We start from the raw sequence: 60948 nt of genomic DNA, 5'->3' as shown, positions 1-60948 counted from the left end.
AACAAAGTCTGACTGGACATACAAGTTTGTGTGTCTCCACCGACGCACGGTTTACTGGACTGCTAAATGTGTGTAGTGCAGTCAGTGATAACGCCACATTTGCAGTCAAATCACAGCTGACAGCTGCTAGGAGTTTATAGGCCATTACAGCTATATGATCAGGCACAGAGCAGTGTGTAAAGGTGTCAAGTAATACCTTGGTTCAATTGTACATTCCGAGACACAGTAATAGATTCCGTGACACCTTCTGTGACACAACAGGGAAGTCACCAATAAAACATGGTACACACTGCACTGTCCACAACTGGTAACGCAAATACTAGAATGAAAGAGTGAGTGACTGAGTTTGGTTTTACGCCACTTTTAGCAGCATAACATCAATATCAGGGTGGGGGACACCAGAAATAAATCACACATTGTACCCATGTGAGGAATTGAACCTGGGTCTTCGGCAAACACTTTAACCACTAGGCTGCCCCACCGTCCCGTACTAGAATGAGGTTTCAGAGGATGACAGAGGATGTCAAACATACCACAGTACTCAGTACAAACACTCTTTTCCTTGACCAGAAATCTGCAGTAAGAAATACTTCAGTTATCCACTTCATGAAGTAGAAGTCAACAATAGTTACCCCATGATTGAAATCGGAATTCCTCATTGATATAAATGAGAACTGAGTTTCAAATGACGGTGATTAGAACTGTCTTCCTTATGCAAGTACTCACTACACCTTTACTCACCAACTTTGTGATGTCCAAAATTGACTGGTACATGGTAAATAACTAAACCCCCAACTTAAAATTCTGACACAAAACATTAATGTATGCAACCATGTCAATGCTGATCAACAAAAGACATTTTATTTTGTCATGTCCAAAATTGACCATTCAAATAATATGTAACTAAAGCCTGAATTAAAAATTTGGATGTTAAAACTGTAAGTGTGTAACCATATGTCAGTGCTGAAAAACATATACTACTCAACAAATGTTAAGAAACACAGTTACTGTTTCACTTTTGAGTAGTATATATACATGATAAACGTCTTTAGTTAAACCAAAATTAGTGACTATGTCCAGAACCAACTGTATACGACTAAAGCCTCAACTTAAAATTTGGAAAATATGCACAAAAGTTGGTATCTAAGTGGAACATGTCTGAAAATGGCTGATCATGCAACACTTATGGAATGTGATTCAACCATGACGGCTGTCTGATGTTCAACACATCGACGACACATTGGAAGGGGAGGGACACCTCTCCTCCTAGGCAGCTGAAATAAGGCAACACGCTTTCATCCCCAGGATGAAGTATTATGACATAGTTCATTATGAACACATAGCACATGTTCCTGACCAGGAAGTATTTGTACAGATCACAGACGTCGACAGAACGTCAATGAGGGGATGGCATGAAACAGGACGTTATAAGGCTAGGACGAGTCTTCATTACCATACTCGTCCTGTATGTCTTTCAAGAACCGAATCAGATTCTTCAGGCCAAACAAATAACCCGAATCGGGGCCTTTGTGCACCACTTCGTCATCCCAGAATCCTTTGCGAGTTGCGTGTGCAAAATCAATCATTTTGATTTCAATGACTGGATGGCTGCTTTCCTGCCAGGTTGGGGAATCACCGTTGGCATTCTCCTCGGAGGAATCCTGTGATATTGTCTCCTCGTCCTCCTCTCCTCCATACATGATGAGGAGAGAGCTGGAGTAGAACCGGAATGTCTGCTGTTTCAGCAGCTGCGAGTACAGTTTTTCTAGCCGCTGGACGATGGGCTCGATGACACAGGTTCGCAATGTGTGTCCATTATGAAGGAACTGATATAATGTGTCCTTGAAGGTGTCATCCATCAGTGTGCGACCGAAGAACTTGTCCCGGGTAACATAGATGCCTGTCGTCTGCTGGTACACCTGCAGATACAAGGTTAATGGACTAAACACAGCGTTTCCAGGGAGTTTTACATCATGGTGATCAAGAGTTAGCGAGTTAGTGAGTTTAGTTTTACGCAGCACTCAGCTATATGGCGGTGGCCTGGACCAGACAATCCAGTGATCAACGGCATGAGCATCTATCTACACAATTAGGTAGGGACCAAGAAACTACCACCCGTTACTAAACAGGAACTAAATGAATTGAATCTGGGGCTTTGGTAACAAGGTTTTAATCACTAGGTAACCAATATCTTATCAGACATTCTAAAAAATAGACTTGGGTTTACAGCCCCTTTGAGTGAGTGAGTAAGAATGGTTTTATGCCATTTTTAACAATATTCCAGCAATATCACAGTGGGGATTCCTTAAATGGGCTTCACACATTCACACATTGCATTAACATTGGGAATAAGCAAATGCTTTAACCACAAGGCTAACGCACACCCCAATCCCTCCCTTAACAGTATTCCAGTTATGTAAGGTGTCACCTAGATACGGGGGAAAGCCTGAAGTGATGCAGGTTTCAGATGTTCCCCACTTTGGTGAAACATAATTGAATCTGTCGGGGATCAAACCGATGATCATGGGTTTTGTCATGCCCAAGGGACATAACTCTGCACAGTGAATTGCAGCACCTAAGGCAACTGGGCCACCGAACAAAGCATGATGACAGTAAACTAAAAACAACAATTATTGATAGGATACTAAAATTTGAAACGTACAAAAGGTTGCATTTTTAATTAGCCCAGAAGGGACCATTCATAAGTAATGGCTGTGTGTGTGTGTGTGTGTGTGTGTGTGTGTGTGTGTGTGTGTGTGTGTGTGTGTGTGTGTGTGTGTGTGTGTGTGTGTGTGTGTGTGTGTGTGTGTGTGTGTGCGTGCATGTGTGTGAAAGAGGAAAGAGGAGGAGGAGAGAGAGAGAGAGGGAATTATGATGATTTTGTACATGTCATGCAAGGGGGTGTAACCTTACTTTGTACATAAATTTAAGGGCGGTTCATTCACATTGTACATGCTTCTCAAAAAAAATCATTATCACCCCCCTAACCATAAATTTTGAACGGTCCCTAAAGCTAAAATTCCTATACTAGCTTCAATGCAACACTGGCTATACTATGCTACAGCACAAGGGTACAAGAGTTATTTCCCCTGACCTGCATTCCACACATTCGTAGTCCAAGTGACACGGATGTGGTTGCTGCACATTTCTTGACCTGAGTTTCCCTCTTTTCTGCCGTGGCATCGTCCCCATGCTGTCGAGGACCCATCTTCAGATCCAAGATACAAGGGTGCTTGAAATGTGCTGCTACATTTTCCAAGAGGATAAATTCTTACAAAGTTAAGAAAAATTATCTTTGAAAATTTGAAGAAAAAACAAACACTTTGAAAATTATGACCTGTTTGATAGCTAATCGTATAAATGGTCTGAAATAATAGTTTGCTTGTAATTCAGAATAAGATGCAATATGTTCAGATCAAATAAATGATGAAGAGAAAGTTTAATCACAGTTGTTAACCTTGATCGGGTATACCCCTGTACGCCAGTTACCAGGATCAGGAGACGCCATCAACAAACAAGGTATGATGACTTGCTGTCGATATACTATCCACCTCAGTGTCTGAAATAACTGCCTGTCTACTAGTCTGGTGCTTGAAGAAGTTTCCATGACGTAAATATTCCAAAATGTTCCTAGCTCAACTAGCTACTGAGATATTCACTGTCACACCTCTTCGTTGATGAAATATATGGAAATAACTGTCTGTTTCTGTAGATTAATACATTCATGGCTAATCAAAAATTAAATGATTATCAATAATGAATCACGACTGCGAGATCCGAGTTTCCCCAACAGATATATAGAACTTGTAATTACTCTGTTCATAATGGTTCATGTTTTTGCCTCAGTATCAATACTGCCATGAAGGATACTGGACTGGTCCGGGCCATGTCGGTCCTGCCTCATACGAGCCACCTGCTCCTTGTGGCACTTCAGGCTCCAGGGATTCAGAGATGCTTTATTGTTGCGGGCCTTGCTGCCACTGCCGACGTCAGGTGTGACATAGGTCTTGTCCGTCTTGGTGCTCACTTCTATACTCCCACTTCGCAGCAGTTTCATACTACTCCTGCAACAGTTGATCAACACATGATCATTACATGGGACAGAGCTGAGAAATGTCTAAACAGTTGGGCTTGACACTGTTGAACAGTAATCCAGTGCTATAATGTATGTGGGAGGAAAAAGGAGATGCAGGTCTTAAAAGCTTATTTTTTAGGTCAAACCCCAGAATCAAACTTCTATCAGATACTGGCAAGGGACACAACTCTGCACAACTGAAGCACTTTCAACACCTAATGCCCTGACAAGAAAATTGACTCTTCCTCACCCAGACTAAAACTCTGGTTGGGTTTTCACTTACTCAACCTCTGATAAAGTTAGAGAACTCTTCGGATGCAATATTACCATAAAAATATTACTAAATCCAAATAGAAGATTCATGTAAATTAACTAGTCAAGTTTGTTACGAAATAATTCGGGTAATCCAATTAAAATACTAAATGGTTGTGGCCAGTAAAGTAAACGTTCATGGACCACACAAACCAGGCATATTGTGAGTCGCGATCCCCACCATCAGGCTAGATGACAAGCCAGGTCACAGGTCTGCCATCCAATACACATTCAGCTGTGAGTGTGACCAACCAATCCTTAGTCACCTATAACAAGCAGCGGGTACAAAGAAAGTGCCCCACATGTAACAGGGCGATGTTCTGTTTATTTCTTAAACCCTTGGCAATATTCCAGCAATATAGAGCCGACTGTAAATTATCAAGCCTGGGCCAGACAAACCAGTGATTGATACTAAGCAACAATTCACGTTGTTGGGGTGCGCTGACAAGCAGGGCACAAGGTCTGAAAAGCCAAATCCTGTGAGTTTTCTTCTTACGACCAGCATGGTTTGGAGGGAACAATTTCAAACACAGAATCCCTGCTGGGGAAATGTTGATGTTGAGATCAGCGATCAGAGGCAAAACGTGATAACAAGTCGAGATTCTCCTCACAAACATGAGCATGTGATCACACACCATGACTGTCATTACTCCTTTAACAATGACATGATTAGATGATAGTCATCACGCTATGAAACAGACTCCAGAGTCATACAAGAGACACTTCAGCAGACCTTAGTTTCAGACACTGTTGAATGAAAAAGAAACCTCAGTGTTACATATATAGTAGAATGGTATCTCAGTGGGCTAGCACTATAAAACCAGCTTCAGTCTGGGCTAGTACAAGCAGCCGCACATACACATACACACGCATGCCCGTCGTCATATGATCGAAATATTCTCAAGCACGACGTTAAACCAAATTTCACCTCACCTCACCTCACATATATAGTATCTTAGCATGGACGTTTTCTTTTTCTCATTTGGTTCTACAATTTGTGGGGCCATCAGTGGCCCTGTTGTCTAAATTGCCACTGGTCAATGTGCAGTGCATTGTGAGTTTGAATCTAGTTGACCCAATTCTGTTCCTAGGTTTGTCAGCACCATAGTAGTCTGTCTCCCAGTCCCTGAACCACATTATTTTCCCTACAGCCTAGCCCTCCCCACAATGTAGTCTTTCTCACAGTCCCTGAACCACATTATTTTCCCTCCAGCCCAGCCATCCATGCAGTGTAGTCTGTCTCACAGTCCCTGAACCACATTATTTTCCCTCCAGCCTAGCCCTCCCTGCAATGTAGTCTGTCTCACAGTCCCTGAACCATATTATTTTCCCTCCAGCCTTGCCCTACCTGCAATGTAGTCTGTCTCCCAGTCCCTGAACCATATTATTTTCCCTCCAGCCTAGCCCTCCCTGCAATGTAGTCTGTCTCCCAGTCCCTGAACCATATTATTTTCCCTCCAGCCTTGCCCTACCTGCAATGTAGTCTGTCTCCCAGTCCCTGAACCATATTATTTTCCCTCCAGCCTAGCCCTCCCTGCAATGTAGTCTGTCTCCCAGTCCCTGAACCATATTATTTTCCCTCCAGCCTAGCCCTCCCTGCAATGTAGTCTGTCTCACAGTCCCTGAACCATATTATTTTCCCTCCAGCCTTGCCCTACCTGCAATGTAGTCTGTCTCACAGTCCCTGAACCATATTATTTTCCCTCCAGCCTAGCCCTCCCTGCAATGTAGTCTGTCTCCCAGTCCCTGAACCATATTATTTTCCCTCCAGCCTTGCCCTACCTGCAATGTAGTCTGTCTAAAATCCCTGAACCATATTATTTTCCCTCCAGCCTAGCCCTCCCTGCAATGTAGTCTGTCTCACAGTCCCTGAACCATATTATTTTCCCTACAGCCTTGCCCTACCTGCAATGTAGTCTGTCTCCCAGTCCCTGAACCATATTATTTTCCCTCCAGCCTTGCCCTACCTGCAATGTAGTCTGTCTCACAGTCCCTGAACCATATTATTTTCCCTCCAGCCTAGCCCTCCCTGCAATGTAGTCTGTCTCCCAGTCCCTGAACCATATTATTTTCCCTCCAGCCTAGCCCTCCCTGCAATGTAGTCTGTCTCACAGTCCCTGAACCATATTATTTTCCCTCCAGCCTACCCATCCCTGCAATGCTAAAGTTCTAAATGAAGCAAGTCCAGATTTCCCCAGGTTCAGGAATCTCTGGTCTCCCTGGGGCTCCTTTTCAATAAATGGATTTATTTGTTACAATCAAAACTATATATTCAGAGATTAAGCATTAGTCTAGCACCATAGCTGTGTTCATCAAAGTAGTACGCATCTTAAACCTTCATTATTCCGGGATTTACTTCAACATCAAGATGGATTTACTGCAAAAAGTTTCAAGATTGCAACTCACCCACTCTATATTCAACTTTCAATGTTACGAGAGGAAGTGAGTGAGTTAGTTTGGTTGGCGGATGTTTTTGAACAGTATTGCAGATACATCACTGCATGTTCGGCTGATGTTGAAGAAAAGCCTGAAGTGATGTAGTCTTACATGTTTACCACATTAATCACAAACAGACAGAAAAATCAGGAACCTGCAATTGAACCCACCATCACCTATTCCTGACAGGCCAAAGGGACATAACTCTGCATAGCAAATTGCATTGTCTCAGACAAACTGTGCCGACCTGTATGATAGAACCTGATAACAGATGAAAGGAGATAACTCACTTAGTTTGTTCCAGTCGGTTGGAGAGGGGTATTGACACAGCGGCTCCCGAAGACTCCGAGTCACTCTCACTGGATGTTGGAGAACATGAGTTGCGGTGATTTTGGTTCTTCTGTATTGGGTAACCAATCAGCTTGATGTATCCGTCACTGTCCTCATGGAGCTTCACCTCAATCATACCTGCAACAATCACACAGTTAGGTCCCGGTCGTCAAGGACAACGTTTAGGCCAGATAGATATATGCTTGCTTTTTGGAGGAATAGGTGGGTATATGGGTGGCACCCCACCACCACCCCTTTGTGCTGGAAATTTGTTAAATGACCATTGAAACTCGGGTGAAAAGGAAGTGTGCACCCCTCCTTTTCTCAATAGTGTGCATCCCTGCGCCCCCCTTTCTCAAAAAGCTGTATCCGCCCCTGGGTGGTGCCTGAGTGGATTGGTGGAGATATGGGTGGATGGTGACAGGGAGGATGGGTGGTTTGAGTGAGTGAGTGAATATGGTTTTACTTCACTTTTAGCAATATTCCAGCAATACACAGGTGGGGGAGACCAGAAATGAGCTTCACACATTGTACCCATGTGGGGAATCGAGCCTGGGTCTTCGGCGTGACAAGCGAACACTAAACCACTAGGCTACCCCACCGCCCCGAAGTTTGGTTTGAATGTCGCTATCAAGGTTACAGAACTTATATGTATGTGTAAGTGTGATTGCTGTAACAGTCGTGTTAGAGTGTTAGCCCAATGAAATACCATGGCACAGTATAACAAGTGGTATGCTAACCAGCCCTTGTTTTCTCATCTTGTGTGAGGATAACAAGAAGTACCATCTTTTAACATCTTTGACTAGGAGATGGCCGACAACTGACCTTCGGGACTAGCACCTGCTGACTGGACGATGGAGACATGGGGAGAGCCTGAGATAGGATGTAGACATTGATCACTGTGGGGACAGACAGTCTGGTATTCTCCTCATTGGTCACACACTCTATCCCCTTGAGCACTGGGACAGTCCAAAAGATGGGTAGTGACTGAACATGCTGAAGGAGGGTGGAATGTGGATGTTGATGGATTAATGCATGAAGGGTGGATGGAAGATGGTGACTTAAGTGTGGATGGAAGATGGTGACTTAAGTGTGGATGGAAGATGGTGACTTAAGTGTGGATGGATGATGGTGACTTAAGTGTGGATGGAAGATGGTGACTTAAGTGTGGATGGAAGATGGTGACTTAAGTGTGGATGGAAGATGGTGACTTAAGTGTGGATGGATGATGGTGACTTAAGTGTGGATGGAAGATGGTGACTTAAGTGTGGATGGAAGATGGTGACTTAAGTGTGGATGGATGATGGTGACTTAAGTGTGGATGGATGGGAGATGGAATGTGAACGGACAATTCATTCTCAAAATACACCTGGAATCTGCTCTGCAATGCAATCCCTGCAGATATTACCACTATTGATTACAGAACCGCAAACCAACAGCATTCCTAACAATGATATTAATCACATTAATAGCACCATTAATGATATCCAATAAGCACTATTCATAGGGAGTGGCCGTCTTCATGAAGAAGGTAATTAACTACAAAGCAACACCCAAGGTTTTCTGGGCAACTTGCCCATGTCTTCTGAACATGTGCTTGAAACAGTATATCAGTCTGACTCCCTAATGTGTCTTCCAGCAGTGAGACACAGCTGCACCAGGAACTAGTGACTGGTTGTAATTGCTGTCAATATGTGAACAATCTATTACTTTTCTGATGTAGCGTCTTTCACCAATACATGTAAATAGTTTCCTTTTCTGACATCTGACATGTCTGAGCACCAGGATGTCACTTACAAAATAACTGACTTGTGTCAATAAAACCATATGATATGATTTACAAGTAAAAAGAAACACCAAAGTTTTGCTCCGGATAGTACGTACCATAGCTTGCAAGGGGTTACGTGTGTAAAAATAAGGTCCCTCACTCTTTTGTACCCCATACTTGGTTCTCCACCAATCATTTCAAACACCAGGATATCGGGATTGAGCGGCTTTCAAAATCTTTTTAACATGATTATCGCAGAAGGAATTTACTTTATACAGTATAAATATTATTGGCTAAATGGGTACTTGAGTGAGTGATTAGGGTTCAACGGTGCCAATGGTATTCCATTTATAATATGGCATGTCAACACAACGTAGGGGGACGTACATCCCAGATGTTAACCATTTTTGTGAAACTCATAAGCATGAGCATGGTGCACACAAACCTAGAAACCGGGAGTTGAACCCATGATTGTAGGTTTCTGGTGAACACAAGGGACACAACTCTCGAGAGCAAATTACGTCACCTTGAACACAGGGCCACCTGAGCCTCCACATGACAACCCTCTGCCTATCATACTTCCACCTGCTGTAGTTCCCCTCTCACCTCTATACTGGGGTGTAAACTCCTTCAGTTCCTCGGGTAGTGTTTCATAGAACAGTTGTTCCCGTGGAATCAGGGGCTTGCATAGTGTGTCCTCATTGTAGCGTAGCATGGAGTGATGGCCGCCGACCTGATGGTCAAACGGCTCTAGCTGTACCGGCCTCATCGTGTTGCTCTCCATCAAGTGTTCTGGCATACTGGCCCGCACACAGCCACATTAACACAAGTGCTGGCAGCTCTCCGCACTATACCTGAAACAAACAGCCACATCATTAAACCTTGGCATGCTTAAAGTCTCCTCTCGTTAACAAGGTCATCGAACCTTTCGTGTCAGTGTCCAAATCAAGCCTGCATAAGAAGGAATCCCTGTTGGAGGTCCCAAGATTCCAATCCAATTGCAGCAGGTCTAAAAAACACTATTTGAATGGCGCATGTCAAAAGAACATTTCATCAGATTGGAAGATATCAACACACGTAGCCCATGAATATGGTGCTGACTGGCCACAGATCACAATCAAGGTGAATCTGTGACTAGAATCAACATGAAGCTGATCTTGGTCAGGGAGACATGCCAATCAGACCAGTATCGCACCCTTGGGCTCTTGAAGCTCTGGGAACAAGGAATACAAATTACAAAAGTTATCACCTAATCATGCTTATAGACACTGGAATGTTTGGGATCAATGTCTCCTTACATTTCAAGAGGTCATACAGAGCGTGACCTGCTATCAGGTCCTACCAGGTCTTCCGGCAGAGATGAACCGTATCAGAACACACTACCATCTGTCAACCATTTTCAGTAACACATTAGACTACATGCCAACAATGGCCATGTTTCATCTGCTACAGCAACTTCAGAAGAAACAGTCCTCATCCTACCCTTCTTTTGACTGGTAACCATGGCAACAGGTGCATGTCCTGTCCACACTACGTGGTAGATGCTCAAAGTCAGCATTCCTTATTTCAAACATGAACATCATGCAAAGAAACTTCATTGAAATTGGTGTTTGTCTATTATTTTATTTTTGTGTGACAAAAAGAGGACAAAATTATTTGGGAAAAAAGGAAACTTTAGATGAAATTCTATTGTCGGAATATGAAATTTCATGCAACAGAATTGTAATGATTATAGGCCGATAATATGTGATTAACACACAGTAAGTACTTTTACAGTTACCATGACAACCATCAATATGAAATATGATAGTTAAAAATATGATGCCCATGTTTATAGTGAATGTTAATTTACATATTCAGTTGCAGATGCAGGAATTTGCTAGCTGATATAAAAGAGGGATGACATGAGCCTGATACTGCAGAGTATTCCTGTTAAATTCCTCTGATATTGGAGGACATATAACAGTGTATGAAATAAGCCAAAAACCCAGCCAGACATCTGGGATGGTAATTTCAAAAACTTACCAGCCCAGAAGAGATTTAACCAGTCCTTCTTAAATACCAAATAGACAGTGCCAGTGGACACGTTATTTGAATAATTTTTTTCACCCGTCCATCAGGCTGGCTAGCTGTAAAATTAGACCGTCGAAATCCGGTAGAAATCTAGCCCATCTCAGGCTGTCGGATGGGCCTTATTTCATACACTGCATATAAAGATAATGCACCTCTCAGACATTCAATACATTGGGGAAACCCACAAGCACAAAAATGATGCTAGAAAACCTAGAAACATAGTCATGGCAAACCACTTTTTGAACCCAAAATCATAGGTTCCTGGAATGTCCAAGGGAAGTAACTCTTCGTAGCAAGCTGTCTTATTGTGGCATGAAGAAAGTGAGTTGGAATTACTTTCCTGCCCTTTCATTGCTGAATAATGTGAATGAATGAAGGATAGAAGCCATCATATTGGCATCACCGAGGCATACTGACTACACCACAATAGGCATGATTAGGTTGATGGGCTCACTCCAGTAGGATCAAACAGGTGTGTTTTCCCACTGATAACACTGCACAAGACTACAGCTTTCTAAGCAGATTTCATTGATTGTAGTTGGTTGAGTAAGTGAGTTTAGTTTTATGCCGCACTCAACAATATCACAGCTATATGGCGGCGTTCTATAAATAATCGAGTCTGGACCAGACAATCCAGTGATCAACAGCATGAGAATCGACCTGCGCAACTGGGAACCGATGACATGTGTCAACCAAGCCCGCGAGCCTGACCACCCGATCCCATTAGTCGCCTCTTACGACAAGCATGGGTTATTGAAGGTCCATTCTAGCCCGGACCTTCACGGGCATGACTGCAGTTGGTGAAATATTCCACACACAAACTACTAAATGTCACTTATTCAAGTTTATCATGTTTATACCATGTATACAAGGTTGATGCACATTGAAAACTTTAATGACTGTCATTTCACATAATATTCATGTTTACATCTGTTAGCTCCAGGCAACCAATCTTCACCATTTACTAATGTAACTTTCCAGTAAAGTATGTGGTCCAGCCATTCTCTTCCCACAGAGGTGACTTGTCATATCTTCCTACGAACCTCTGTTCTAATACGGCCATATTTCCCGGTTCTCGTAAAATCCCCTAGCGGCAAAAGATCGCAACACGAATGATCTCCCTTCTTTCTATCCCATCAGAACACGTGTTACATCGACTTAGATTCAACTTGACTAACACAAGCAAATGTGGGGCCACAAATATCCCCCATCTGCCGGGGACTTGTGTTGATGTTACACACAAGACGTTTAATGGCTAGCTTGTCCGTTGTCAACGAGGGCGATGGAGACGCCACTGATCTGCCATAACATGACTGAGTTCTGTCTAGAAGAAACGTTTGCGCATCGCGCAGGGGAAGAGGTTTAGTTTTCTCGAAGCATACGGAAATTACCGAGGCCTTGCGAATGATCACTTTTGAAACAACGTCGCTGATTGCACAACTAAATCTGATTGCCTCCAATCACCAGTCTTGAACGCTTCACACCATGAAAGGGCCGTATTAGAACAGAGGTTACGTAGGAAGATATGACAGGAGTAACCTCTGTGGGAAGAGAATGGTGGTCCAGCCAGTTTTACTGCAGTACAGTAAGTTGTTTCACCTGCAGACTCCACTAAGTGCAGCTGAGGAAAACCCCACAAAATCACATCCTGATACAAAATCAAAGATGGCTCCCAGGCAGCGATATTGAAATTTCAAATAGGGTGCTTTGAAAGAGCTTACACTCCTTCGCATACTAATCAAGTTTATGGTCTCCAACATCTACACATATATTTTAGAGGCTTGTGCAGTCATAGTTGTTAAGCCTGCACACTCCACTTAGTGCAACAGATAAAAAAAAATCACATCCTGATACAAAATTAAAGATGGCCACCAGGCTGCACATATTGAAATTTCAATTAAGATGCCTTAAACATTACTTATCAAGTTTATAGTACCAGGAACCTACAAATATTTCACAGGTATTTCAGAGGAAAAGTCGCAAAATATACATAATTTCTGGAACATGGTCTTTTAGGTCGGTTGAGCTAAAACTGTCCGAGCTATAAATATCTGAAGTAGGACAGAGGGGGACATGATATTGACAGGTAGACAAACAGCAGACATCCAAGCTTGTCACATACGCTGACATCTATATATCAACAGCTGGCCTCATATCAGGACAATACCTATTATTGTAGACCAGGAACAACTCTGACAACTCAATAACAAACACCAGAAACACGATAACAATTTTTTTTGTTTTTTTCATGTGCAAGATAATTGTTATCATGTTTGGCCTTGTATGCTTAATCATGCTGATGGCTTGTGCCACACTGATCATGTTGATGATGTCGTGACATGGCAGGGAAAAACTGTCTGGTGGTGTACAGTAACATAAGAAGACAGCCAGTATCCTCGCCATTAGGTTTTTTGTACAGGCCACAAGACAAGATCTGAAAATACATATTCTGTAAATGCCTCCATCAGTACCCAACAGCCAATACCAGTGTATGAAATAAGCCAAAAAACCCAGCCAGACATCAGGGCTGGTAACTTCAAAATGTTATTATCCAAAATGGATTTAACCAGACCAGTCCAAATCCAAAGAAATTACTCAGATGTATGGAACATGTTTTCTAAAACAATTTACCAGACCATCGGCTGGCTAGCTGTAAATGCAGACCGTCTGTCAGAAATCTAGCCCGTCTTGGGCGATCACGCTTTATTTCATACACGTTCATACACTGCCAATACCTTAAAAATTTTCAGCACTAGATCACGATGATGGAAAAATAAAGATTATTACATAATTATCGTTATTTTTTTTATATCAGTCATTAATGTTTCTGCAACTATTGCCACAAAACTGTGTACCAAGATTTAATGACTCTTCAGCATGTTAACAACATAATTGATCTCACCATGCCATTTTCAACAAATTGGCACTAAACCCCAGATATTGAAGTGTTACACAGTTGGGTGTTTCTTCAATACAAAATCTGAAGGGAGAAGTTCACCTTGAAGATGATATGCTGCACAGGAGTTGTGGCCCCTTAAACTCCAGGATGCCATATCATGCAATGAGAACCGACACTTTTACAAAACAAGGCCTAAAACAGTGTGCGAAATTTATGCTGGTCCTGTGGTCCCTGGCTAGTAAAAATTCATCAGGACCACTAAATGATAAATTTGCAGTGGTCCGGGTTGCAAGTGAATTTTGTATTGATAGTTAAGTAAATCTACGAATGTTATTTTGGACCAATGAAGTACAGACAGGACCACTAATTATTGTCCACTAACTGGTCGTGTGGTCAAGTGGGAATTTTGAAAGGTTTCTTTCCCTGCTAAAATAGTGTAATATGGACAGATACTAAAACTTATTTACCTCCATATGTTCAGAGGCCAATATTGGTCCCAAGACAGCAGTAAATGTCATTTAAAGTTCACAAAGGGAATTTGAAATTTCCCATTTCATGAACTAACTAATAACTAGTTTTACAGCTGTATTTACGTAACAGGGGCAATAGTTTCCAATACTTACATTCATATTACGGCACTGAATGCTTTTTCATAAAACAAACATAAAATACCTTTAAACTTAGAATAGTAAGAAATATTTCTAAATCCCAATTTCTAATATATAACTTCTACCTTCTCCAAAACGTTTCTACCAAGGCAATACTAAATAAATACCTGTGTGTATGAGGTGGTCCATCTGCTGAATAGTTGCGAGATATATTTCAGAGACAGAAAACACCTCCCATTGAGAGAAGGTGTGAGCCCACCGTGAGACAGGAAGCAAATTCACGAAACTGCCACAGCCTCACTCTTACTACAAATGTGCATATAAGGCCACAAAACAGCATATTTCATCTTCCCAATATACATCTAACGCTATCTAACTGTGTGTTGTTCATTAGTTTTCATCATGTTGATACATGCATGTATAAAACTATGATTTAATTTGTTGTGGATACGACGACACGAGCAGCAGCTCTTATCATTATCGCAAACTGGCTTCAGATCAAGATAAACTCTGTACTCAATACACAGGTGGTTATCTGAACGATCAGTGTGTTGGGTTTACCATGCTGGTGAAAACCCACAAGCACAGCTGCTAAACCATTACCATTATTCAGGGATGTAAAAAGGAATCATATCTACTACCAGTGGATTCTGTGGCTGGAAAATGTACTCCCATAAATAATCCTCCCTCTTACAATGATGAAATAATATACTTAACATTTACATACTTCACTGCAAAATCAGTAATGGTTTGGCGAGGGCTGGATACAAACACATGTCAACTCTGAACTTGAAAATAACTTGAAAACACCATCCCATATATTTTAAATGACTTAAACAGATGTGTCTGATCTTCCTTCAGTTCCTGCAATGATGAGTATAGGTACTTACTATTGGTTCTAGCAAACCTACATTTCCCCCATGTTCCCATCAGCTTGATTAGTGTGTGTGTGAGACAGGGGCACTGTGCTTGTTGATTCTTCCCAAACACTGTGTTCACTGATGATGTTGGTGAAGATTCACAGATGACACACAGATGACACACAGATGGAACACAGGTGATACACAGATGACACACAGATGGAACACAGGTGATACACAGATGACACACAGATGGAACACAGGTGATACAGACATGACAATAGTGTTGGGAATTGGTTCAAATCTCACAATTGATGATTGGTTCATAACTACCGATCAATCATCGAAAATAATTGGTTAGCGTCATTTATGAAATTTGTTAATGCACATTAAAATAAGGGAATAAAATGTAGTTCTTCTGGGGTTTTTTGGCAAAATTTCACATCTTTAAAGGATGACTAGTATGTTAGGAACATAAATTTCGTGGAATCTTTATGATAAATTCAATCATGACTTGAACTGAGCTTGTAGTGCTTATGAAATGTAACAGACAAAACCATGTGAAAAATATTGTTAATGAAAACAAGTGTTCCAGAATTGTTTGTGTTGGATTATGAGAAATTATGATCGATTGCTTGGTCGTTTAGTCACTGCGACCAATCTTCGATTATTTCAATTAATCGGACCACCACTACATGATACAGAGAGTATATATACACGTTATACAACGGAACCCTCTTGAAGATTTGAGTTAGAACTGGTCTTCAGCAACATCATTTAATATCTATGTCTTGAATGAGTGAGTGAGTTTAGTTTTACAACACTTTTACTAGTTTTAGCAATATTCCAGCAATATCAAGGCAGGGGACACCAGATATGGACTTCACACATGGTACCCATGTGAGAATCAAACTTGGGTCTTTGGCATGATGAGCAAACACTTTAACTACCATTGTACCAAGCTACCCAACCACCCCCTTATATCTCCTGGGCCCGCCTATTGAAAAACCAACACCAAACGCTGTATCAATTCCCACGGTTTTCACCTTTTTGGCTGATTTGATTTGGATGGTTCGAGTTAGTAGTGTAGCCAATCAGAATACAAGTTACAATCAGCCTCAAAGAGCTAGTAGTGTAACCAATCAGAATGCAAGTTACAATCAGCCTCAAAGAGTTAGTAGTGTAGCCAATCAGAATACAAGTAACAATCAGCCTCAAAGAGCTAGTAGTGTAACCAATCAGAATGCAAGTTACAATCAGCCTCAAAGAGTTAGTAGTGTAGCCAATCAGAATACAAGTTACAATCAGCCTCAAAGAGTTAGTAGTGTAGCCAATCAGAATACAAGTTACAATCAGCCTCAAAGAGCTAGTAGTGTAACCAATCAGAATGCAAGTTACAATCAGCCTCAAAGAGTTAGTACTGTAACCAATCAGAATGCAAGTTACAATCAGCCTCAAAGAGTTAGTAGTGTAGCCAATCAGAATGCAAGTTACAATCAGCCTCAAAGAGTTAGTAGTGTAGCCAATCAGAATGCAAGTTAAAATCAGCCTCAAAGAGTTAGTAGTGTAGCCAATCAGAATGCAAGTTACAATCAGCCTCAATGATGGGTTGGCACTTTCAGCTACTTTTCAGCCTCACTGATCATGATCAAGTTTGCGACAAATTCAACACTGAAAAACTGACTGACGAGCAAAAGAAAGCTCTCAAACTTGGACAGAGCAAGCCAGGTTTGTCGTAAGATTGTACGACCAATGGGATTGTTTACCAGCAGTGTAGGTCGATACTCATGAAGTCAATCACTGGATTGTCTAACCCAAATTTGTTACTTTTAGATAGCCCTCACCATGCTCACAAAACTGGAATATTTCTATGTGGGGTATTAAATAACAAACACATGCTATGTAAGATATATCCATGAAATAAACAATATTCACCATGAATGTTTGCACACACGAACACACACATACATGCAGAGTAAATGAAAGAGATTATTTTTCATTTTCATTAGTTAAAGATAAATTTGTTTCTATTTTAAACTACTCCATTTCTTGGTCTATACCTTGTTTTGTGTCTTTTTAGCAATATTCCAGCAATATCACGGCGGGGGACACCAGAAATGGGCTTCACACATTGTACCCATGTGGAGAATCGAACCCGGGTCTTCGGCGTGACGAGCGAACGCTTTAACCACTAGGCTACCCCACCGCCCCTGTTTTGTGTCTTAAGTACGCCTGTTCTCTTCATAAAACTCCAGAACAAGACTGGGGTATATTTTATGGTAACATGATGAATCCATACTGTATAAAACATTAACATGACATATCATGATATATACAAGACGATATAGACATGACATACGCTGATATAAACATGACATTCATTGAAAAATAAACATGACAACACAACAATGTTCTATATGCATCTGTATACAGTCATCATATCATCACAGATGCTGACAGTGACACTGACACTGAATCATCAGTCTGAAACGAGACCAACAGCACCATCACACTAATGGTTCACCCGATCCTTCTATCCGTCAGCTGTATTCACCCAACATCCGACACACTGCAGCTTGCACACAATATAGACATCGAACATACAGTTTTCATTCAACGGCATCAAACATGAATCAATAGTACCTTTGTACAGTGCACAGCGTACATGATGTAGGTATGGTGTTGGTAAGAATACTGACAAAGTAACATGTAATGCAATTCTCAAAAAGAACATCTGTTCTTCAAACAAACACCCTTGTTTGTACACAAGTATTGGATGTTTCACATCTGTCACAAGCAAACTGGACCACAGACACAGCAACACATTAATGTAACACATCGACATCTATAATATAGTACAAACAATAGTTCACAGTGTGGGATATTCTGACAGCCATCATTGTGTTCTGGTTTTTCATTGTTGGTGTGCTTGTTATTGATTTAAGACCACAATTACAGCTGCCTGTAGATATGGTAACTAACAGTGTGGATCACACAATCCAGTGATTAATACAAGCAACCATGGTACAATGACATACAAGAAGCAGATCAACAAGCCTCACAAGATCAAAACTGTTGCCACTTACTGCATGAAAAGGTTACCCAGAAACCTCACTGTAGCCAGAGACTTATTCCAACCTAGGATCCCAGTGGGTGGATAAGCATAGGTTACCATGGTTACTGGGGACCTATTCTAACCCAGAATCCTAACAGGGAGAGAATATGGTTACTGGGGACCTATTCTAACCCAGAATCCTCACAGGGAGAGAAGTACAGGTTACCATGGTTACTGGGGACCTATTCTAACCCAGAATCCTCACAGGGAGAGAAGCACAGGTTACCATGGTTACTGGGGACCTATTCTAACCCAGAATCCTCCCAGGGAGAGAAGCACAGGTTACCATGGTTACTGGGGACCTATTCTAACCCAGAATCCTCACAGGGAGAGAAGCACAGGCTACCATGGTTACTGGGGACCTATTCTAACCCAGAATCCTCACAGGAAGACAAGCTACTCACTCAGCTAGAGACCTCCATTCTTGACCGTCATCACCACTGTATTGTATATTGACTTGTCAGTCAACCCGGGCCATTGTCATTTCTTTAGTCACTGTTATTTATATTATGACATTTATAACCTTGGCCGTGTCAGTTGTCACACCAATAGTCCAAGTCAATGCCATTGTCTCTTTACTTGTCTATTGTTGTCTCTTTGTCTGTCCATTGTTGTTTTATACTATATATGTTTACATATATATCACCTGTGTAGGGACTACTGCCTGTCGGAGCTTTGTGCTGCTCATTAAGAGGAAACACCCACGGTTCAGCTGGAACTCGATTCATTAATGTTTGAACAAGAAAATCACTTCCTTGCTATCTTTGTGTATTTAATAGACAACTAAAGAAATTTGGACCCAACATATTTCTTTACCTAAGTTCTTAGCTGGTTCCCTGGCAAATGCCTTGGAACTTTTTGTAACTATTTTTCACATTTTTGTGCATCTTGGTTTAAAATTGGGAATCCCTTGGTGACCTCAGTACTGAAGCTAATTATTTCTAAAAACATTAGCAGGAAGTTACGTATTAGTCAGTAGCATGAATACATATATATCAGAGAAAGCTTTGATCCCTCTACCATGTTTGTAAGCAGTTTGCAGTAGCAATAGTGAACATACAATGTACCTGGCAAATTATCATCAATGTTAATCTTTTAAATGGGTTAAGTTAATTCCGTATGAATGTTAATGTTGTATATCTTTTCATCCATAACAACCATAAGCAGTCAGGCAAATTGAAATATATGAAAAATGTTTATATTCTATGTATGACTGTAGGATTTGACTCACATGGTCTGCCATGATCAGTGTCTGCTATAATCAAAAAGTCTGCAATGAACAAAGTGTATTCTATGATCAAATAGTCTGCAGTGATCAAAATGTCTGCAGTGATCAAACAGTCTTCTGTTATCAATAGTCTACAGTGATCAAATAGTCTACTATGATCAAACAGTCGGCAGTGATCAAAATGTCTGCAGTGATCAAAATGTCTACAGTGATCAAACAGTCTTCTATGATCAAATAGTCGGCAGTGATCAACATGTCTGCAGTGATCAAATAGTCGTCTATGATCAAATAGTCTGCAGTGATCAAATAGTCTTCTATGATCAAATAGTCTGCAGTGATCAAAATGTCTGCAGTGATCAAATAGTCTGCAGTGATCAAACTATCTGCACTTATCAAATAGTCTACAGTGATCAAACAATCTTCTATGATCAAATAGTCTACAGTGATCAAATAATCTGCAGTGATCAAATTATCGGCAATGATCAAAGTGTATGCTATGATAAAAATGTCTGCATTGATTAAATAATCGGCTATGATCTGATGGTCTCACATGATCAAATGGTCTGCAAAGTGTAACCGAACATCATAACCAAACCAGGAAACACATCATCATAATCATGAACACAGGACAATTTAGGTTTACCTAATGAAGTTACCTGGATGGTCACAGCGTCACACAAAAAATAAAGACGTAAGACATGTTTTGTACATGTGCCATGAAGCTGCTGCCTTTACACAGGACCTGCATGTTGTAAATGTACTTTATACATGGCATATAGATCCCCCTAGTCGTCACACTAAACACGTTGTGTAAATCGATAGGCTGTAGAATAGCTCAAGGTAAAGCTAGATAGTCAGTGATCGCATTGCATTACTCGAGAGGCAGTCCCAATTGAAGACCTGTTCAGGTGTGAAATGGTGTAGACTAGTCTGTTATTCCTGTGATCCTTTAGCATCGACAACGGCCACGCACCTGCCTTCGCATTACCCACGGTTTGTGTCAGTGGAATAATAGAGACCATTAGCCAAGCTTGCATGACTTTGGATTCGGACAAATGGCAGAAGTCACAGATGGTTACGTGTAATTAGAGACGTAAATTGTAAAACACGTTTTCCTCACCATGCTCAGTGCCGGAGTTTATCCTCAATCAATTTGTTAACATGTTTGTTAACATCAATTGCCATGTTTTAGGCAGATCACATTGCAACAGTGTGTGCCATTACAGGCCTAATTGTACTTATATCCCTAAATTATATGTTTACACATCATAATTATCAGATCTTATTATATATGACAAACAATATTATGATCCATTGTAGTCATGGATCCCTCATGGAGGGAGATCAACCTTCAGTAAGGGAGATCGTACTGGAAACCATGGACCTGTAACCATGGAGACCTTATGATCAACAGGTGGGAAAATCACTTGTAGTCATGGAGACCTTATGATCAACAGGTGGGAAAACCATCTGTAGTCATGTGACCTTATGATCAACAGGTGAGAAAACCATCTGTAGTCATGTGACCTTATGATCAACAGGTGAGAAAACCATCTGTAGTCATGTGACCTTATGATCAACAGGTGGGAAAACCATCTGTAGTCATGTGACCTTATGATCAACAGGTGGGAAAACCATCTGTAGTCATGTGACCTTATGATCAACAGGTGGGAAAACCATCTGTAGTCATGTGACCTTATGATCAACAGGTGGGAAAACCATCTGTAGTCATGTGACCTTATGATCAACAGGTGAGAAAACCATCTGTAGTCATGTGACCTTATGATCAACAGGTGGGAAAACCATCTGTAGTCATGTGACCTTATGATCAACAGGTGAGAAAACCATCTGTAGTCATGTGACCTTATGATCAACAGGTGGGAAAACCATCTGTAGTCATGTGACCTTATGATCAACAGGTGGGAAAACCATCTGTAGTCATGTGACCTTATGATCAACAGGTGGGAAAACCATCTGTAGTCATGGAAACTTTATGATCAACAGGTGGGAAAACCATCTGTAGACATGGAGACCTTATGATCAACAGGTGGGAAAACCATCTGTAGTCATGGAAACCTTATGATCAACAGGTGGGAAAACCATCTGTAGACATGGAGACCTTATGATCAACAGGTGGGAAAACCATCTGTAGACATGGAGACCTTATGATCAACAGGTGGGAAAACCATCTGTAAACATGGAGACCTTATGATCAACAGGTGGGAAAACCATCTGTAGACATGGAGACCTTATGATCAACAGGTGGGAAAACCATCTGTAGTCATGGAAACCTTATGATCAACAGGTGGGAAAACCATCTGTAGACATGGAGACCTTATGATCAACAGGTGGGAAAACCATCTGTAGTCATGGAAACCTTATGATCAACAGGTGGGAAAACAATCTGTAGACATGGAGACCTTATGATCAACAGGTGGGAAAACCATCTGTAGACATGGAGACCTTATGATCAACAGGTGGGAAAACCACTTGTAGTCATGCAGACCTTACGATCAACAGGTGGGAAAACCACTTGTAGTCATGGAGACCCTATGATTAACAGAAATAATACCTGGTTACTGTTTTGGAGGTCTTTAAACGAACATAAGGCCTTATGATCATCGTCTCACCTGTAGTTATCAGACCTTACAACAGGCAGCAGATCCATCTTCCCAATGTCAACAGCACTGGGACGGCCAAACCAAGCATCAACTTCAGATCAATACCATAGCCCAACATAAGAGAAACCCACCTGTAGTTGGGAAGTCCTTATAATCAACCAAATCGCCAATGTGGACAATGTCGACAAGTCCAGGCTAGGCTGACCATCAACTCCAGATCAATACCACAGCCCACAAACCCATAGAACACCCTGACTCATAACGTCCACTATTTGAGGTGAGCTATTGAACATGTTGTATAGCCTGTGGTGAATAGTTGTCTTTAATGGTTGTTTTCATGTCGGTAATTTATTCAGATGTAGAGTACGCCGGAGACATCAAACAAGTCTGTTCATACGTCAGTGAGTGCATCTAAATACAGCAGTATTTACTCATCCAAGTATTGGAGCACTTCACAGGTTACACCAAAACAAATTTTACTGTAAGGAAGACTCCCCCGCCCCCAAAATATAGGACACAGGTGCTCACCACTTTCGTGAAACTCTAAAGCATGACCATTCGTGATGTGAAATGATTGGATGTCACAAGATTATCACACTTACAACTATCTTGCAGCTGGTGTGTAGCTGCTTGTACTGGTGCAGAGTAAGGCCAGGTTTGGAGTACTAGTCTATTGAGACACCACACCACAGTCTGACATGGACAGCCCACTCAGACACACACTGGCAAAAGTCTGACATGGACAGCCCATTCAGACACACACTGGCCAACAGTCTGACATGGACAGCTCACTCAGACACACACTGGCCAACAGTCTGACATGGACAGCCCATTCAGACACACACTGGCCAACAGTTTGACATGGACAGCCCATTCAGACACACACTGGCCAACAGTCTGACATGGACAGCCCATTCAGACACACACTGGCCAACAGTTTGACATGGACAGCCCACTCAGACACACACTGGCCAACAGTTTGACATAGACAGCCCACTCAGACACACACTGGCCAACAGTTTGACATAGACAGCCCACTCAGACACACTGGCAAAAGTTTGACATGGACAGCCCATTCAGACACACACTGGCCAACAGTCTGACATGGACAGCCCACTCAGACACACACTGACCAACAGTTTGACATTGACAGCCCACTCAGACACACACTGACCAGTCCTTGCTTTAAAGCCTTAACGATGACCATCACACAGGGTAACAACAGTTTGACGTGGACAGCCCACTCAGACACACACTGACCAACAGTTTGACATGGACTGCCCACTCAGACACACACTGACCAACAGTTTGACATGGACTGCCCACTCAGACACACACTGACCAGTCCTTGCTTTAACGCCTTAACGATGACCATCACACAGGGTAACAACAGTTTGACGTGGACTGCCCACTCAGACACACACTGACCAGTCCTTGCTTTAACGCCTTTCCGAAACGATGACCATCACACAGGGTAACAACAGTTTGACATGGACTGCCCACTCAGACACACACTGACCAGTCCTTGCTTTAACGCCTTAACGATGACCATTACACAGGGTAACAACAGTTTGACATGGACAGCCCACTCAGACACACACTGACCAGTCCTTGCTTTAACGCCTTAACGATGACCATTACACAGGGTAACAACAGTTTGACGTGGACAGCCCACTCAGACACACACACTGACCAGTCCTTGCTTTAACGCTTTAACGATGACCATCACACAGGGTAACAACAGTTTGACGTGGACTGCCCACTCAGACACACACTGGCCAGTCCTTGCTTTAACGCCTTAACGATGACCATCACACAGGGTAACAACAGTTTGACGTGGACTGCCCACTCAGACACACACTGACCAGTCCTTGCTTTAACGCCTTAACGATGACCATTACACAGGGTAACAACAGTTTGACGTGGACAGCCCACTCAGACACACACTGACCAAAAGTTTGACATGGACTGCCCACTCAGACACACACTGGCCAGTCCTTGCTTTAACGCCTTAACGATGACCATCACACAGGGTAACAACAGTTTGACGTGGACTGCCCACTCAGACACACACTGACCAGTCCTTGCTTTAACGCCTTAACGATGACCATTACACAGGGTAACAACAGTTTGACATGGACTGCCCACTCAGACACACACTGACCAGTCCTTGCTTTAACGCCTTAACGATGACCATCACACAGGGTAACAACAGTTTGACATGGACTGCCCACTCAGACACACACTGACCAACAGTCTGACATGGACAGCCCACTCAGACACACACTGACCAGTCCTTGCTTTAACGCCTTAACGATGACCATTACACAGGGTAACAACAGTTTGACATGGACAGCCCACTCAGACACACACTGACCAGTCCTTGCTTTAACGCCTTAACGATGACCATCACACAGGGTAACAACAGTTTGACGTGGACAGCCCACTCAGACACACACTGACCAGTCCTTGCTTTAACGCCTTAACGATGACCATCACACAGGGTAACAACAGTTTGACGTGGACAGCCCACTCAGACACACACTGACCAGTCCTTGCTTTAACGCCTTAACGATGACCATTACACAGGGTAACAACAGTTTGACGTGGACTGCCCACTCAGACACACACTGGCCAGTCCTTGCTTTAACGCCTTAACGATGACCATCACACAGGGTAACAACAGTTTGACATGGACTGCCCACTCAGACACACACTGACCAGTCCTTGCTTTAACGCCTTAACGATGACCATTACACAGGGTAACAACAGTTTGACGTGGACTGCCCACTCAGACACACACTGACCTGTCCTTGCTTTAACGCCTTAACGATGACCATTACACAGGGTAACAACAGTTTGACATGGACTGCCCACTCAGACACACACTGACCAGTCCTTGCTTTAACTTGGACGATGACCATCACACAGGGTAACAACAGTTTGACATGGACAGCCCACTCAGACACACACTGACCAGTCCTTGCTTTAACGCCTTAACGATGACCATTACACAGGGTAACAACAGTTTGACGTGGACAGCCCACTCAGACACACACTGACCAGTCCTTGCTTTAACGCCTTAACGATGACCATTACACAGGGTAACAACAGTTTGACGTGGACAGCCCACTCAGACACACACTGACCAACAGTTTGACATGGACAGCCCATTCAGACACACACTGGCCAACAGTCTGACATGGACAGCCCATTCAGACACACACTGGCCAACAGTTTGACATGGACAGCCCACTCAGACACACACTGGCCAACAGTTTGACATAGACAGCCCACTCAGACACACACTGGCCAACAGTTTGACATAGACAGCCCACTCAGACACACTGGCAAAAGTTTGACATGGACAGCCCATTCAGACACACACTGGCCAACAGTCTGACATGGACAGCCCACTCAGACACACACTGACCAACAGTTTGACATGGACAGCCCACTCAGACACACACTGACCAGTCCTTGCTTTAAAGCCTTAACGATGACCATCACACAGGGTAACAACAGTTTGACGTGGACAGCCCACTCAGACACACACTGGCCAACAGTCTGACATGGACAGCCCACTCAAACACACACTGGCCAACAGTCTGACATGGACAGCCCACTCAGACACACACTGACCAACAGTTTGACATGGACAGCCCACTCAGACACACACTGACCAACAGTTTGACATGGACTGCCCACTCAGACACACACTGACCAGTCCTTGCTTTAACGCCTTAACGATGACCATCACACAGGGTAACAACAGTTTGACGTGGACTGCCCACTCAGACACACACTGACCAGTCCTTGCTTTAACGCCTTAACGATGACCATCACACAGGGTAACAACAGTTTGACATGGACTGCCCACTCAGACACACACTGACCAGTCCTTGCTTTAACGCCGTAACGATGACCATTACACAGGGTAACAACAGTTTGACATGGACAGCCCACTCAGACACACTGACCAGTCCTTGCTTTAACTTTAACGATGACCATTACACAGGGTAACAACAGTTTGACGTGGACAGCCCACTCAGACACACACTGACCAGTCCTTGCTTTAACGCCTTAACGATGACCATCACACAGGGTAACAACAGTTTGACGTGGACTGCCCACTCAGACACACACACTGGCCAGTCCTTGCTTTAACTTTAACGATGACCATCACACAGGGTAACAACAGTTTGATCGTGGACTGCCCACTCAGACACACACTGACCAGTCCTTGCTTTAACGCCTTAACGATGACCATTACACAGGGTAACAACAGTTTGACGTGGACAGCCCACTCAGACACACACTGACCAACAGTTTGACATGGACTGCCCACTCAGACACACACTGGCCAGTCCTTGCTTTAACGCCTTAACGATGACCATCACACAGGGTAACAACAGTTTGACGTGGACTGCCCACTCAGACACACACTGACCAGTCCTTGCTTTAACGCCTTAACGATGACCATTACACAGGGTAACAACAGTTTGACATGGACTGCCCACTCAGACACACACTGACCAGTCCTTGCTTTAACGCGCCCACGATGACCATCACATCACACAGGGTAACAACAGTTTGACATGGACTGCCCACTCAGACACACACTGACCAACAGTCTGACATGGACAGCCCACTCAGACACACACTGACCAGTCCTTGCTTTTAACGCCTTAACGATGACCATTACACAGGGTAACAACAGTTTGACATGGACAGCCCACTCAGACACACACTGACCAGTCCTTGCTTTAACGCTTTAACGATGACCATCACACAGGGTAACAACAGTTTGACGTGGACAGCCCACTCAGACACACACTGACCAGTCCTTGCTTTAACGCTCCAAACGATGACCATCACACAGGGTAACAACAGTTTGACGTGGACAGCCCACTCAGACACACACTGACCAGTCCTTGCTTTAACGCTTTAACGATGACCATTACACAGGGTAACAACAGTTTGACGTGGACTGCCCACTCAGACACACACTGGCCAGTCCTTGCTTTAACGCCTTAAACGATGACCATCACACAGGGTAACAACAGTTTGACATGGACTGCCCACTCAGACACACACACTGACCAGTCCTTGCTTTAACGCCTTTAACGATGACCATTACACAGGGTAACAACAGTTTGACGTGGACTGCCCACTCAGACACACACTGACCTGTCCTTGCTTTTGCCTTAACGATGACCATTACACAGGGTAACAACAGTTTGACATGGACTGCCCACTCAGACACACACTGACCAGTCCTTGCTTTAACTTTAACGATGACCATTACACAGGGTAACAACAGTTTGACATGGACAGCCCACTCAGACACACACTGACCAGTCCTTGCTTTAACGCCTTAACGATGACCATCACACAGGGTAACAACAGTTTGACGTGGACTGCCCACTCAGACACACACTGGCCAGTCCTTGCTTTAACGCCTTAACGATGACCATTACACAGGGTAACAACAGTTTGACATGGACTGCCCACTCAGACACACACTGGCCAGTCCTTGCTTTTAACGCCTTAACGATGACCATTACACAGGGTAACAACAGTTTGACATGGACTGCCCACTCAGACACACTGACCAGTCCCTTGCTTTAACGCCTTAACGATGACCATCACACAGGGTAACAACAGTTTGACGTGGACTGCCCACTCAGACACACACTGACCAGTCCTTGCTTTAACGCCTTAACGATGACCATCACACAGGGTAACAACAGTTTGACGTGGACTGCCCACTCAGACACACACACTGGCCAGTCCTTGCTTTAACGCCGCGATGACCATTACACAGGGTAACAACAGTTTGACGTGGACTGCCCACTCAGACACACACTGACCAGTCCTTGCTTTAACGCCTTAACGATGACCATTACACAGGGTAACAACAGTTTGACATGGACAGCCCACTCAGACACACACTGACCAGTCCTTGCTTTAACGCCTTAACGATGACCATTACACAGGGTAACAACAGTTTGACATGGACTGCCCACTCAGACACACACTGACCAGTCCTTGCTTTAACGCCTTAACGATGACCATCACACAGGGTAACAACAGTTTGACGTGGACTGCCCACTCAGACACACACTGACCAGTCCTTGCTTTAACGCCTTAACGATGACCATTACACAGGGTAACAACAGTTTGACGTGGACAGCCCACTCAGACACACACTGACCAGTCCTTGCTTTAACGCCTTAACGATGACCATCACACAGGGTAACAACAGTTTGACATGGACTGCCCACTCAGACACACACTGGCCAGTCCTTGCTTTAACGCCTTAACGATGACCATTACACAGGGTAACAACAGTTTGACATGGACTGCCCACTCAGACACACACTGACCAGTCCTTGCTTTAACGCCTTAACGATGACCATTACACAGGGTAACAACAGATTGACATGGACTGCCCACTCAGACACACACTGACCAGTCCTTGCTTTAACGCCTTAACGATGACCATTACACAGGGTAACAACAGTCTGACATGGACTGCCCACTCAGACACACACTGACCAACAGTCTGACATGCACAGCCCACTCAGACACACACTGACCAGTCCTTGCTTTAACGCCTTAACGATGACCATTACACAGGGTAACAACAGTTTGACATGGACTGCCCACTCAGACACACACTGACCAACAGTCTGACATGGACAGCCCACTCAGACACACACTGACCAGTCCTTGCTTTAACGCCTTAACGATGACCATCACACAGGGTAACAACAGTTTGACGTGGACTGCCCACTCAGACACACACTGACCAGTCCTTGCTTTAACGCCTTAACGATGACCATTACACAGGGTAACAACAGTTTGACATGGACTGCCCACTCAGACACACACTGACCAGTCCTTGCTTTAACGCCTTAACGATGACCATCACACAGGGTAACAACAGTTTGACATGGACTGCCCACTCAGACACACACTGGCCAGTCCTTGCTTTAACGCCTTAACGATGACCATCACACAGGGTAACAACAGTCTGACATGGACAGCCCACTCAGACACACACTGACCAGTCCTTGCTTTAACGCCTTAACGATGACCATTACACAGGGTAACAACAGTTTGACATGGACAGCCCACTCAGACACACACACTGACCAGTCCTTGCTTTAACGCTTTAACGATGACCATCACACAGGGTAACAACAGTCTGACATGGACAGCCCACTCAGACACACACTGGCCAGTCCTTGCTTTAACTTTTAACGATGAACGATGACCATCACACAGGGTAACAACAGTTTGACGTGGACTGCCCACTCAGACACACACTGACCAGTCCTTGCTTTAACTTAACGATGACCATCACACAGGGTAACAACAGTTTGACGTGGACTGCCCACTCAGACACACACTGACCAGTCCTTGCTTTAACGCCTTAACGATGACCATTACACAGGGTAACAACAGTTTGACATGGACAGCCCACTCAGACACACACTGACCAGTCCTTGCTTTAACGCCTTAACGATGACCATTACACAGGGTAACAACAGTTTGACGTGGACAGCCCACTCAGACACACACTGACCAGTCCTTGCTTTAACGCCTTAACGATGACCATTACACAGGGTAACAACAGTTTGACGTGGACTGCCCACTCAGACACACACTGACCAGTCCTTGCTTTAACTTTAACGATGACCATCACACAGGGTAACAACAGTTTGACGTGGACTGCCCACTCAGACACACACTGGCCAGTCCTTGCTTTAACTTTAACGATGACCATCACACAGGGTAACAACAGTTTGACGTGGACTGCCCACTCAGACACACACTGACCAGTCCTTGCTTTAACGCCTTAACGATGACCATCACACAGGGTAACAACAGTTTGACGTGGACAGCCCACTCAGACACACACTGACCAGTCCTTGCTTTAACACCTTAACGATGACCATTACACAGGGTAACAACAGTTTGACATGGACAGCCCACTCAGACACACACTGACCAGTCCTTGCTTTAACGCCTTAACGATGACCATCACACAGGGTAACAACAGTTTGACGTGGACAGCCCACTCAGACACACACTGACCAGTCCTTGCTTTAACTCCTTAACGATGACCATTACACAGGGTAACAACAGTTTGACGTGGACTGCCCACTCAGACACACACTGGCCAACAGTTTGACGTGGACAGCCCACTCAGACACACACTGCAATGCTATTGCAATAGTTTTTCTCTCCTTCAATTGTCTCATTTGAAGTCATTTCCCAAATGAATGTATAGTTTATATGAAATAAAAACAAGTTGAAGTAGTTTCAGTCTCTTTTAATAGCTGACAAGAAACCTGAAGCCCAGATCAAGCAAACAGTTAACATGGTTAAAGAATAACTCAATGAAGCTGCACGTCTGCACCCAAACATCCTGTATTTTGCGCTGCGCATTTATCAACGGAAGTCAATTACTAAACTATCGATAGTCACACATAAGTAGTATCAATGCATCGATAGTTTTTCATTTCTACCATTGATTAATTGCTATGAGAGAGTTCGATGCATCATTACAGTCCTAATGCTTGGTGTCCCAAGAACATTGTGTTGTGTATTTCTACTCTCCGCCTCCTTCCTCCAGCAAATTACATGTTCTATAACAGCAACTGAAACATCATCCGTCTAACCAAGGTACAATGATACACTATCAGCCCACGACCCTGACCACCAAACCCACACCATCTAACCTAGAATCACCATGTAGACTCCCTAGGGGAACAAGCATGACATTTGAGAGCAAACAGATCCAATAGCCAGGGTGAGAATGGTGTTGCACTATGGCCGTAAAGACTTAGCAGGGATAGAATTTGGTGCGATAGATACATACTCCAGCTCATCATCATCATCGTCATCATCAACAACACCACATCATCATTATCATCATCAACACCACATCATCATTATCATCATCATCAACACCACATCATCATTATCATCATCATCAACACCACATCATTATCATCATCATCAACACCACATCATTATCATCATCATCATCAAAAACACCACATCATCATTATCATCATCATCAACACCACATCATCATTATCATCATCAACACCACATCATCATTATCATCATCATCAACACCACATCATCATTATCATCATCATCAACACCACATCATTATCAACACCACATCATTATCATCCTCATCCTCATCAACACCACATCCTCATCAACACCACATCATCATTATCATCATCATCAACACCACATCATTATCATTATCATTTTAATGATGGAACTGACTGCTACCAGAGAAACATCCATTAAATTGCTGAATAAACCAACTCCCACCATCATCAATCATTTGTCTCTGTTGGAAAAATAAAACATGCCAACAAAAATGGTTATCACCATGAACAAGTGAGTCTTATGTCAATGCTGCTTTTAGGACTATTCCAGCGATGTCATTGTGGAACCCACCACACCAGTATCTTCATACAATGCACCAGTGGGGAACTGAACCCAGACCTGTGACTTAACAAGCAGACTCTTTAACCACTTGGCAACCCCAGCTGCCCTGTTATCCCCATGGTTACCAACAAGACATGACACATGTCCCCAGCTTCTCACATACACCCAAACTAGTCTGACTATTGGTGTATGACAAGACTGAGTAACGCCACACAAGAACATTCTGAACTGTGTGACAAACGTTTGTACATAACTTCAAACTGAACTACCAGAACATCAATTACATAAACATGATGAACATCTCCACACTACCTTTTACAAAACTTATCCCAAATAAAAATACTTGTCATACTGCATACTTGGTGCATGTTGGAAATAAATAAAAACATACAAGCTTTAAAGAGGATGTCGAACATGTTCAAGATTGTGTCTGGAATGCTGTTTGCAGACACAACAAATGAAGAAGTTCACCTGAACATGTATAAGTGCTTAACAAATGTTCTCCAGCAACACACCTGTTTATCACGTTTATCATGTTTACAGTGTTTACAAAAGCTGAATTTATTACTCCCATTTCATACAGCACAAAGGACTACCACAGTTTTTGTTTCAAGTCCAAAAAGAATTCACTTGTTACATTTTAAGTTTAGAAGTTATTCATCCCCATGTGACACGATACAATGGCAGCCATACAGGTATAGGCCTGGGGTCAAATCTTTTTAAAAATATTACTGGAGCATGCAAAATATAACTTCACATGACGCTTCTTTCACAAACAAAGCACTTATAACTCTGCACTATTCAACAACATAATCAAACTGTTTGATATCACTGTCACCTTCTGCCATCGTTACAGGCAGCTTACTTCACAAAGAGCAGGAAGCAGGACACATTCAAGGTCACACAATAAGGGCCTATTCCACAAAGTGATCTTGGCACCAAGACTGCAACTCATTTGCTTTATCTAGGCTTGTGTTTGGGTGACACTACGATTGTTTACTGAAACAAGCCCCGGGTTATTGAATGAAAATATTGACTCATATTGATAATGAAAATTACATAATATTAGGTTCACGTGTGTCACACACAACCACCTCCACCACTATCATCACTGTCGTCATCATCATCATCATCATCCATATACCGGGTACATACTTCCAAAACCAAACTTAAAGAACCAATTTTGCACGTAAATACTTTCAGAATCAAGGTGGTGAAGATAAATTATGTAAACATTAGGCAATTATATTTGACAATCAAGGTCAAAGTTTGCTCACTGTTAAACCAGAAGAACTCTGTGGAAGGGTTGTCAGATAACATAGGTATCTTATCAGAGTTAACATCTGATTATAATGATACTGTTGACATTACAAACAATATTATTTTAAGGTAGTATACTAACACTATGTACATATGGACTTAATAGCATAATACTTAAACATGATCATTGACTATCAATCACCAAGCTGTTTATCTCTCGTTTTAATATCCTTTTCTGCAAATCATCCTTCATCTTAAAATACACAGAGGAAGTTGTTTACAAACTAACATCTACACTGTGTCCTTGTATTATATTAATGATAAAGAAATATAGAAACAACCTGTGAGCTGATATATCCATTTTTAAAAAGGCTATCTCATCTTGTAGTTAAATGTTTTGTATTTATTTTAAAATATATTTTTCCTGAATGCTGTGTTATTACTGATGTTTTAGAGGTTTCTCACACAGCCAGGGACAGTTCAGCTGGAATTCTATTAAAATCTCATCTAATTGTATTTGATTTATAAGCTATCTGAGGTAAGACTGAAAGACATTGCAATTCTTTCTGCCTCTTGTTTCAGAACAAGGTTAATACAATGCTTCAGTAAGAATACTAAAGGTCTTTTCAAGGGACACGATTTAGACTTTGATAGGCATTGAGCAGATGAAAGTTTGTATTTTTGTGGATGATGACCTTTGGGTTCTTTGTAATGCTATTTAGGAGCTACTTCTTGCCCTTTAATCAGGTGTTAATAAGGTGAGTATGTACTGTAGTAAGCCTATAGAGTTACTAGATTGCACTATTAGCGGATTATTATATCATTGTCTTTGAACTTTAATGCTACCCTGTAAACATATCATCATGCTTATATATATTGTCTATTTGCATAATCAGTGCTCACACAATGAAATTGAGAAATACCAATGAAACATGATTACAAAGAATAAACCTAGTTGTTATTCACCACCACGTGTCAGAATACATCATATTCATGTGTGTGATATAGTTATCAAACTGTCACATAGAGGCCATACTGACATCATAGTATTCATACTGAGTGTGATGTTAAACCAGGGATGCTGCACATTCAATACATTTCAAGACAAACTCCATCCTAACTGCATTCCTTTGGTAAACATGGTAAAACAAACGTAATTCAACGTATATCATGCAAACAAGGGTTGAAAAGTCACCTACATAGTTTACTTGCTATTATGCAGGGTTAAGATGATCATGATGATGATTGTGATGATGATGATTGTGATGATGATGATTGATGATGATGATTGCGATGATGATGATTGATGATGATGATTGCGATGATCATCATGATGATGATGGTGATGATGATGATTGATGATGGTGATGATTGATGATGATGATGATGATTGTGATGATGATGATTGTGATGATATTGATGATGATGATGATGTGATGATTGTGATGATGATGATGATGATGATTGTGATGATGATGATGATTGTGATGGTGATGATGATGATTGATGATGATGATTGCGATGATCATCATGATTGTGATGGTGATGATGATGATGATGATTGTGATGATGAATGTGATGATTGTGATGATGATGATGATTGTGATGATATTGATGATGATTGTGATGATGATGATTGTGATGATGATTGTGATGATGATTATTATTGCATCCATCCACCAACAATTACACAAACACTTGTATTAAATATATGTAGATCAAAACCCCACTAATTTGTACTATGGGTGTAACTCAGGGTCTCTAAAAGTGATGTTTATTATCAAGGCCATTCAACATGTTCAATGGTAAATACCAGGTTTAAACCTTTCAAAGACTAAGTAAAAGCTTCAAGGCCGTTTCAAGCTCTGTGCACATCTTGTAAACATGGTATACAAACAACACAACCTCAAGCATGATGAGGTAATGACTTATCGTCACTAGATATGTCAACTGTATGGACCTGTCTTGGAGAGTGCACTTTCATTAATATTATGGTTGGTTGGTTGGCACTCAGCAATATTCCAGCTATATGGCATTGGTCTGTAAAGTTTCGATTCTGGACCAGACAATCCTGTGATCAACTATTCAAGATATTGCATATGTTGGGTTTTTTTCATCTGTTATGTTTTTAACAGCTCTACATATTAAGACAAACATGTGTGATAAAATATATACATAACTCTGAGAAAATTACCTAAATCATGAGATAATATTTCTTTTTGCAAATTTGTCCCCTACATGCTGTCGTTAAAGCTTGCAAAGAGCTAAAAATACAGTATGTTTGATGTGTAAAGCCACATTGTAATGGCTTTAACAGTCACAATCATTTAGATATATCTGTATATGAAAGCAAAACAATGTGTAAAAAATTGAAATGCACCAAAAGGTTTGTCTTAGGTTCATCTGTTCAAATTTCAGTATGAGCGCATTTGTTTACAAACAAGAGAAAACTCCAGTCATGTGATAAGTTTACACCTGATGGGTGGTAATTGGAGCAGAAACTTCTCTCGGAGTATAAGCTGAGGAGAAGCAAGTAGGCTCTGGGGTCACCAGCTATTGTTTGATACAATGCTTCAGAACAGTTGACATACAGGCTCTTTAATGCATTGGAGTAGGACATCGCATGCTCAGGAACACTTATCAACTGTAGATCACCAAGGGAACGCTGTCGGCCATGTTTGTTCAGCATGTCAAGGAATAACATCGCTAAACATGCAAAAACATGCATCACGTCTAACAAAGGAGCTTATCAATCCCACATGTTTAATATTCATGTTTTATATTGTTATTGTTACTCAGAGTACGCTTTGTCAGCATGGTCAGTCAAAAGGTTGTCATCAATCAAAATAGTCTAACTGACAAAGAAACACAGCAGATGTGGAGCATAAAATATAAACAGATAGCTGCTTTGTGAAAATAGTTGGCATGTCAAGACTGATATCAAGCTGGGCATTCTCCAGGCCTGATGTGGGCTGAATTCCTGCTCTCCACAGGACATGAAATAGGAATTTCTGATCTGAACAATATACACAGGATATAAAAGAGGAATTTTGGATTTGAACCATATCCACAATATACAAAAGAGAAATTTCTGGTCTGAACTATATACACAGAACACAAAAGAGGAATTTCTGGTCTGAACTATATACACAATATACAAAAGAGAAATTTCTGGTCTGAACTATATACACAGGATACAAAAGAGGAATTTCTGGTCTGAACTATATCCACAATATACAAAAGAGGAATTTCTGGTCTGAACTATATACACAGAACACAAAAGAGGAATTTCTGGTCTGAACTATATACACAATATACAAAAGAGAAATTTCTGGTCTGAACTATATACACAGGATACAAAAGAGGAATTTCTGGTCTGAACTATATCCACAATATACAAAAGAGGAATTTCTGGTCTGAACTATATACACAGAACACAAAAGAGAAATTTCTGGTCTGAACTATATACACAATATACAAAAGAGAAATTTCTGGTCTGAACTATATCCACAATATACAAAAGAGAAATTTCTGGTCTGAACTAAATACTCAATATACAAAAGAGGAATTTCTGGTCTGAACTATATACACAATATACAAAAGAGGAATTTCTAGTCTGAAGTATATCCACAATATACAAAAGAGGAATTTCTGGTCTGAACTATATACACAGAACACAAAAGAGGAATTTCTGGTCTGAACTATATACACAATATACAAAAGAGAAATTTCTGGTCTGAACTATATACACAGGATATAAAAGAGGAATTTTGGATTTGAACCATATCCACAATATACAAAAGAGAAATTTCTGGTCTGAACTATATACACAGGATACAAAAGAGGAATTTCTGGTCTGAACTATATCCACAATATACAAAAGAGGAATTTCTGGTCTGAACTATATACACAGGACACAAAACCCTCGTAGCGCTATGACATTCATAAGCCTACGGTATTGATAAACTATAGAGTTATGATAGGACGTAACATTACGAATGCGCTGTGGATAACCTGTTTTATAACCATGATGACTACAGTTGAAGATGATGATGAATAATACCTCTTGGATTTTGTGACAAAATATTGTCAAAGTTAGCTATGACTGATAAATCTGTATAAACCAAGTACACACATATAGCATAACACAATCTGGTGATTACCTATACTATCTTGATAATTACGCCATTCTACAAAACATTGATTGGTATAGTATTGCTGCAAATTTCTAAACTGGCAACCCTTTTCGGTGAGAAAAGCCATGGAATAAAATCTCACATGATGGGATTAGTTTGTTTTGCACTCCTATCCAAAACTGTTTACATCTAACGATTCTATGGAGAGTTTCCAAATCAATGTTTGTAGTCACCTGATAATTATGAGAAGCATCACAAGTCTGATTTTTCAGTATGTTCAAGTGGGCATTATGATGAACATTCCGAAAATACTGTAAAACAAAGAATTTCACCTTGTTTCCAAAAAGGTAATTATCATATAAAATTGCAAATGTAACACCAATTGACAAATTGACCAATGCCAGAGTCTTGTTAATTTCTGTTTAACCTTGTAATAGCAGCTAATATTAGTCCATAAAACACTAACATCTCCTGAAATTGGTCTTAAAGGACATGTATGGGCTAGTAGACTATATAGTTAATGCAGAGTCAGGCTATTAATATCATCCAGCTATTGTAGAGATTAGGAAACGTCCTTTTTTCGTATTTGCTATTAACACAGATGACCAGTCAGACCATCTCAGTTCAATAATTGCTGGACAACGTTGAGCAGGATGTGTGCTAGACTAGCAACTAGTCTCTGAAATGAACATATTTTACTGAAAAAAAGTTCATGGTAAAAAAAAAAAAATATAATAAAAAGGAGCCCTGAGACTTTCTTTATTTTCAGAAATCTAGACTTGCCACATTTTCTAGACTTGCGTGGGCTTTCTTGGATATATTTGCTTCAGGGTCTGAACGACAGACTAGTTCTATGCTAACTTGCATACATTTGGACCTTAGCAATATGTTGTACTGTGGTGGAAAAAGGTGTTTTGGAAACCTGCAGCTATCACAATGCTAAAGCCCAACTTTTTTCGCCACATATATCATGTATATTATCAATACACTGACTGACACATTAGTGCTCAGCTGGTGTACAATGTGTCATTTAGTGTTGGGAATTGGTTGAAATCTAATAATTGATGATTGGTCCATTACAACCGATCAATCATCGAAAATAATTGGTAAGCATAATTTATTAAATGTCCCTGTTATTTTTGTTAATGCACACACAAAAAATAAAGAAAAAACATGTAGTAATTTGGGTTTTTTTTTGCAAATTGCTTAAAGTCCATTTGCAAATTTTGCATATTTAAATGATGATTAGTATGTTAGGAACACATATTTCCTCGATTCTTTAAGATAAATTCAATCATGACCTCGAACGAGCTTGTAGTGCTTATGAAATGTAAATTTAATGACACAGACAAAACCAGCCTTGTGAAAAATATTGTTAATGCAAACAAGTGTTCCAAGATTGGTCATGTTCGATTATGAGAAAACATGTTTGATTGCTTGGTCGCTTAGTCACTGCGACCAATCTTCGATTATTTCAATTAATCGGACCATCACTAGTGTCATTACATGCAGAAGCCTATAGTAACATTGTTTAGGTGTATTAGTACATTAACTGGGGATATGCATTGGATCATCAATACTATCAGACTTAATACTATACTTTAATCAGGGATTGATATCATCCTGAGGCCAACATTTGCCCCAAGTCTCAGCAAATGTCAATAAAACATTTATGTTATTATGATCACTGTAGTCAAAACTAACTAATGTTATGACTTGTAGAGGTGACTTTTGTTCAAATGATAAGCAAATACATGACAAATTCAGGAGGAGGTTTTCGTGATTAGTGTTTCAGTACTATTTTGAATCCAATAATAAAATATCAAAAAGAAAACACCTGTAATGTTTTTCCAACTTTGGCAGTAAAGAACACTAAGTTCAGAATTCCAGATAAATCCCAGTTCATGCACGATATTTTGTAAAAAGCAATTTGACTGTTTATCATTGTCACTGATCATGCTAATGTTGAAATGAAAATTGGACATAATAAAAGTTCACTGGCACCTCGTTCATACCAGCTGTCAGTTGTCTATACAAGCTGTTGTTTGTTTGTTGTTTAATGCCACACCCTGCAATATTTCAATCTACACGACAGCAGTATAAAAATAACTGACTGTGGACCTGGCAATCCATTGTTTGACATTAATAGCAGGAATCAAACAGATGAGACACAATGATACACATCAACAAAGTCAGCAAGTAGGACTTCCTGACAAGCATATATGCTGAAAACACCTTCTACCACAGATCTTCCTGTGGGGTCTTTAAAGTACATGGATTATACATACTGTGTCTTTTATATTAAATGAAATAAGTTATTTATACATGTTCCCGTAATAAGACCAGTGCGCAATGTATGTCCATTATGAATTTGATGACATCAATTGAACATGTCTAATTTACTGTTTATTTAAAATTGGAATTGTATGTAGGTCTACCTATTGTTACATACTACCATCAGGGCATTTCATTTGCAACTTCAATATGAATATTTCTTAATTTGCCTTTGATACAAGAAAACCTGCTACATAAGGCTGGTTGTGAAATTGTTAGGTCTATATCAATATTCATATATTCTGACATCGTGCCACATTACGCATCGTGGACGACTGTTCCCACATCCGTCACATTATAGACACTACAAACGTGATGGAATATTACGTTATCGTCTAAACAGTGTCTACGACTTCTAAGCTAGACTGAAACATAATCACGGAAAATATTCACCTGAAATGGAGACTCGTTTTTCTTTCCGTCCCTTCCAATATGGCCTCAGCTGATCGACTATACCAAAGGGAGGTAACTCCGAATCCTCACGCACCTGACCGTTCAAACCGAAATAAAATCCCCAAACTATAAATAGGATTGACACTGCACTCCGTAACTCACGAGAAGGAATGGCACGAGAAGGGCATGAGCACTTTGGTACAAACGTGTGAATCAGGGCGATTTTTATGTATATTTTTAACCTCAAGAAATACTATATTGCGATTACAATTAATTCAAACTAAAGTCCTGCGTATTTAACTTGTTTAGGCGAGTGGAGACTGATTGGGAAATGTCGATGCAATCTTCCTCAAAATGACGCAATTAGGGTGGGCCTGTTTGTTCAGTGAGATTATTACGAAATATAACAATATATAATTACCTGTGTACATATCTTATCTATATATGAAATTAACAATCGTGGTTTTTGATTGTTTGTTTTTATATAGAACTAGATTGTAAATGATGAAATTATTTCACTCTGATGTTTTTTACCTGCATTAAACTGTCATGCGGCATTACACCAAATTCAGGCACACTACAGTCCGAAGTGAACAGAGAGTGAACCAAAGACTAGGGTCGTTCTTTCATCATCTTCTGAAAGTTGTCATTTCAAATTGTATCTCAAAGTCAGCATTACAATTTACGAAACCCGTGTTCAGGTCCGGGTTAGAATATTGATCTTCAGTAACCCGGATGCTTGTCGTAAGAGTCGACTAACGGGATCGGGTGGTCAGGCTCGCTGACTTGGTTGACACATGTCATCGGTTCCCATTTGCGCAGATCGATGCGTAAAATTAAACTCACTCACTCATTACAATTTACGAGCAGGCCGGGTGGGTCAGTTGTCCAAGGCGCCTAAATTCGCTGGACTGAGCTGCGTTTCTTAGACACGTCAGATCAAACCTATGAGTTTGGGTTCGAATCCTGGTATGTTTCCAGTATTGTCAGCACCATACCCGTGTTCGTTGGTTCACCTAATGCAAACGCCTGACGCCGGGAGTACTTCGGGCTTTGCCCCCACATTAAGCCGACCATGGCATGCCATCGTATGACTCATATAATGTCAGTTTAAGCCGCTTTAAATCCAAATTATTCTACAACTAATGTTTGAATAACACGTGTTTTGGTTGACATCGCCAATATAATATCGGCATTAGTGTATCGGAAATCAAACCCAGTCTGGTGACCCGACACAATCGAACACACCAACAACTGTGCTACTGATTCTTCAGGTATCGATCTAAACGTTGTATGCTGGACATCGACGATAACAACTCCCTATCATGCAACAGATTCGGGTTCCTCCCATAAACACGTCGAACAAGGGAGGGAGATTTACGAGGAAAGATAAAGATATTGAGATAAAATCAATTCCTTAGGCCAAGTCAATCATGCCTTTTATAGACAGTAGTTTAAGTAGGAAATGTTGGAATTAATTCCTGATTAAACTCAACAATTACTGGCCTCCCGAACTTGACCATGCGTCAAGCTCATGAAACATGGTTAGACAAGTTCGACCAATCGATTCGTATCTTTCAGAATGATTTCTAACGCCTCAATTATCAGAAGGCAAAACAAATTTCGATTTTGAAGTTTTCAAGTGCAATACGTTAAATCAGAATGTCCTATCTGTATGCATAAACAATCAATTTGTTAGATTAATCCCCACTTCCTTGAGTCATGCGCGGATTGATGTGAATCTTTGAACTAGCAAAACAGGGAAAAATACTAATCACAGTAATCAAGAGTTATCACCGAAATTACAGAGCTGAAATTCACGATTTTGTTCGTAGAAATGTTGAAAGAGATTTCATTCGACGTCTTCTTTGTAATTTCATCGTATAAGATAGTGGCGTACTTTGGGATGACATATGTCAGCGTCTGGTTTACAATCACTAGCCTGTAAACTTGTCCCGGTTTCAGATTCCTTTTCATGAGATTTTTATTGACGGTTTAGAGTTTTATTATATAGTCCAACAATATAGGGACTTGGTGTGGAGGATGCAATGCTCTAATTACCGATGACATGGGAATAATCGGCTGGTCTGTGAGAGGGTTTGCATACGATATATACTAGACTAACAGCTAGTTTCTGAAATGAACATATTTTACAGAAAATAAAAAGGTTTTACATTAAAATCATAAATACAATAAAAAGGAGCCCAGAGACCTTCTTCATTTTTAATCTAGACTTGTCACATTTTCTAGACTTGTGTGGGATATTTTTCCTCATCAAGTGATCAACTATGTAAACAAATTAGAGTTTGGTCATAAGCTGAATGTATTGAACATGTGCATAGATAATTTCTTCAACCGGTGATGGGCATGAAAGATAACATAAGTAAAAGCCATGACTTAGGGAGACAGGTAGATTGCTATCAATTATCAACCCATACTTCAAATGGTAAAAAGTTTGGTTTAATTCATTAGCTCAGAAAAAATGTGTTTACAAGCTGTTTACCATATGGCACTGAAACGTCTTTATAGTGGCTTAGTGAAGTAAGGACGATCTTATCTCTCAATGGTTTTGAATATATTTGGCTAAATCCGTCGCAAGTTATTCTTCCGATATTTACACCTATATTCAGACAACAATTGTGTGATAAATATTCATCTTTTTGACAGGGTCAATTGGACAGTTCATACATACTGTATCTATATTGAATATTGCACCGGATTCTATAAAATACTGAAACAATAGGAGTATTTAAAAGTGATAAACAATGAATCGTAGGATGGTTAAGAATGTCAAGAATGTCATCTCACATATTATCTATGGAGACAGGTCGACTGTGTAGTAAATGTAACGAAATAATGCTGAAGATGAGGTCCAATTACTTCTGATGTGGTCACACTTACACTTTCGGAAAGCGTATACCCCTTTTAAAATATTATTATTATAAGCATCAATCTAAACGTATTAAGTTATTGTTTGAAAGAGAAAAATAACTATCAGGTTATAGGGAATTTTTTGTCTGAAACCTTTCGTAAAAGGCCTGCGTGAGATACAGTTCAGCAAATATAGATCTCCGTCATCTTCATCCTCATCAACCTATGGAGGGCATTCGTGGCTTGCGCTAATAAAGTAAACTGTGTCTATCTATGAAAAGGCAAAGCGCTACTATTTTATAGGGGGTTTCTGTGAAGGTTATTACTGAACATCCTTACCTTCGTCAAGAGATTTGCGAAGAGCACCAATTGTTCTCGTCTTTACATCAAGAAGTGTTTCCGCTGCTGTTGTCTCTACATGGTGAACGGTGTCCTCTGCTCTTGCCTCGGACACGACACAGACAGGTCTGTGAGAAAGGTCCGATCGGATTATTTACTGGACGGTTTAAGACTGGACGTCGGTTGTTGGTAGTCGGACAAACAGAAGTCTGTATTTATATCATTGGAATTCGATAGTCTATACGGAGCAGCTCATACAAGTCCCGTTTTCCATTTCATAGGATCCAGTGGCGGGTTCAATGCTTTTCGGTCCGACATATAGTTAAGTCTGAAAGCTTTTGTAGAAATGGACCAAGCTTTGGAGTGCCACTGGAATTGTAAGTCATGATGAAAATAGCAGCCTAATTGGAAAGCCAAAGTCTTGAATTCTATCCACATCGATTAGGCTGACATTGTGAACGCTGGCATCGGGAACTACAGAGGATCGTCAGTGAGAACAGAGACGGTGGGGGATGGAGTCGGGGGATGAGTACAACCAGACGGGCGAGGGGTGGGTGAGGTGGGTTGAGATGTTTAAGCCAGACAGGACATGAGAAATGAAGAGTTCCTCGAATGCTCCCCAATCGAGGGATTGGACAAGCGTTGTAAGTCTAGAGAAGGGCACACTGGCATGGAGGCTAGGGATTTGGACGCCACTTTAGGCACGCGTGGAGAATTTGTTCCAAGCTCTTTTTGTTGGTAACTTTGGTCTGCGTTATCCCCTCGATGGAAGGTCCTGGCATGTGGATGTGTGGGTGTGAGTTGCCATCCATCATCTAATGCAGAACGATTTCCTACCGTACAGTTGCCAATAACCGTGCTACTGACCTGGACGTTTGATTGATTGCACTAAAGATGAAGATGTGGACAGGGAGAAAGGGTTAGTGAGTGAGTCGGGGTTAATGACACTTTGAACGGTATTTCAATTTCATCAGAGTATCCAATTAATGTGGGACGAAAACCCGGAGTAATACAGGTCTCAGAATTTTACCGTTGGGGAAATGCACGTGTATGGGGTGGTGCCGACAAACCTATACAGCTATATACATAATTATACCAAACTAGGATTCGAACTTAGGAGAGGTTACTCATGAATATGCATGTTTACAAGGTGATGTATAACCATTGGGATGGGAACAGACAGGCTCAAAAACACAAACGGGCACATATATCTCTCTATAGAAATACACGTACACACAGAAATTTATACATACATGCAACACGCGCAGACACAGACTGACATACACGCAGGCACAGACAGACATCCATACAAACGCACGCACGCATGCCTGCATGCCCACCCACATGCATATTCACATAGTACATGCATAAAGTATTTAAGGTGATTTGGGATATGAAAGGAAATTGTATCCTTATGCGTTATCATGACATCACAAAGTGCACCCTTCCTAAACATCCGCTATATCCGTTCTTGTCCTCTACAGCTGTTGAAACCCAGATGCGTCAAACGGTTGATATTGGACTGCCTGACCTCTATAACGCCTCTATGGCCTCGTTATCGCTGCACGGTACGGTGCATCCGTGTGATGCCTTGTTGGTTGGCATAGTACATCCACATAAACAAGGTACAAGGGACATTCTGCGTCACGAAATGTAACCTAAACACTATGACTGCTCGGTATTACCGGTATATCGCAATACGCTTTTCAAACGATACGTATTGCGATATTTTTTCCGAGAACCGGTATATCGGATAAAGACATATGAAGTTCTTGTGATTATCTTTGTGGTTTAGATTAAAATCTACAGAAACTTTCATTCGTTATTCAATGACAAGACGGCATACTGTAATACTTTAAATTGTATAAAAAATAAAATAAAACCCTGACTATGCAACCTAATTTTGAGATTATTGTTATCAGAACCATATACATATATGTATATGTTTAGGAATTTATAATGTAGAAAATAGGATTGACATGCACAATTAGTGTCACTCACTGTCAAACACTGAAGTTCCCAATATATCGCGATATGTATCGCAGTACGGGTACCTGAATCGCAATATATTGAATACAGTTTATTTGCCAATACACAGCCCTAATAAATACCCTCACAGACGTTAGTAAGGGTCGACTGAATGAGCGAGTGAGTATGGTTTTACGCCGCTTGTAGGAATTTTTCAGCAATATCACAGTGGAGAACAAACGAAATGCCTTTCATATAGGGAATCGAACTCGGGCCTTAGGAATGACGAACTAACGCGTTAACCACTTGGCTACCACCCCACTCCCAGCTTGAAAGAGGATTGGTTGGTTAAAAAGTGTGATATGTGTTTATGAAGTCTAAAATGGAGATTTAATAGTCTAAGAAGAATACAGATGACACGTATCGACTGTTGATCCTATAAAACAAGGGTTTTCTTGGTATTGTAGGTGGAGCTCAATAAAAACCGCAAACATCAAGCAGATTTTGCTCAAAGAAACGATCCATTAGCCTGGAATTTACAACTTTTTCTATTTTTCTATTTTTCTATAAAAGGAGATTGAGTTTGAATGTTCTTCAAATCCATTGCACCCGGGATAGAATTGGTTTTCAGTAACCCATGCTTGTCGTAAGACGCCATTGACGGGATCGGCTGGTCAGTCTCGGTTACTAGGTTGACACATGTCATCGTATCCCAAATGCGTAGATCGATGCTCATGATGTTGATCACTGGATTGTCAGACTCGATTATTTACAGACCACCGCCACATAGCTGGAGTATTGCCTAGTGCGGCGTTAAACAACAAACAAAATCAGGTTCATGTTTGTCTTCAAGACTGGGGCAACTAGAGATGATCTCTGAACTGGTGCACTTGACAATGATGACAGAGAGTAGAACATCCATATATTCAGTGTCTTAATCGTTTAAGTAATTGGATTAAAATCGAATGAACCTTTCCTTCAAGAAATTGTAATATATCGAAATTCCTTTTGTGTGTTTGTTGCAACTTAGAATATTGTTTCAGTGAACCATTTTTGTTTCCAAGAAACGATTCACAGCTAAAGACAATATTGATGATTTGGTTATCAGTCATTTCGAATTTGGTAATATTTATCTTAAAGTATGATGCAGTCTTACTTGCAGTTTGTGTTCGACCCCCCGCAAATTTTTTTTTTTTAAATAAAAAATAATTTATTATTTATTTTTTTTTAAATAAATAAATAAAAAAATAAATAATAATAAATGAATAAATAAAAAAATAATACTAGATTTGGTACGTTACTATGAAAGTGTGATCCCAAGTAGATCAAATGTTACACTTGAACATTATCATGAAGGCATTGTGCATTTAGCTTTCGCTCATGGGAGCCATGCCAGTTTACAATTTCAAGGTTATATGGTCTAGACTACCAGTCGTCTGACTTACATGTTTGTTGAAGATCCGGTGACTGAGAGGGTCAAATGGCTGGCTTTGAGTGACTGATTCTGAGAGTGGTGGCTTGAAACCCGGATGGGACTCGACCACCAAAAGTACCAAATTTCGTAAGAAACAAAGCGTCATCCCAAATATAATATATTAACGGTACATTTTCCAGCATATACCTACAGACCGTAGGTTCATAAGCTGACAACTGAAATGAAAGGCTGATGCCACGAAACCATTACTGAGTGATGCTTGCAGAAACTCAGCTTCCTGTACCAAAATAAAAGTAGCAATACTGGGCAACACCTTGAATACCCACTCCGTCCCCCATGCTGCAATCAACTCCCAGAAACAAACGCTCATTTATCAAGTTCATGTGATTAAAAGCACACCCACCATGGCAGCCGTTGTGAAGCCGATATTGTCATTCTATTATGATGTAGTTAATCCTCTGGGAATATTACATGTGTTTGATTAATAATTACTAAAAGTGAGTGAGTGAGTTTAGTTTTACGCCGCAGTATTCCAGCTATATGGCGACGGTCTGTAAATAATCGAGTCTGGCCAGACAATCCAGTGATCAACAGCATGAGCATCGATCTGCGCAATTGGGAACCGATGACATGTGTCAACCAAGTCAGTGAGCCTGACCACCCGATCCCGTTAGTCGCCTCTTACGACAAGCATGGGTTACTGAAGATCAATATTCTAACCCGGAGCTAGCACAATAAAAAAAAACAGCTTAAGTCTGGGCTAGTACAAGCAATTACACAGACATACGCATGCACGTCGTCATATGAGCGAAATATTCTGAGGTACGAGAGCGGGTGGGATGGTCTAGTGGTTAAAGCGTCCGCTCGTCACGCCGAAGACCCAGGTTCGATTCCCAACATGGGTACAATGTGTGAAGCTCATTTCTGGTGTCCCCCCGCCGCGTTATTGCTGGAATATTGCTAAAAGCGGCGTAAAACCATACTCACTCACTCTTAGGTATGACGTTAAATTAAAGTCCATTTTACCAAACCTCACCTTTCGTCCAACCTCAAATCACCTTAGCTCGCTTCATGAAACAGAAACATCAGTCTCGAGGGTTTACGGTAATGTCAGTGTGACTATACTTAGTAGGGCTGTAACGATGCATCGAACTATCGATGGATTGCAATTGTTGAGTCTCCAATGGCAATTAATCGATGGTAGAAACGAAAAACTATCGATGCATCTGATCTGTATTAGGGTTGTAACAATGCATCGAACTATTGATGGATTGCAATTTTTTGAGTGTCCAATGGCAATTAGGTGAGGTGAAATTGGGTTTAACGTCGTGCTTGAGAATATTTCGCTCATATGAAGACGTGCATGCGTATGTGTGTGTATGTGCGGCTGTTTGTACTAGCCCAGACTTAAGCTGGTTTTATAGTGCTAGCCCACTGAGATACCATGCCACAGTGAAGCATGAATACCCCACTCAGACACACCATACTGACTCCGAGACCAACAAGAACCATATTTTAACGTCTTTTGGTATGATGCGGCCGGGGATCGAACCCGCGACCTTCCGCTCTCCGGGCGGACGCTCTAACCACTACACCAATGGCAATTAATCGATGGTAGAAACGAAAACCTATCGATGCATCCATACCATGTGTGACTATCGATAGTTTAGTAATTGACTTCCGTTGATATATGCATATTGCAAAATACAGGATGTTTGGGTGCAGTCTTGCAGCTTCACTGAGTTTATGTTTTAACTGTTTACTTGATCTGGGTTTCAAGTTTCTTGTCAGTTGTTAAAAAGAGACTGAAACTTCTTCAACCTGTTTTTATTTCATATAAACTATACATTCATTTGGGAAATGACTTCAAATGAGACAATTCAAGAAGAAAAAAAATCTATTGCAATAGTGTTGCAATAGTTGGTCGCAATAGACTATCGCTGTGGCAATAACATGTCGCAATAGACTATCGCTGTCGCAATAGTTATTTCCCCCTCAATAGTCTCCCCTACTATTTAGCCCTGTGTCAGTATATATATGGAGTCAGCCCCTGTTAAGTGTAGCTGCCACGAAGTTTAATATATTGTATTCATGCACTATATAGAGTCATAACAACACAATAATACTCATAGGTAAACAATATACCAGGTTCTCAGAAAGCGGGGCCAAGTCCGAGGTCCGGGGCCCGTGTCAATGTATGTTGTGAACCTCCTTAAAAAGACATCAAAACAGGCCAATAAATGTCAGAGCAGTAATAATGACTCTCATATCACTGAAGTCACGGGAGCAGATAACACCATTTCAATGTTCAATAGGCTTTACCCTACAAGCATTGACAGCTGCCTTTGAAACTCTCCGCCACAATCTCCGACGGCAGCCAGGTAAAAACTGCCACATTGAATAACATATTGTCTAATCTGCGATAGATAATGGTGAAGTGTGACTGAATCTCGTGTTCGGCACGTAGCACGTGAAACAGTTGGTACACAGTTACTAGAGCAAAAGCTGTGGTCAATGACTTGTGTTCCATGCCACCATGAGAATTTCCATTGGGGGTTGACAACGTTAGATCAAAGACTTATAGTGTAGATATGAGTCACTCAGTTGGGTTGAACGAGGTTTTAACAGAATTGTAGTTATACACCGACGCGAGAGATGAATGTGGCAGGAAAGCCCGAAGTGATACAGATCTCAGACTTTTACCATTTTTGTGAAACCCATGAGGTCGTTATGGTGCTGATAACCTAGAAATATGATCGCGTCGAACCCACAATCACAGGTTTCGCGGAATTCAAATTAGAGACGTATTCTGTGAAAACAGATAAGGACTTGAAGAAATCAAGCTGATATCCTGACAACGTACTTTTATACAAACAAACAGACATGCCCTTATCAAAGTCAACACAAACGAATATTCTAAGAACCATCATGACAGGTACAGCTTAGGTGACGAGGTATAAAAGATGGAATAGTGAAACGGTAAAAATCAACAAACATATCTTCAATCAAGTTCATTGTATCAATTATACTTTAATCTTGTCATTAAGTGGGTATACGTGTATATACAATTGTATTGAGTCTAAATAACAGGCTCAATAATAATCATATAATGTATGAGTTTAGTATGGGTAATTTGTTGCGATATTGAAATCGACAAGTTTATTTCATTGTTAAGACTCTCTTACGCGAGTGAATATTATTTTACACCTCCATTAGCAATATTCCATCAATATCACGACGGAAGACAGACACAGAAAAGGCTTCTCGCATTGCATCCATGTAGAAATCGAACCGGGTGTTTGACGAGCGAGAACTTAAACCACTAGGCCACCTCATCGCCTCTGATTCACATAACAGCATCAGCCGACCACTTTACTAGCAGCAACACGAAATATGAACCCATTTAATTTTAAACAATTACTAACCTTGATCAGCATCTTGAGGTGGTTCCTGTTCAAACAGTCTGCACCTGTGCCGCTCTATTGGAGGTATGTTTACATTCCATTGCTTATAAACACCATCAAACCCATAAACAACAACTTGTACTTTACAACAGCTGACGTAAGTATTCAGAGAGATGCAGGTAGTATCACGTGCAACGTAACCCGCTGACACGGTGGGGCCTGCATAGTTATAAATACCTCCGTTGGGGCAGACTCAATAACATATAGACTTTCATTGAGGTCGTTGGCATATCTGGCCTGTAAAATAACAGTACTTTTTATCGCAGTCATTGTTCAATCCGGAGTGACACATTGCTGTAGCAACACACTTAAAAGAGTGAAGGACTTTCAGTCTCTGCGACTATACCGTGGTAAAAACATTAAATAAATTACAAATATAAGATTTATGATGAAATTATTAGAAGTGTCCATTTTCCCCGAATGCATGTCATGTAACAGAACCATAAGAATACTGTTACGTTTCAGTAAACTACAGTGGTAAAATAAATTAAATAAGTACATTAAATATAAGAAATATTTACGATTTATGATGAAAAAAGTTTAACAATCAGTGTTCACCTAAAAGGATAGCAGTTTATATAGCTACACGAATACAAAGCTTCCTCGTTTGTATGAAAACTCTATCAGGAATATTCGACCCGGATGTATATAGATAATTATGAGAACACTGACGGGATATAGACTCGTGAGAATATCAAGTAATAATGCAAGTCACCATCAATCCCTGTTTGTCGTAAGAGACAACTCTCTGGATCGAGTAGTCGTATTTTGTGATTTGTGCTCATGATATTTCATCAGTCACGGGATTGTCTGGTCTACTCTAGTATTTATAGACTGGCGCCATATCGTTAGAATATTGCAGAGCGCGGCGTTAAACAGCATACAATGTTACGATTATATCATGTAATCAGTCTTGAATATCTGCTGACCAGTAGCATCATTTATAAGAAAACAGTAACGATTAAAATAACACAAAATGTATTCCTATATAAAGTAGGACAAATAACATTCACTAAATAACAGGTGTAGGTTTATTTCAGTATATAAATAGAACACAATTCTATCTGTGTTTGTCAAAACGTAAACTGTTTTGCTGTGCTTAACGATATTGGTTGGATTACATGACGTCGTATATACAAACAAACACTATATACGTCTTACTTCCATCACCTGAAAAAAAGGTTTTGAATGCCAAACTACCTTGATCTAGGCCGAGCGTCCTACCTTCGGCACAGCCCTTGTAATAACTCCGCTGGCAAACACAGCTGATGTCGAAATGAATATCAGATACCACGTGACCTGATTATTTATATGTCCGCCGCGTGCACGTCGCTTGCTACAACCCGGTTGTCAGGGTGTAACGCAAAACGCTAGTCGTATCAACGGGTTCAGGTTTCTGACATGTGAATGCGTACTGACACAGTTTGATAAATACAGGTTGTGGTGTTACTGTAATCACGCGGAATTTATTATCACTGATAAATGTCGTCATCATGATTGGTTATTGCCCAAGGAGTAAGATGTTCTTGAGGATTTTTTTATGGTGACGTTTTCTTTTATTAGAAACATGTTCATTTGTGAAGGTTTTTAGGACAGTATAAGTGTGGTAAGGTTGGCAATTCTGGAAATATAAATAAAATGGCTTTGCAGTTACATTTTGAAAGTTTCAGTGACTAGAGTCTATAAGCAGTTCAACAAATGATTAGTGGCACTGATGAATGAATGGCATGGGAGCAGTGGGTGAATGGTATGGAAGCAGTGGATGAATGGTATGGAAGCAGTGAATGAATGGTATGGAAGCAGTGGATGAATGGTATGGATGGAAGCAGTGGATGAATGGTGGATGAATGGTATGGAAGCAGTGGATGAATGGTGAATGGAATGGAAGCAGTGAATGAATGGTATGGAAGCGGTGGATGAATGGTATGGAAGCGGTGGATGAATGGTATGGAAGCAGTGGATGAATGGTATGGAAGCAGTGGATGAATGGTATGGAAGCGGTGGATGAATGGTATGGAAGCAGTGGAATGAATGGTGGAAGCAGTGGAAACAGTGGATGAATGAATGGATGAATGGTATGGAAGCAGTGGGTGAATGGTGGTATGGAAAGCAGTGGATGAATGGTATGGAATGGTGGTGAATGAATGGTATGGAAAAGCGGGGATGAATGGGCGGATGAATGGAAGCAGTGGGTGAATGAATGGTATGGAAGCAGTGGGTGAATGGCGGTGGAAGCAGTGGGTGAATGGTGTGGAAGCAGTGGGTGAATGGTGGTGGAAGCAGTGGGTGAATGGTGGTGGAAGCAGTGGGTGAATGGTGGTGGAAGCAGTGGGTGAATGGCGGTGGAAGCAGTGGGTGAATGGTGGATGGAAGCAGTGGATGAATGGTAGTGGAAACAGTGGGTGAATGGTAGTGGAAGCAGGGGGTGAATGGTGGTGGATGCAGTGGGAAGCAGTGGGTGAATGGTGGTGGAAGCAGTGTATGAATGGCGTGGAATCAGTGTATGGATGTTCATACTATCATCAAGAGAGAAAAGGGCGCGGCCGTGTACTTGGCTGGGGCGGAAGGGTGGGCGTGACAACGCCGGTTGACGACTACACATTATTGATCTTCCGGGTGTTCCACGTACATACCACACGGAAATAGGTGCAGGCGGACAGAGAGGGGACGGGATGATGGGAGTAGGGGATGGGGCTGTGAGTGTGCACAAAAGATGACCCTGCGTGCATGCAGTACATATGAAGAATATACGTTAAAGTAATGGCACCGCCATCTTTTAACAACAGACCTAACTAAGGTGTATTTTTGTTGAGTGTCATAACTTGTTCACAACATATGCTCTTCCGGAATCGGCGTAATTAGGAAAGGAAGCACGGCCACAGACGCTGCAAAGATTTGAGAATATATTTCCGGACCTTAAGCTGTGTGAAACGTGATACATTGTATATGACACACTGACCTAATAACCACGTCCGAAGCATCTATAATGGGGGCGCGGGAACTCAGCGTGATCTGGAAAGCCATGAATAATATGTTTTACATTTTTAACCTCATTTCCAAATAATATGCCACGCCTTCCTGCCGATGTACTATAGGTAAAGTAGGACTGTGTGCTACTTAACGCTGTACTCAGAACAAATTCCAGTCATACGGCGGTGGTAACTGTGGCGTGGTTTGTAGGCTACTTAACCTTATACTCAGTACATGTTCCAGCCATCTGGCGGTGGTAGTAATGGTGGTGGCAGCAGTGTTTAAAGTAAATAGAGACAGGTCACATTCTGTCAGGAACCACACTACTGTATGTGTATAAACATACACAGGGGCGTGTCACGCTTAGAAACAGCGTTAGGAAGACATATAGGTATATAGACCCTACCCTAGTACTATATAGTACTAGGGTAGGGTCATAAAGTACTAGGGTAGGGTCTATATACCTATATGTCTTCCTAACGCTGTTTTTAAGCGTGACGTACTAGGGTAGGGTCTATGTACCTATATGTCTTCCTAACGCTGTTTCTAAGCGTGACGTACTAGGGTAGGGTCTATATACCTATATGTCTTCCTAACGCTGTTTTTAAGCGTGACGTACTAGGGTAGGGTCTATATACCTATATGTCTTCCTAACGCTGTTTCTAAGCGTGACGTACTAGGGTAGGGTCTATATACCTATATGTCTTCCTAACGCTGTTTCTAAGCGTGGCACGCCCCTGTGTAAACATATACATATATCCGTGTTCTACCGGAAGATGTGCGACCAAGCTAAATGTGTGTCATTTGTAAACACCGATACCGACTGTGTCATCATCAAAGGGGCAGGGAGTCATAGAAACGGTGGCGGTGGGGGTAGCCTAGCGGTTAAAGCGTTCGCTCGTCACGCCAAAGACACGAGTTCGATTCCCCAACATGATACAATGTGGGAAGCTTGCACTTCTCGTGACCCCCGCCGTGTTATTGCTGGAATATTGCTAAACGCTGCTTAAAACATTACTTGCTAACCCATAGACACCTGACACGGTGGCCGTGGGGGTAGCCTAGCGGTTAAAGCGTTCGCTCGTCACGCCAAAGACACGAGTTCGATTCCCCAACATGATACAATGTGGGAAGCACACTTCTCGTGTCTCACTACTGGAATATTGATACGCGGCGTATTGCATTACTCGCTTACTCATAAACGCCTGACCTGGTGTTAATAAGATCGTTAAAGGTTTCATGTGCAGGTATCGTATCAAAGCAGAATGGATGGTAACTACAGATAAATAACCCTGCAACAACAAAATATATATATTATTATTTCAATAAATAGTCATTTCTCATTAAAAGAAATATTTTGTATTAACAAAATAGCCCTGAGTTTATGAAATCTTTGGTTGCACAGTAGATTTCTTTTAAGCTACTTTGCCTATTTTCATATACTGAAATAGTTTTAAATAATAAATACATGAAAATATATAACTGTTTGTAAGTCCAGTCGTGATCGTATCAGGCTGCGAGATACGATAAAGAGTCAGGATAAATAGAGTTTATTATTCGAGCAAGTGTGTCATACGAAACGAGTGTGAGATTTTGTACTTGCGAGGGCAATGCATAATTTTGCACGAGTTTCGTATAAGTCATATGGCACATTTGCTCGAGTGTAATAATTATTTTATTATCCAATTTATTCATGTACATTTGTGCAGTAAAACACGGTAAGCAAGCGTGACGGCCCTCTTCATTGACGTCATGTTCAATTGTTTAATGACATCACAGACGACGAAATACAGAAACAATGGTTGCTGGGCAAAGTGATATGTGCACACATGATGTATATGACACTGGTTCATTCGTGACCCACTCGTGTTATTCCGGGACAGGTCACGGAAAGGGGCGAGTGGTGACGAATGGACACTGGTTATGTTTCACCATATGGGTAATAAAGAATTATACTGACTTGAAGCTCGAGAAATACAAATCCTGCTTCAAAGAAACAGTGAAGCTTTTAAAACGCCTCAGGATACAGTGTTGTGTAATTGTAAAACCTGGATTGTGAAGTGACTTTTTAACATGCAATCGAATTCGTTAACAGTGAAATCGTCACCCGTGAAGATCCGGGATAGAATTGATCTTCAGTAACCCATGTTTGTCGCAAGAAGCGACTAACCGTATTGAGTGGTCAGGCTCGCTGACTTGGTTGACACATGTCACTGTATCCCAGTTGCGTAGATCGATGCTCATACTCTTGATCACTTGCTTGTCTGGTCCAGACTCGATTATTTACAGACCGCCATATAGCTGGAATATTGTTGAGTGCGGTGTAAAACTCACTCACTCACTGAAATCGTACTTAGTAATACTGAAACCGGTCAACATAGAGATCGGATCTGTTAACATGAGATCTAACCTGTTAAGGTGAAGACTGGACCTGTTAAGTTGGTGAAGGAAGTACAAGATCCTGTCCCGTCATCTTCATCCAATTCTTCATCTATATTGTTTGTCCTGTCATGTTTGTGATAACCCCAACTCACCCATTCACTCACTCACTCACTCACTCACTCTAAAGTGTGGAGATAAGCGCATCAGGCTCTTCGATGCATTACTGTCGGGGACATGAACATTACAATCACTGGAGATTGAGGACCACGCTCGATTATTTACAGGACGTCGTGATGTCTGGAACATTATTGACTTAGCCATCGTCAACATCAGCTTTGTCAATCACTTGGTTCGATTTGTTGACGTGAAGAAATGTGTCATAAACACAAACCGAAATCCCCTGTCCCTAACTCTAGACCTCTAGGGTCTAAACATGTTTAGGATCTTAACATCTTTAGGGCTTTGATATAACCGAATGTTTTTAGGGTACTTCATTTAGACATGTTTCGATTTGATTATAAGGCATTGTTTAGAATTTCATGCGATAGTTCATTTCATGCGTTTAGACATTAAACGTACATGTGTATAGATAGAACACTCCAAATATGCATTCCGGTTACGATTTTAACATATTTCTAAACTTGTCTTATGTGAGTTTGTTGTTTGTTTATATATATTTGTATAGCGCCAATATCCACCTGCTCAAAGGCGCTTTGTTTTTCCCTCGATCATTGAATGTGTCTCAAACAGCACAATGTATTATCAATCTCAACTCCCTGGGGATCATACAACTCTTGCAGCCACTAGGCGCACCGAGTTAATGTGGATTTCCCAACCTTACGAGGTACCCATTCACAGCTGGGTGCATGGGGACACGTAGTCACAGTATTTTGTCCAAGTTTACTGCACGTTGCTGTACCCGGAACTAGGTGTTTGCACGTATTCATGTGGCCACCATCTGGTCATATACCAACGGATTCGTGGGTTCTTTTAAGTGCACAGGGTTGTGTACTGTACACTAGGGGTTGTGACAACACTGAGAGAGTCTGCAAGCAAAGTTGACTCCAAGGTTTTTACACCCGGTCACAGGTGGGCTCGATCCCGGCACCTCAAGCTCGCAGGATCACTAGCCTGGCGCCTTAGCCAGCTCGACCACCACACCACTTAAGTTGACATCCTAAACACATTATTACAGTATATTTTACCTGTCAACATATAAGTGGGGCTTTATATTATAGGGAGGGGAGTCTTTATCATTGGGAGGGACTTGTTGACATGAAGACTGCTCCTGGTTACTGATAGGTGAAACGTCTAAACATAGATAGAAGATAACACAGAGGTGAGACTTGGTAACATGGAGATTGCACCTGATAACACAGAGGTGAGACTTGGTAACATGGAGACTGCACCTGATAACAGAGAGGTGAGACCTGGTAACATGGAGATTGCACCTGATAACACACAAAGGGGCGTGTCACGCTTAGAAACAGCGTTAGAAAGACATCTAGGTATACAGGCCCTACCCTAGTACTATATATAGTACTAGGGTAGGGTCTATAAACCTAGATGTCTTTCTAACGCTGTTTCTAAGAGTGACACGCCCCTGTGGATTTGGTAACATGGAGATTGCACCTGATAACACAGAGGTGAGACTTGGTAACATGAAGATTGAACTTCTTAACCTTGAGGTGAGATTTGTAGACACCGAGATTGAAACTCTTAGCCTGGGGTGAGATTTGTTAACACGGAGATTGTATCTGTTAACATAGAGTTGAGAAGTGTTAACATGTAGATTAGACTTTTTTAAACGTGAAGTAAGACTTGTTAACACGGAGACTGTACCTGCTGACACTGTGGCCCTTATCGGGTGATATTGACATATGACTCGTCAACATGACTGGTCCAAATACTGACGCCATTGTTTACCCAACAACTACGCGTTCCAACTACTCCACTCCGGTCAACAACAGCGTCCACAACGATGTGATAACCTATCTGTCTCTGTTCGCAGCCGTTGCGACTTGTACATACACTAAGTCAACACGCCCGTCAGTCATCGAGCTGACAATGACGGTGTGTTATTACAGGGAGTGGATAGTCTAGGCACGAGACTGATATCAGGACGAACTAATTAATCCGTTTACCTGTCGCGCGTCTGACAATGATTACTGACAAGTCAGCCGATCACACGCGGGCGTGTTTGAGAAAACAGTCATCATGTACTGTAAGTGTTGTCTCTTTACATAGAGATTTATATCACAATTAAATGTTACATCACAATGGCGGTATACTGGAATTTACGATTGAGGTTAAATGTTATATCACAATGGCGGTATACTGGAATTTACGATTGAGGTGAAATGTTATACCTAGATGTCTTTCTAACGCTGTTTCTAAGCGTGACACACCCCTGTGTGTGTTATCATTTAACACAATGGCGGTATACTGGAATTTACGATTGAGGTTAAATGTTACATCACAATGGTGGTATACTCGAATTTACGATTGAGGTTAAATGTTATATCACAATGGTGGTATACTGGAATTTACGATTGAGGTTAAATGTTATATCACAATGCTGGTATACTGGAATTTACGATTGAGGTGAATGGTTATATACAATGGTGGTTTACTGGAATTTACGATTGAGGTTAAATGTTATATCACAATGGTGGTATACTGGAATTTACGATTGAGGTTAAATGTTATATCACAATGGCGGTATACTGGAATTTACGATTGAGGTTAAATGTTACATCACAATGGCGGTATACTGGAATTTACGATTGAGGTTAAATGTTACATCACAATGGCGGTATACTGGAATTTACGATTGAGGTTAAATGTTACATCACAATGGCGGTATACTGGAATTTACGATTGAGGTTAAATGTTATATCACAATGGTGGTATACCGGAATTTACGATTGAGGTTAAATGTTACATCACAATGGCGGTATACTGGAATTTACGATTGAGGTTAAATGTTACATCACAATGGCGGTATACTGGAATTTACGATTGAGGTTAAATGTTACATCACAATGGCGGTATATTGGAATTTACGATTGAGGTTAAATGTTAAATCTCAATGGCGGTATACTGGAATCTACAAAAGAGGTTAAATGGTATATCACAATGGTGGTATATTGAATTGAATTTATATTGAGATCCACGATAGGGGTTAAATGTTAAATCTCAATGGCGGTATACTGGAATCTACAAAAGAGGTTAAATGGTATATCACAATGGTGGTATACTGGAATCTACGAAAGAGGTTAAATGGTATATCACAATGGTGGTATACTGGAATGTACGAAAGAGGTTAAATGGTATATTACAAATATGGTATACTGGAATCTACGATAGAGGATAAATGGTATACCGCAATGGTGGTATACTGAGATCTAAGACAGACTATGTTATATCACACGGGTGGTATACTGAGATCTACGATAGGGGTTAAATGGTATACCACATGGGTGGTATACTGAGATCTACGATAGAGATCAGATGGTACATCACACGGGTGGTATACTGAGACCTACGATAGAGGTTACATGTTATATCACACGGGTGGTATACTGAGATCTACGATAGGGTTAAATGGTATATCACAGGGGTGGTATACTGAGACCTACGATAGAGGCTATATGGTATATCACACGGGTGGTATACTGAGATCTACGATAGAGGCTAAATGGTATACCACAATGGTGGTATACTGAGATCTAAGACAGACTATGTTATATCACACGGGTGGTATACTGAAATCTACGATAGAGGTTAAATGGTATACCACATGGGTGGTATAGTGAGATCTACGATAGAGATCAGATGGTACATCACAGGGGTGGTATACCGAGACCTACGATAGAGGTTATATGTTATATCACACGGGTGGTATACTGAGATCTACGATAGGGTTAAATGGTATATCACAGGGGTGGTATACTGAGACCTACGATAGAGGCTATATGGTATATCACACGGGTGGTATACTGAGATCTTCGATAGAGGTTAAATGGTATACCACACGGGTGGTATAGTGAGATCTACGATAGAGATCAGATGGTACATCACACGGGTGGTATACTGAGACCTACGATAGAGGTTATATGTTATATCACACGGGTGGTATACTGAGATCTACGATAGGGGTTAAATGGTATACCACACGGGTGGTATACTGAAATCTACGATAGAGGTAAAATGGTATACCACACGGGTGGTATACTGAGATCTACGATAGAGGTAAAATGGTATACCACACGGGTGCTATACAGAGATCTACGATAGAGATTAAATGGTATACCACACGCGTGGTATATACTGTTATATGATATGTTATATAGTTAGATACTGTTATAAGTGTGGAATAGTGGTGTGCACGATCGAGGCAAAATACTGGTATTTCCCGGAGTGATATACCGTTATGGACGATATAGATACTGTTACATATCTGGTGTAATATACTGGTGTTAGAGATTGAATAGTGTTAAATCACATCAGTGGTCTGAATGATGAAACAGTATTCAAGTTATAGGACTACATGTTCTCTTTCATGAGGGTGAGCAGGTTTTGACTTTCATGGTGAGAAACATAAAACGCACGCACACACGCCATCACGCACGCACACATGCCACCACGCACGCACAAACCTTACTCTATTACTGTTTATGAGGGAAATTCGGATGCGGATATAAATGAGTGACAAATGAAAAATATGCCTACGGTGCAAAAGTCACAAGGAAAACATGAATACAATACTTTCCTCTCGAATTAGACGGCATTTATGATCAAATCATTCTATTGTGATAGCCCGCACAATGGTAATTTATTACAGATTATTATTCTACGGGTACTTCCACACATACTGGAAATGAATACATTTCCGTTCATTGCATCGTTCTAATCTAATTTATCATATTCAATGAAACTATTTACCAGTACTTAAATGGCATCACGCTGAATGTCTCATTTATGAAACTATTTCCCAGTTCTTACATGACATCAAACCGAATTTCATATATGCTAATGTATTAAAGGTTCAATACAAGAACGATCACGAGCGTATATCGAAACAACAAACATTGTCCTACCTCATATGGAATGGTTCCTTTGACACTGAAACAAATTGACCAAATTGTATTATCGCAAAATCTCTTTATTTGCAATCTCTAATCACGTGATCTCTGACGTCATTCCATGCAACGCACACGAGCAAATTACTATTAGCACGTGCATCATTACAATGTTTCGGGTTTAGGAATGTAAATAAGCTGATAGTGTATTGCACTAATCAATACGATCTCGCCTTATTCTCGGAAAACACGATAAATGAGAAGCTTGTTCAATCAATCTGCGTCTGGGCTGAACTTCACACCCTACCAGCCCCTAACGTGTATACGCGTCATTTAGCGTGGGGTACGAAGACCGACTCGGATCGAGTGACCTGGATACTGAGCTATGTGCGTTTATTCAGAGAAGTAAATATAACCGGCCATAAAAGTAACACCCAGAGTTCATCTGAATTAATAATCAATTCCTGATTTTAGGCGTGGTGCTTAATCATAGAGGTATTA

At 41.1% G+C, this 60948-nt stretch overlaps 1 protein-coding gene across 5 annotated transcripts; it reads right to left on the bottom strand.

The window, feature by feature from the left end:
* Nucleotides 1-839: 839 nt before the first annotated feature.
* Nucleotides 840-51310, bottom strand: LOC124255049 (inositol hexakisphosphate kinase 1-like). Of its 5 annotated transcripts, none has more exons than XM_046688889.1 (6): nt 51236-51310; nt 9528-9775; nt 7114-7291; nt 3871-4064; nt 3095-3270; nt 840-1919 (listed from the first exon to the last, which is right to left on the bottom strand). In XM_046688889.1, exons 2-6 carry the CDS (start codon nt 9718-9720, stop codon nt 1434-1436), a joined length of 1227 nt encoding a protein of 408 aa, XP_046544845.1. In that variant the 5' UTR covers nt 9721-9775; nt 51236-51310; the 3' UTR covers nt 840-1433. The 5 variants fall into 5 exon arrangements, with proteins under 5 accessions (XP_046544845.1, XP_046544843.1, XP_046544842.1 ...); XM_046688887.1 differs by having other exon boundaries at nt 51212-51296; XM_046688886.1 differs by lacking the exon at nt 51236-51310 and adding an exon at nt 39935-40034.
* Between the last annotated feature and the right edge of the window lie 9638 nt (nt 51311-60948).

The sequence above is a fragment of the Haliotis rubra genome, unplaced genomic scaffold (genome assembly GCF_003918875.1).
Source record: "Haliotis rubra isolate DU_JTF1 unplaced genomic scaffold, ASM391887v1 Scf59, whole genome shotgun sequence".
In the NCBI taxonomy this organism is placed as follows: domain Eukaryota; kingdom Metazoa; phylum Mollusca; class Gastropoda; order Lepetellida; family Haliotidae; genus Haliotis; species Haliotis rubra.
Note: the sequence above shows the minus strand (reverse complement) of the source record. Positions and strands in the feature narration are given on the sequence as shown.

Excerpts from the sequence above, each read along its gene's own strand:
- LOC124255049 (XM_046688889.1), bottom strand. The coding sequence starts at position 9,720 with ATGCCAGAACACTTGATGGAGAGCAACACGATGAGGCCGGTACAGCTA. Across the intron at positions 7,292-9,527 it reads GTTTACACCCCAGTATAGAG|GTATGATTGAGGTGAAGCTC; the intron begins GTGAGAGGGGAA and ends TGATTGTTGCAG. Across the intron at positions 3,271-3,870 it reads ACATGGCCCGGACCAGTCCA|AATTTATCCTCTTGGAAAAT; the intron begins GTATCCTTCATG and ends TAACTTTGTAAG.